Source organism: Aethalodelphis obliquidens, unplaced genomic scaffold (assembly GCF_003676395.1).
Source record: "Aethalodelphis obliquidens isolate GAN/ISIS:26980383/991018 unplaced genomic scaffold, ASM367639v1 scaffold8, whole genome shotgun sequence".
NCBI lineage: Eukaryota > Metazoa > Chordata > Mammalia > Artiodactyla > Delphinidae > Aethalodelphis > Aethalodelphis obliquidens.
In genome coordinates, this window is record NW_020837952.1 from 33,969,644 (window position 1) to 34,041,732 (window position 72,089).

The 72,089-nt window shown below is 40.3% G+C and overlaps 1 long non-coding RNA gene and 1 pseudogene across 1 annotated transcript; both read right to left on the reverse strand.

Annotated features, from left to right (window-relative positions):
* Window positions 1-33,563: 33,563 nt before the first annotated feature.
* Window positions 33,564-34,727, reverse strand: LOC113621283 (60S ribosomal protein L7-like 1; annotated as a pseudogene).
* Window positions 34,728-36,192: 1,465 nt separating this feature from the next.
* LOC113621320 (uncharacterized) lies at window positions 36,193-43,595 on the reverse strand. Its single transcript, XR_003433120.1, has 3 exons — window positions 43,484-43,595; window positions 41,926-42,058; window positions 36,193-36,629 (listed from the first exon to the last, which is right to left on the reverse strand). It is a non-coding gene; the product is annotated as an uncharacterized LOC113621320 (long non-coding RNA).
* Window positions 43,596-72,089: the final 28,494 nt, after the last annotated feature.

Sequence of the window (72,089 nt, forward strand, 5' to 3'; positions counted from 1 at the left end):
AAAATCCACACTTGAGATCAACTATTGATCTGTACTATTCCTTCAAGGGTCTTAAAATCTGAGACTTGGAAAACATTAAACATTCCTTCTATATTTCTCAGGTCCTAATCACTTTTCACCCATGTTTTAAATCTCCCACAAGTATTTTTATTATTATTATTTATTTTTTTGGCTGCACCTCACGGCTTGTGGGATCTTAGTTCCTCAACCAGGGGTTGAACCCGGGCCCTGGCAGTGAGAGCATGGACTCCTAACCACTGGACCACCAGGGAATTCCCTCCCACACATACTTATGAAAGGAAAAATATAAACCATTCCATCTTCCAAATTTGGGAGGTCTGCATCCAATATCTGGCCATGACACACTCTGCATCAACTTGATAGCTGTTTATTAAATTTATTCAGATCTCTCTTCTGAGAATCAAGAGCTTTGGAGCCAGGCAAATCTTTCCTCAAATTGTGGCTTTGTCATTGACCCACTGTGTACTTTGGGCAAGTTATTGAAATTCTCTGAGTCTCAACTTTCCTATTTGTAAAGTAAGCACACTAATGCTTACCTGCCTTCATTCATCCAACCAGTATTTTAATTTGAAGAATGACTGAAGGAACTAAGACATTTTGCTGGAATAAGAAAAAGTATGGGGGAGAATCCCTTCCTGGTTTCTTCAGTGGGAAGCCGAAGAATCAAATAGAAATAGCAGGAAAACTGATTCCAGAGCAAGAAAACTGTGCATCATCTGAAGTCACCTTTTGGCGAGCGGGTTGTCCTGTCCTAGAAAATATTTCAAAAGGAGCCACTAGACCACAGACGAGAATGTGTGCAAAACAAGTACCTGCAATAGCAAGTGGGTAAAAAGGAAGGGAAACCTCCCTTCAACTCCTTCAGCGATTGCATAAGATATAAATCCACTCAAAGTCCATAACTAAAATAGTCTAGACTATTGAAAAAGAAGATTGTTCTCAAATTACTTGGAAGTTCCAATTTTCGTTTTCCTGTCTTGCTATGCTTCTGCCAGCCCTTCTGAGAATCTCTTTCCTGTAGCAGAGAAATATCTTTTGAAAGGCAGTAAATGACTAAATTAATGAGATGATGGGTTAATGAGCTGATAGTCTCATGCAAACAATTTCTGTGGGTGAGTAAATGTGATGAGGACTTAACACTATTAAATCAAAGTCCAATCAAGTATCAAATGCTGGGTAATTTAGAAAAAAAATCACTTTCAGTAACCATCTGTAACCATCACTTCCATGATGTTATACATTGTAGCACGCAGAATGATGCCCCTCCAGAACGTCTGGATATGTTACCTCAGATAGCAAAAGGGACTTGCAGATGCGATTCAGTTTATGGTCATTAAGATGAAGGGGGATCATCATCCCATATGATCCAGATGGGCCAGTCTTATCACATAAATCCTTAAAATTGAAGAAACTTTCCACCTGTGGTCAGAGAAAGATTAAGCAACCAAAGGAAGGTCAGAGAGGTGCAACACTGCTGGATTTGAAGATAGGGGAAAGAGAGCTTGAGCAAATGAATGCAGGTGGCTTCTAGAGTTTGGAAAAGGCAAAGAAATGGGTTTTCTTCTAGATCCTTCAGAAAGAAACATAGCCCCAGTGATGCCTTGACTTTAGCCCAGTGAGACCTATGTTGGACTTCTGACTTCTGAAACTTAATATAATAAGTTTAAGCCACTAAATTTGTGTTAATTGGTTAGAGCAGTGACAGAAAACTAATACACATATTGAGAAGTTTCTTACTTAAGCTTTGTTCTCCAGTACAAGTTCTGCTCAGAGGAATAATACCTTACAAATCCTGTACATAAATGGCTTTTAAATTTTATTAGCAACTATTTGTTTCATTTCAGTAGTATTTTCACATGTAAGATAGGCAGGCTATGGATCAATATTCCCACTTAATAGAGTGGAAGCTGAGGTTAGATTGTGAGTGTCTTGCTCAAGGTTGCAGAGCTGGTAAGCAAGTGGTTGTGCTGGGATGTGAATTCTTTTCTTCTGACTCCTCCAATTCCAAGTCCTTATACCACACTTTTAAGCTAGAAAGAAGCTAGTGACTTTATTTTATGTATATGAAACTCTTGCTGCGAGGATTTAAGGGATGATAGTGAAGCCAGGACAAGTATTCCTCACTTTTAACTTGCAGTTCATTGCTCCTTCTGATTCTATCTCCACCTATAAGATAAGGTGTGTACATCCAGGTATAGAACCTGCAGGATTTTTAAAAGAGGGAAGAACATAAGGTTTAGATGAAAACAAACCTGATTTATGACAATAGTGACTTATAACAAGTTACTTAACCTCCTTGAATCTCAGTTTTCTCACTGTAAACTATAAATAGTAATATCTACTTGACAGAATTATGAAAAGGATTTAATGGGAACGTTGCAATTATTTATTTATTTATTTTTATGGTGGTGGGGGTTTTTTTTCCTCCTATTCTTTTTTTTTTTAAATTGGAGTAAAATTGCTTTACAATGTTGTATTACTTTCTGCTGTACAATGAAGTGAATCAGCTATATACATACGTATATTCCCTCCCTCTTGGACCTCCCTCTCCCCCTACCCCCCCCCCACATCTAGGTCATCACAGCACACCAAGCTGAGCTCCCTGTGCTATACAGCAGGTTCCCACTAGCTATTTTACACATGGTAGTGTATTTATGTCAAACCTAATCTCCCAATTCGTCCCACCCTCCTCTTCCCCCTCTGTGTCCAAATGTCTGTCCTCTATGTCTACATCTATATCCCTTCCCTACAAATAGGTTCATCTGTACCATTTTTCTAGATTTCACATATATGTGTTAATATACGATATTTGTTTTTCTCTTTCTGGCTTACTTCACTCTGTATGACAGACTCTAGGTCCATCCACATCTCTACAAATGACCCAATTTTGTTCCTTTTTATGGCTGAGTAATATTCCATTGTATATATGTACCACATCTTCTTTATCCATTCATCTAGCGTTGAACATTTAGGTTGTTTCCATGTCCTGGCTATTGTAAATAGTGCTGCAATAAACATTGGGGTACATGTGTCCTTTTGAATCATGGTTTTCTCAGGGCATATGCCCAGTAGTGGGATTGCTGGGTCATATGGTAGTTCTATTTTTAGTTTCTTAAGGAACCTCCATACTGTTCTCCATAGTGGCTGTATCAATTTACATTCCCACCAACAGTGCAAAAGGGTTCCCTTTTCTCCACACCCTTTCCAGCATTTATTGTTTGTAGATTTTTTGAGGATGGCCATTCTGACCGGTCTGAAGTGATACCTCATTGTAGTCTTGATTTGCATTTCTCTAACAATTAGTGATGTTGAGCATCTTTTCATGTGCCTCTTGGCCATCTGTATATCTCCTTTGGTGAAATGTCTATTTAGGTATTCCACCCATTTTTTAATTGGGTTGTTTATTTTTTTGATATTGAGCTCCATGACCTGTTTGTATATTTTGGAGATTAAATCTTTGTCCGTTGCTTCATTTGCAAATATTTTCTCCCATTCTGGGGACTGTCTTTTGTTCTTCTTTATGGTTTCCTTTGCTATGCAAAAGCTTTTATGTTTAATTAAGTCCCATTTGGGGTTTTTTTTTTGTTTGTCTTTTTTTCATAACTCTAGGAGGTGGATCAAAAAAAATCTTGCTGTGGTTTATGTTAAAGAGTGTTTTTCCTATGTTTTCCTCTGAGAGTTTTATAGTGTCCGGTCTTATGTTTAGATCTTTAATCCATTTGGAGTTTATTTTTGTGTATGGTGTTAGGTAGTGTTCTAATTTCATTCTTTTACATGTAGCTGACATGTATGCATATTCAGGCATGTTATGTCAGTATATTATGTCAATTTCATGAATACTTTGTGTCCTCATACAAACAGAATCCAAATTTTCAGTCTGTCAAATATCACTGAATCTTGGCTCCAATCAAATTAATAAATCCAATTTAAGAAAGGGTTAAGGGACAAACATGTTTTTTTCAAACCACGTATAAATAAATTTGTAGAGGTTCCTTTGCCCCTAAGCCCAAAAAGGAAATTTATATGAATGTGAAGATTGGATTTAATCTTCTTGACTTCCATCTATATATTAGAGACACTAGAAAAGATAACCCTAACCTCAGTGAATTTTCCCAGGAGATATTACGATCATGTTCAAATCTGTTTTGTTTGTATGTGTCTCATCAAATCACTTGAAATTGAACAGGTAGCCCCCAAATGCTGGGCAAATTCATTTTCACAATCATTTAAAAATACAGTAGTGCTTGACGTAACTCTAGAAGGAACTTTCGCTTAGTTCAAACCTACTCACTCTAGATACATACATTACATAAATAAAAGACACATTTTTAAAGAAAATGACTTTATTTAACTGGAAATGGGTTTATAGATTGTGTTTTTATTGTATTATAAAGATCTAGTTATTTTGGAATATCTTTTGCATTCCGATAATGAAAAATGGTAATACATTACTTATAGCAATTTTGAAGATAAAAATATAGTTTCTTTACCAAAAGTTATTCTTCACATAGACTGTCATTTCAGCTGAGAAGTGGAGAAAGCATTTTATGAAGAATCATCAGAAAGACTTCTTCTTTCCTACTCCATGATTTTCCTCTGTGAGAAATTAGGAATATTAGGAATTAGGGAAATTAGGAATACATGTGTTATTTTAGTTCCTTTGGTGTATAAATCATACAGTGCAGCTAGTGCTTTCCCACTAAACATTGGGAATACCATATTACAATAGACATGGTCACCATATCTACCAAGCACTTCTCAAGTCCTTGTATTTTCATAGTATGTATTCTTACATCCTCATGAGTAGATAAGAAAAGCTCAGAAAGCTGCATGACTGAAATGAACTTGACATACAGTCAAGAACTCCCAGAGTTAAGATAGAAGCCCTGGTTCTCATGGACGTCTCCACCTGAGCCTCCTAAAAGCTTTTTTAGTTCAACATGCTCCAAACTGAACTCAACACCTCTCTCTACTTCTTCCCAACCTACTCCTCCTCTGGGCTTTCTAGTTCTAGATGGTAGCAGCCTCACCCTCTCGTCCTGGCTGTGAGTCTGGGATTTGGCATTTTCTCTTCACAGTCAGTGAATCAGTACTAATAAGTCACTCTCTAAATATCCCTTCACTCCAAAGAGAACACCACTTTCCAAGCCCAGGCATTGCAACCTCTGCCAGCCCGATGAGAGAAATGATTTCTCAGTCAACCTCCTGCTCTGCTCTCACTTCTTTCTTCCTTACTGACACCCAGTTTCTTACCTGCCACTCATGAGGCTCCTCTGCCCCAAATCATCCTGTTGCTATCACCCCTGCCCCCTCAGGATGGTGGCCACACTCCTTAGTGTGGCATAAAATACCCTTCTTGCTCAGTTCCTCAATAGATAACGTATCTTTGTTAGTTGTCCCCAAGGGCCTTGAACCCTTGACGTTTGCCTCAGACGTGGCGTGTTCCTCCACTGCTCTGCTCCTTTTACATCTACTGTCCTTACCTACAGAATGAGCTCCCTCAAACCCATCTGCCAATAAAATCCTACCTGTCATTTAAAAGTTCTTAAGAAGTCCTTCCCTAAGAAGCTCCCTGCCCCCCAACCTTTGCCCCAGATAGGGACTTTTATCCTCCTTGTACTGCATGCATTATACGTGTTGTAACTTCGTCTGTCTCCCTCATTAGATGAGAAGCTCCTGAAGGGCTTTCTGTCCACCCCAGTGTGTGGCATATGGTTAAATATTTGATAATTGCTTTCTGGATGAATGAATGAATAAATAGAGGCTAACATTTTCCCCTGTCAAATGAGATCACTTAGTTCCAGAGAGGTTAAGCAACTTGCTCGAGGCCACATAGTTGGGTAATAGAAACAGCACTAAACACAGACGCCATGTGTTTCCAGATTGCAGCCTAGTAATTACTCTGTGGATCCAGCTGCTTTTGTATTGATACCATCATGTCCTATGGCAAACCTTTCCCTGAGTTTCTATCTGTATTAGTGGACTTCTACTTTGGGGCTTGGTTTGCCTTTTTAGTATCAATACCTTGTATTCTCAGTGCCTGTAGTTAAAAATGGGTCTGACCCTATACCCCACTTCAGGAGAAGACAAGGGCCCCAGGGCTGCCCAGTGAGAGTGCTGTGTTCCTCTGGGTGAATCAGAGATGAGTGTCAGCCCAGGACTTGATAGAACTGTTGAGAAAAAGGAGCTCTTTCCACTGGGCTTATGAAGCTAAAGTGAGAGACAGAGCTCTTTGAGAAAAAAAAAATGTCGAAAGAGAGGAACAGAGAACTGAGAGATTTCTGAGGACACTGTTTGAACAGCCTCCACCAGCCTCTCCTCCTGCCAGGACGGGAGTTGCTTTGTAAGGTGCTGGCTTGGCTAACCTGCATGACCTCTCCCAGAATCTCCTCGGCTATGTGTTTCCAGTTGGATTGGACACAAAAGGTGTTCTGTGTGGGATTCAGAAGGTAGACTCAAAAGCAGCCAGGTCATTTCGATGTCTGGAAGCACTGGGGAAGGGGCACAGGTACTGCCCAGCACAAGTGCACTGTGCCAATTTGCGACCTGCCTTTGTGTTTGTGGGGCAGCAGCCAGGTTTCCATCAGCCCTGCCTTCCCTCAGACGCTCCTGCAGCTTCCTCAGCTCTTGGACCACATGCATATTTAGCTTCATGACAAAAGGCACCAACTTTCCTTCTGCAGGCCTCCACAGGAGCCCCATGTGGTCTGGAGATGATGAGAGACCGACATGGGTTCCAGTCCATCCACATAGGTTCCGGCTCATGTTCAGGGGTGCCTCTTTGCTCTTGGTCTTTCCCACTTCACATCTAGCTTCTCTATTCCCTTCAAGCTCCAGCATCAGAGACGAAGCCCGCCTTATAGAAACTGGCTAACCAGCCCCTACAATTGCGTAGGTCAAAGTCATGTAACAAACCCTTTAGTGTGAATTTGTGTGTGTCTGTGTCTGTGTGTGTGCGCATACTTTTGATTGATTAAACTCTTCTCTGTTTGGGCCCAGACTGTTACATAGTACCATCCCTGGACTTTTCCATTCTATAAATCAAGACATTCTCTTTCATGTTTTAAGTCAGTGTGAATTTTGTTTCCGTCACCTGCCGCTGAAAAGGACTAGTATCCAGAATTATCATGTTGTGACTAAGCAGCTTAATATCCTGCAGGCAGGATCTGTGCTTTACTCATCCTTAAGTTGCCAGCATCCAGAAAGCTGCCACGTGCATGGTAGGCACTTGGAAAACATGTGATGAATGAATGGACAACAAATGGCTGCAGAATAAAATGTTCTCCTGGGGACCCAGAGTTAAAGCTTCACACAACGTGAATCATGTGGAAGATGAAAAGCAGGACGAGTGGGAACTCCCGGCCTCTGGATAAAGCCATGAAGATCCTGGGTCTGAGGAGCAGCTGAGTCTTCCACCTGGCAGCGGGGGGAAAAGGGCAACACATGTTAGGCATCTCATGTTCATTACTAGCACAGCAGGTGTCCCAGAGCAGCCGGCCCTCACGGAATTGAGCTTCCTGTCACTCCTGACCAGGATTCACTACATGTGCAGAACAGAAGTGGTGTGGGAAGGTATTTTTTACATAGAAAATTTGAAAATGCATCGGGTTCTGAGAAAAGGAAGCTTCTAAGAAAGATGATTTCACAGTAAGAGACCCCATGAGTCATCGAAAGAATTTATAACTGAGGTAAAACATAAATGCTAACCATTCTTGGTCCCCGCCTAGAACACTTCAACAGATCATAAGTAAGAGGTTCGTGGGAACTACAAAGACATATATTTCTGAGCAGAAATTTTCTGAGTGGTTTGACTGGTATTCAGCATAATTGAATCAAGTGATGAACCAGGCAACGAACCAATACTTTGTATTTCCAAGTACAAACCTTCGCAGGGGAAATCACATGACATACACATATCGAATCAGAATAGTAGAGGGGTGTAGTAGGCTGATAATGGCCCCCAAAGATATCCAGATCCTGACCCTGGAACCTGTGAATATTAACTTATGTGGGAAAAGTACCTTTTTAAAGGTGATTAAATTAGGATCTTGAGATGAAAAGAGTATCCTAGATTGTCCTGGGCCCTAAATGCAATCATAAATGTCCTTATAAGAGGGAGGAAGAAGCGGTTTGACTGCATTAGAGAAGCTGATGTGAAGGAGCAGAGAGAGACTTGAAGATTCCTTGGAATGGAGTAAAGGGCCGTGAGCCAAGTAACGCAGCAAGGTACAAGGCGAAAAGGTAAAGAAGTAGATTCTCTCTAAAGCCTCCATGGAGAGAACCTTGGTTTTAGCCTTATAAAACCCATTCTGGACTTCTGACCTGCAGGAATGCAAGAGAATAACTGTACGCTTTTTTAAGCCATCAAGTTTGTGGTTCTTTTCCCCTTCCTAAGGTAGTCCCCACTTGGGCATCTTGAGTACAACTTTTTTCCTCCGCTAGGGGGAGCCCAAGCTGTATATCAGTGAACCATAACGGACGCAAAAGTCCAGTTTGGTTCTCTTGTCTGAGCATTTGAGTGGATTAGGAGAGTGAGCTGTGAAGTCAGACATCCTGGATTCAAATCCCAGCTTTGTTTCTACTTCTACTTATGGAAAAATTATTTATCCTCTCAGTGCTTCCAATTCCCCATTGTAAAATGGGGATGATAATAGTGACCAGCTACCTGATAGAAAATTGTGGGAAATCATTAAACAGACACTTCACAACACAGCATATCCAAGTGGCAAAAATACAAAAAGAAAATGCTCTACCTCTTTGATCATCAGTTCAGCCCGCAATGAGAAACCACTACATACCCAGAAGAAGGGCTAAAATAAAGAAGATTAACAAAGTCAAGTCTTGATGAAGAAGTGAAACAACTAGGACTCTCATACATGGAAACTGAGTGCAATACTGTCCTCAGACCCAGTCAAGGGGGGCCCCGCCCTGGCCCTGCTCCACCCCATGGAGTAAGGAGTCCTCGGAGCCCAAGAACATGCCCACCCAGAATATATACCCCTCCTCCCTGGACAATAGTCTAACACCCAGGACTCCAGAATTTCCCACCTGAATTAGGCCTCTTCTCTAAGCCCACTTTTCAAAGGCAGGACACATTGCTGGTGTGTGCAAATCTTGATCCACGGGGGTGGCTGTGATGACATAGCCTATACATATTAGACTTGTTGCAGTGCAGAACAGAACCAAGAGTGGGAAAGAATGCCAGGCTTTGTACTAAAAAATGAGAGACGGTTCTCCCCATGCTGAAGGTAACAGGCACAATCACTACGAACAATGGTTTGGCAGTTTATGTGTATAGAAACCTTTGAGTCTGTTCGTATGAGACCCTTTATTAACAGTCTAAACTAAATAGTCTAAACAGTTTAAACTGAAACAGTGACTGAGCCCACCTTAAAATGATGGCATACCCCAAGTTCATACCATGATTTCACTCTCTAATGGGACAAATGTTTCCACTGAAGAAATTCGTCACCAACTTGTCATTTAAGCAGCAAACACCTCCAGTGGATGGGGTCTTTCAGGATTGTGGGTAAAGCTTCCAAAGAATCATTCATGCTATGTGAAATGGAAGAACAACAAATTCAACAGCTGATAGCAACACAACCCACTTCATCTGGGGACAAACAGGTACAGCTAATGCACTTCACAGGCTACCATGAATGCCTTACAAAATACCTCCAATAAGAGAAGGGGGGTCCAGAAAGAGAACTCAGTATCCAGTGAGCATTTGCTTATGGTGCACAAGCACAATATTTTGCACATAGTGTTTTATTTAAACAAACAAAACTTACTGAACACTGATGTGTAACTGGCTGTGAACAAAATTAATTTCTAGGATTTTTTTCTGTAGAAATACGTATGTGCACAATGATATATGAAAAAAGTTCATGAAATAATTATTTGGAATAGTGAAAATTTAGAATTAATTGAAATGTTTATTGTTAAGAGAAAACTCAGATTATGATACAGCCATACTATGGAGTGATATGCAGTTGATAAAAGAACCTAAAGTGCCTCTATATGGACTGGCATGGAAAGATGTCTAAGTTACTTAAGGGAAAAACACTGCAGAACACTATGTATTTATTTACATAAAAATTTAAAGTAAAGAAATATGCTTATAAAATACATAGAAAATCATGCAGAAGAATTCACGCCAAAAGATTAATTGTGATTACCTCAGAGAGGAAGACTTAGAGAAATGAGAAAGGGGGAGAGGCAGGGAGGGAAAGGGATGACATTTACTTTTTCTCCATTTATGTTTCCTACTTATATATTCAAGATTTGCTTGAATCGTTCACAATAGCTTGTATTAGTTGAAAACTTTTAGAAACTTTGAGGTATTGGATTACTTTGGAAACAGGTTTCGAATCAACTTCATTGCTTATCTTGGGCATTTACTCCATCTTTCTATCGTTACCCCAGCTATAAAATAATTACATTACTATTTCATGGTATGGTAGCAGGAGATGATCTGTGTAAAGCTTTTAGCCCACTGCCTGATACTAATAAAATTGATTGGTATAGGTTAACTATTTCTGTGTCATAAAGCATCCCAAAAAACAGTGGTTCAAAGTAACAACGATATTTATTATCACTCATGCAAACATAGCTTTTCTGGGGATAGGCTGATATATACTTCGTTTGGCTGGGCTGCTCTGCTGAGGTTAGCTCTGTTCCACAAACCCCTCATCCTCCTTGAACTAATGGGATAATCAGGGCATGTCCTTCTCACAGTGATGGCAGAAGCACAGACAGCACAAACATGCAAAGTCTTTTAATGCCTTAGGCTCAGAACTTACACACTGCCATTTCTACTTCATTGGCCAATCACCTCAAAGTAAAGGGGTATAAAAATATACTTTGCTAAGGGTGATCAATAATCCCCAGTTGTCTAAAACTAAGGGGCTTCCCAGAATGTGGAACTTTTCATTCTAGAACCAGGAAAGTCCTGGGTAAACCAGGACCAGTTGGTCACTCAACATCTCTCTACCCCTTTAGTAGGATAACTTCAAAGTCACTCAGCAAAGAGCATGGTATCGGGACTGAGTGAAGAATTGGGACCAAGGGTGCAATTTACCACACTTTTAATAATGTTATCTCTCTAGGAAAACAGGCAAATTAGTGGGTAGTCAAAATTATTTTTGGTAGATTGGTTTTAGGTTGGCCAAACAAAATCAGATCCTCCCAAAGTCTCCATGAACAGAATATTTCCCAGAATATTCTCAAAATTGAAAGTGTTTTGGTAGCAAGGGGTTATGGCATCAGATAGGTGACCAGTCTAGATTCTCAAAAAAAGTATAAGATGCTTTTCAATCCAATTCTAACTTCATTTGACAGAGAATAAGATGTCTCTTTAAGACCAGTGAGAATCCCTCTTATCTTTCCTTCTAGGGAGAATACTTTGTTTGTAACAGACTCTTAGCAAGAACAAGTTGCTTGACTTTTAATCATGTGTTTGTGTGTGAACATTAATATTTATTTAGTTCCCTCAGCTTCACTAATCCTTTTCCCAAAAACCACAGTGTGTGGTTGTCCAGAGGTTAAATCCATAGAACCACAGGGAGCCTGTTGTTCCCCGAACCCCACCACTTCCTTCTTCCTGTCTAGACTGTATATTTCTCATCTGCAGACAGATTCTTACTGGATAAGATCAGTGCACAGTCACAAATCACAATGAATGATTCCTGTCTCTTCATAACCATCTTCTTTACCTGAAACATGCCAGAGGGGGGCCTCTTAAAGTCCACAGATGTTTGGGATTTCAAATCTTAAAAAAAAAATTTAAGGAAAAGCAGGACTCTAGACATTCCCTATGAGAATGTGCTATTAAAATACCCTGGGGTTCATTTTTGTATGAACTTGGAGAATGAAACAAAGAAATATTCATATGCTAATTTAAACATATACAACTGAGACAGATCTGACTATCAAAAGCATTGAAGGGTCAATGTGTCACATTGTTTTGCAACTTCAGGGAACATCAATTAGAGTTTAAGTGACCTCTGGGGCAAGTATCCGGCCACTAACCTCTTCACAAATTCCAATCCAGGTGCCAATACAAGTGAATTAAACTGCTTAGAGCACTTCTAATGATGAAGAATGTGTAGATAGATTACCTTAAATTATAATCAATAATTTTAAAGGGACCCAGTCATCAGCTTTAATACACCCCACCCAGGTTAAGTAAGTGGGCTCAACCAAAGAATAAAGGCCTTTTTAGCTGCCCATCCTCCCTCACAAATGGACGCTTCCCCCCTTTCTGACATTCCACAGGCTATAGTTCTGAACAGACCACCTGCTCTGAAAGACCTAGAAGCAATTTAATCTAAAAGTTTAAGAGGCTGTTAATCACCTGGGGCTCATAGACACTGACAACATCTTTGCGTTGCCTGTGATTCCAGCACAGCTGAGCACCCAGCTTGCATATAATGAGGGCAAGCTGATCCCGGAGATGGGCTTCCTCCAGTCCCTTCTTTTGATCTGTTGCCTCTCCACCCCATCTATTTTCATTCTTGTTTTAATTTGATGAGGCAGGTGGTCAAGAAGTACATCATTCCAGGGAGATGTAAAAAGGCATGCAGTAAATAATCATCAGCAGTGTTGCTACCTCCAGCCTTTCTTTAAGTGATCTCACGTGGCATTAGGACCATAATGATAAACCAGGATACTGAGCTTATAAGTTAACCATGACATTCTCTGGGAAGGGTGGACCAACAAACATTTTATGAGAGCAGGCTGATGAATAAATGGGAACGAGATAAGACAAAGTGATAATTTCTCCGCATTTTAAATCATCAAGAGAATTAAAAAAAAAAAATTGCAAGACAAATATCTACCTTGATGTAAAGGCTGCTCAGCAGATAGGAAATAAGGAAGAATCTATTATGCCACAGAAAAGTTCTCCAGAGAACTGGGGCAATTTTTTTTCTTAATATGAGCCATTGATTAATAACTTGGGGAAAAAAATGTTTAGGGAGTTAGAGACTTGTAATTTTATTTCCTTCTGAGAATAGAAAGTGCGGAAGGAGGGAAAGTCACCTGAGTAATTAGTATTGGAAGATTTGAGTCTGGGAAAAACAGAGGAAATTAAGTTAGGGAGTCTTTTTCTTTTTTTTTTTTTTTTGCGGTACGCGGGCCTCTCACTGTTGTGGCCTCTCCCGTTGCGGACGCGCAGGCTCAGCGGCGATGGCTCACAGGCCCAGCCGCTCCGTGGCATGTGGGATCCTCCCGGACCCGGGCACGAACCTGTGTCCCCTGCATCGGCAGGCGGACTCTCAACCACTGCGCCACCAGGGAAGCTCATTAGGGAGTCTTATAGAAAGAGATGGAAGTTTGTAATATAAGGTCTTCATAGAGATAAAAATGGTAACAGTTTCCTAGGGCTAACTATGTGCTAGGAACTTCCCATGCTATTTCTACTCTGTAGGGCAGGCACTATCACATATTCCATCAATTCTAAAATAAACGCATACACAGGCAGATTTTGTATATATTTAAATTTAATATACACATATATATCAGATAGATACACATATATAAAACATTTTAACACAGGATTGATGTCACCTTACAGTCACCATAGACCAGAGGGCAGACATGATCTAATTCGATCATTGTCTGTGAATGTGTAAACTCATAATACTGTCACTTCAGTTGACTTATGCACGTCCTTGGCACTGCATATGTTGGGTTTAATTGCTGTTTAAAAACCTTTTACACTATGATCCGGTATTAAACTAAAGATTATCTTACAAGCAGAACCAGCATAAAAGCTGAGCAAGAAAGTGGGTTAAATTTGGTATTAGTAAAGCAAGTATTCATCACAGGAAAGAAAGACCCTGATTTCATATTTGCTTACAAAGCAACAACCAAATGCTTTAGGGGGCCCTAAGAAATGAAGCTACTAACAAATAGATGAAGCTATGTTTCCTTTCATTACTGAGATTTACGCAAAAGAATTGCCTATCACATGCCAAGCAGTGCAAATGAAGGCAGGACAAATGGCCAAATACCCAAGAACAGCTTAAGGACACTTCCACACTTGGAGAGCCTGGTTTGTCTAACTCATGCGTGATTAGCAGTGTTGTTTTGTAATTTTCTTACTGGTAGAGGAAATCATGGTGCATCTTACGTCCAAAAGCACTTAGACCAATTAACTAGGGTGTTACTACATCTTTTCTACAGATAAGAATTCAGAGGCTCAGATAAGTTAAATTACTTGCCCCAAAGCCCACAGAGAGTGAGTTCTTAAAGACATCCTTTAAAATGAGGTCAGTCTGACTCCAGAACTTAAGGTCTTAACAATTATGATAAACTACTTCCCAATCAAAGAAGACTGACCTAGTCCTTTGAAAAATTAAGTCAGATCATGGCACTTCTCAATAAATATTCATCTCAGTAAAGAGTAAAAGTTGAGAAGTCTTTTTACAAGGGCCTACAAGACCTCAGGGCATCTTTGGTCCTCCTCCTCTCCATCTCATCTCCTACTGCTCTCCCTCACACTCTGCTCCAGTTCCACTGGCTCCTTGCTTTTCTCTTATCATGCTAGCAAACTGCTCCTACTTCAGATACCCTCCTACCTCAGGGCCTTTGCACTTGCTGTTCTCACTACTTGGGATACTTCCCACCACCCTGTATAAAATAGAAGCACTCTACCCCGTCTCAGGTCCTCTCCCACCCCTTTAACTTGTTTTATTTTCTCCATAGCGTATTACTATGTGAAATATTAGCCATGCCTTTGTTCATTTGCAACAATGTAAGCAAGCTTCAGAGGGCAGGGGCTTTGTTTTATACATTTCTGTATCTGTATGGAGAGTGGGTACTTGATAAATGAATGAAAAAAACAAATCTTCCTCTGAAAATGTCACTACGCTATCTTTCCCTTCTGTTTTGTTGATTCAGAAAACTATCATAAATTGGCATCTGTAGATTATTATTACTTGTAAATCAGTAATTCTGTTTTTCACTCCTTTGGGGGCTTAATAAAGAATTATGCTTTTGTAGTAGAATGTTTCCAAATGCAGATTCCAGAGCCAGACTACTTGGATTTTAATGCTGGCTCTACCACTTGTCTATGTGATGTCATGAAAGTCACTCAACTCCTCTGAGTCTTAGTTTCCTCATCTGTAAAATGGAGACAATAATAGGACTGCCTTCTGAGGATTCTAACAAGGATTAAATTAAGTAATACAGGTACCTGTCCAGGCTCATGCTAAGTATTAAATGAACTATTTATTTCGATTGGCAAACTATTTCCATCTTACCTAACAGGAATCATTAAAATGATTCTGAATCAAGGGAAATTTTTCCCCCAAGGGACATTTGGCAATACTGGAGACAATTTTGGTTATCACAACTGGGCACGCTACTGGTATTTAGCAGGTAAGAAGCCAGGGATGCTGCTAAACATCTTACAGTGTGGGCATGTGAGAGGGGGCACAACAAAGAATTACAGAACCTAAATGTCAATAATGTCACTGAGGAGAAACTGTATAGATAGAGAACATTTGTTTCAACATACTGAAAACTCCGGCATTTCAGAAAAAGTAAGAAATTTAAAGGGGGAAGCTTTCTTTTAAGCTAGCACCACTCTTTCTGTCATGCCTGTAAAATCAGCTTAGAGGTGAAAATCCACACTCACATTGCCCCATTCTAGAAGCCTGGCCTTAAATCTTTGCCTTTTATAATTTATGGACAAGGAGAGGCAGGTGCTTTTGCCGAGACCCCAGAACTCCCAGGCAATTTTCCTTGGAGATTCTATGTTCATTTTCAGTTCTGCATCAGACCACTAGAGGGTACAGAAACACCATCAATCGGAGCATTTGGGTGCCAGACTCAGTTTTCAGTAATGTAAATCTTAATAAAATGCTAAATTATTCCTGGTCCCTAAAATAAAAACTACTCAGAATATCTTTATTAAACACTTCTATAGGTACACAGTTTAAAAGGCTGGTGTTCAAGTATTTCACTCTAATTGTCATCACTCCCAAACTGTAAATTATGGCAGTAATTTAATTCAATGTCATCTGTTAAGTGGAAATCTAATAAATAACCACTAATGATGTTATGAAAAGCCTGAGGCTATTACGATGTTATTATGATAGTATTTTATGGCTATACTGGTAAAACTCTCTTAAATGAAGATTTGGTTATGCTATGAGTTAAATCATATCAAATAGATATATATGATTTTATCCACCAGGAATTAAGCAAAAATTAAGCAGGAATTGGAACCTAAATGTGAACTCCAAGTTGGACTAAATAGCATTATTGTGCTGAAGGCTGAAACAAGCATGAACCAAAGCATTAATAATCATTGTCCTAAACATATTACATTAGGACAAACCTGAATGACTGAAAAAATATTAGTGTATCACTAAATATTTAGATATATCTCTATTTCACACACTCAGATTTAGAATAGAGGCACTGAGGAAAAGTGATAGAAAACTTTGGAAGGAAACGATTAAAGAATTATTTTAAAGAGCAGAGTGTCCACCTGTTTCTCTTTCAACTAAAAGTTAACAGAAGTGTGGACACAAATATTGTGCAGGTGATTCCTAAACTTGTCCTTGTGACATCCCAAGTCGTTCACAATTATCTCTAAAGAGATTGCAAAATTCCATTTGAAAATAATTTTAATTAACTTAGACACACATGCACACACACACAAAAATAAACGAACAAAACTGCTGTGTATTTTGATACAGAGCTAAAGAGCTAAAAGATGGTGTCAAAGCCAATAAATGAGAATAGAATCAATGATTCAGAAAGATTTAAGTATCAGGCTTTAGGAGACTGCATAGAATAGTGGTTAACTACATAGGTCTGATATCAGACTATCTGGGTTTGAAAACTGCCTCTACCAGTTAATAGATTTTTAAAAATTGAGATATACTTGATATACAATATTATATAAGTTTCAGGTATACAACATAGCGATTCACAATTTTTAAAGGTTATATTCCATTTATAGTTATAAAATATTGGCTATATTCCCTGTGTTGTACAATATATTCTTGTAGCTTATTTATTTTATACATAGTAGTTTGTACCTCTTAGTCCCCTACCCCTATCTTGCCCCTCCCCACTCCCCTCTTCCCACTACCAGTTAATAGTTTTGAAGTTCTGGGAAAATTATTTCACATCTCTATACTTTACCTGTAAAATAGCTGTAACTATCATAGTACATTTTCCCTCACAGGTTTGATGTGGGGATTACATGAGTGAATACAGGCATAGCACTTAGAACAGTGTCTGGCACATATTAACTCTATGTAAGTGCTTCCCATTATTATCATTTCCATTAATAGCTAGAATAACCGGAGATAACATCTATACCTCTTCTCTTTTCAATTGGCCATGCCTTTTCTTTCTTTTTCTTTTTTTTAACATCTTTATTGGAGTATAATTGCTTTACAATGTTGTGTTAGTTTCTGCTGTATAACAAAGCGAATCAGCTATATGTATACATATGTCCCCATATCCCCTCCCTCTTACGTCTCCCTCCCACCCTCCCTATCCCAACCCTCTGGGTGGTCACAAAGCACCCAGCTGATCTCCCTGTGCTATGCAGCTGCTTCCCACTAGCTAGCTATTTTACATTTGGTAGCGTATATATGTCAATGCTACTCTCTCACTTCGTCCCAGCTTACCCTTCCGCCTCCCCGTGTCCTCAAGTCCATTCTCTACATCTGCATCTTTATTTCTGTCCTGCCCCTAGGTTCTTCAGAACCATTTTTTTTTTTTAGATTCCATATATATTTGTTAGCATACGGTATTTGTTTTTCTCTTTCTGGCTTACTTCACTCTGTATGACAGACTCTGGGTCCATCCACATTTCTGCAAAAGGACCCAATTTCATTCCTTTTTTATGGCTGAGTAGTATTCCATTGTGTATCTGTACCACATCTTTTATATCCATTCTTCTTTATTTATTTATTTATTTATTTTTGCGGTATGTGGCCCTCTCAGTGATGTGGCCTCTCCTGTAGCGGAGCACAGGCTCCGGACGCGCAGGCTCAGCGGCCATGGCTCATGGGCCCAGCCGCTCCGCGGCATGTGGGATCTTCCCGGACTGGGGCACAAACCCGTGTCCCCTGCATCGGCAGGCAGACTCTCAACCACTGCGCCACCAGAGAAGCCCACCATTCTTCTTTCAATGGACACTTAAGTTGCTTCCATGTCCTGGCTATTGTAAATAGTGCTGCAATGAACATTGTGGTGCATGTGTCTTTTTGAATTATGGTTTTCTCAGGGTATATGTCCAGTAGTGGGATTGCTGGGTCATATGGTAGTTCTATGTTTAGTTTTTTAAGGAACCTCCATACTGTTCTACATAGTGGCTATATCAATTTACATTCCCACCAACAGTGCAAGAGGGTTCCCTTTTCTCCACACCCTCTCCAGCATTTATTGTTTCTAGATTTTTTGATGATGGCCATTCTGACTGGTGTGAGGTGATACCTCATTGTAGTTTTGATTTGCATTTCTCTAATGATAAGTGATGTTGAGCATCCTTTCATGTGTTTGTTGTATGACCTTTCTTTCTTTCTTAAAGTATCACTCAATCATTTTTTCTCCAAGAAAAGTGACAGACAGGACATATCAGACGTCATGGACCTTGAGAAATATGAAAAAGTTGACTCCGTTTCTGAGCTGTCCTATCATAATCATCATAATAGAGACAGCCCTTCAGTTTTTTCTTTTTCCCTTCCTTTCCATTCCCCCATTATATGCCCACTCCATCTTTTTTATCAGCATTGACCTAAGCAAAAGGTGCAAATAAGGGAGAGAGAAGAAGTTATTTATTTTTATTTTTTCATTGAGCCACCAACCCTCAATCCAGGCACGAGGTTAAATATAATCTATAACAGAAAAAGCCTCTTAAAGCTTTTGTAAGGCACCCTTTGAAAAAGTCACATGAATTAAAGGGAACACCACTTTTTTCCTTTTATCAGGTTCTAGGAAGGTTCACTGGCTGCTGAACTTTTTCTTTTCCTCCTGTAACAATTGGTTATCATTAACTTGTGATAAGACCAGATCCAAGAGGGAATATATCCAGGAAGTGGGGAATCGAAGGAAAGGAAGAATGTAGGAGAAACCCAGAACCCAAATCTTGTCATCATGTCAGCCCTGCAATAGTTAAGTGCCCTGACCTGTTGCCATAGAAACAAGACCTCAATGTCAGAGTAATATGGGTTTCAGGGCATAGAGCACACCTCCCCCAGTACTTCATTCAACTTCAATCAATTTCGTTTCATTCAGAAAAATCCTCATTTGGGGAGGTCAGTCCCAAATCCTAAAAAGGCCAAAATGTCAGGTGCTCAATATATTAAGGTGTAATTCCATTAGTGAAAACTCACTAACCCATGTCACAATCAGCCTTGTATCACATCAGTATATTATGTATTCCATCACAGCAAGACCAAGTTGCCCAGAAATGAAAAATTGAAATATGCATGAAACTGAAAGTAAGTACCACGATGTCTGTATTAATTTTATTTTTAACTAGATAGGACCTCTCTAGATGAAAAATGCCTTTAAGTATTTTTTTTACACCACAGAGCATAATTGTGAAATGACCAGACTCTAGAAACAGGTGGGCTGGGTTTGGATCCTGACCTTGCCACTTATTATATAATCTTTGTCAAAATCCCTATTCTCTATGCCTCAGTTTTTTCCTTTATAGAATAAGAAGAATAGTTCATACCTCAGAGGATCGTTGTAAGAATTAAATGAGTTAATATCAATATATACAGAGTACTCAGTGCCTAGCACATTACAAGCACTATATAGATGTTTGTCATAATAAAAATAATTATTTTATTATAAATTATAATGACTTGATGAGAGAAAGAAAAACTTCACTTTGTCTTTAGATGCTCAGTTTTTATTTTAATTTGAAAAGTCCTATTTGCCATGCTTTAAACATTAAAAAAAGTCATACTTTTATTATATGCAATGGCTAAATGAGTAAATAGGACTTCAAAAGAGGGGAAAAGTAAATTCACTCAAGATGATTTTCAATTTTTTTTTTTTCATTTTTTGTTTTTCGGCACTGTGTAAAACATTTTGCTACATCCAGTTATGGTTCAGGACAACCCCTGGTGAATGAATGAATGATGAACAGAACAGTTTCATGACCAACCAGCAGCCAGGCCCATTCATTCTAATCGTGGGACCAGATCGGAAATTACTTAGCAACCACTTGAGTAAATGATGGGGAAGGAAGGCTCTGCAGAGCAGTTTCATAATTGCAATCAAGCAAACATCATTAAAGACTTTCTCCTGACCATATTTCCCGAGCTCCGTTTATCTGCGAGTCATCAGAATAAACAGGTCCAGTTAGAGAAAACAGGACCATACTCCTCAGATCATGGATGCCCAGACACACATGGTCTCCAAACCCTTGGAAGAATGCTTGCTTGATCCTTTGGCTCATATGAGGACAAATACGCTACTACGTAAAGGAATGTTTTGGATTGTAAATCTTTACCAGGACATAGGGTCGGTGTCTTGTATAAGCATATCTAATCCCTGGGTAGGACTGCCACTTGAGTATTTCTTCTCTACGCCACCCTGTGACACAGTTCTAGCTCAGTTCTACCATCTGCATCTAATCTTCTAAGAGCCTAGGGTCAGAAGGATCTGGGAAGTTGAGTTCAGCCTCTCAGTCATTTTTTCCTATAGAAGGTCACAGGCTGCAGCATGAACATTTCCACCTGTAAAATCCAACTCCCCTTGAGGCGTCAGCTCTGTAGACATTTATAGAACACCTACTGTGTTACATATATTGGGTTTTGTGTTAGGAATACAAAATTAAATACAATTACGTCTGCTTGCGTGAAGCACATTATCTGCTGCAAGAGAGAGGTGTGAGAAAACACACAATGACCATACACTGGGAGATAGTTCTACGGGAGTGAGAACAGCATGCTCTGTGAGTACATAATAATAGTTAACATTTATTTTCTGTCAAGAACTGCTCTGCAAATCTACACACATTAACTCTTTCATCCTCACGACAGTCTTGAAGGTAAACTGAGGTGCTGAGAGGTTAAATCACTTAGGGTCACACAGTAAGTGTCACAGCCAGTTTAGTTGAAACATGTACCCCACCCTGGGAGGATCAAGAAGACTTTTTGGAGGAAGGAGGTGGAGTATGAGGGTACCTGAGAGATGGATGTGACTCAGTTAGATAAAGTTAGGGGAAGGGCATCCTATCAGAGGGAAAAATATGTGCCAGCCTCACCCTTGGACCCAGCAATAGGACCTAGTGCTCTAGCACTCCTCCAGCTGTGTCCCTCCCTCTGGTTACAGAGTCTACAGGGACAAGGGCTCACGCCCACCCAGAGCCTGTTCCCATTCCTTCCATTCTAGACCATGCTCTCGAAACCAGGACCCCCAAAGTCCTTGCCCCAGTGGCTCCAGGCCCCCTTGCAGAACCTGTGTGGCTTCCTCCACCCTCCTAAGAGAGGGCCAAGTTGCTTATGTGCTTGATGCTGGGGAATGGCCATGTGCAGGGGTTGTGGCTGTGGTGCCTGGGTGTGCAGGCTGGGGTGTCCATACACTCACACAGAAGACACATCGTGCAGGACAGATCGAGGGGTGGGAAGAGAAGGCTTTTGGGCTGGGGGCTGGGAGCTCTCTCCTGCACTATGAGAGATGTGAAACTCTGAAGAGTCTGAGGATTCAAAATCTAAACCTAGCTTTCTAGGTAGTTACAAACGTATTTTTATCGAAGGTAAAGGATAGAACACATTTTATATAACAGCATGTTAGCTTAATCTACACATTTGAAGAATTTGGAAATATGGCCTGTGGCCTCCATTTGTACTCAGGCCCTCAGCCCTACAAATGGGGAGGTAAACCTCCCAAGTGTGAGGGATGAAGATGGAAGAAAGCACAGCTTGCCAGGGAAACTAAATGTAGCTTAGCAAAGCTCAGGCCTAGAATGGGAGACAAAGACATCAGAGACGCCCCTGCCTGCCTAGTGACTTGAACTTAATTTGGAAGGCTGCAGAGATCATTACAGATTTAAAGTTGGAGAGTTAAGCCAGCATTGGGTTTGGAGCACTCACATCACTTGTGTCAATCTGTTCTGTCTCCAAAAGAAACACACGATGATATTTTTATTCTCACTTCTTCCCTTTGCCTCTAAACAGATGCAGGAAAGAAAAAGAATGGTGATGTCTTTTACGGCTGTAGGAGTCCAAATAGCAAAGCCTGGTGCAGTTAGAAGAGCAAACATGTAGGAGAAAAAATAGCACCCTGACGTTCTTATCTGACCTACCCAGCTGGAGAGAGCCTGAAATCCCATATTCAGAGAAGCCAGGCAGCCAGGCCAAAGCCCAAGAGCCCACAGGTGTCAAGGGCAGGATGTCTGGGAATGGGTCAAGGGCATGGGGCAGAGCCAGGTGGGTAATCAAAGAGCTAACATAGACCTAATGCACATGAGGTACGGAGTCCTTGGAATGAGGCTTGCTGTACCCTGGGGTGTACAGCAGGAGACTCCCAGTCATTGACTGACTTCCCAGAGCAAGGCCACTTAGGCCGGATGTTCAGATTAACAGGGCAGGTCTCGCACAGCATTGGCCACACAAGACTGCATCTAACCACAATTGATGCACAGTGGACTAACAGAATCGTCCTTCAGTAGGCCTCTGTAGTAGTTATTTATCAAATTTTGTTGCCAAGAATAACCTGACTTCCACCACCATATGTGATTTTGAAAAGAACAACAACCTCCAGACTGAGCTTCCCATCAACAGGGAAGATCTTCTGATGACTGTCCCCATCCCACCTTACGACCAGGTGGAAGTGATGTGACCTAAGTTCAACCTATCAAACTTAGGTTCCAAGGGAACCTGTTGCCTGTTCCAAGGGAATGACCTTGGAGTTAGAAAATGCTACCCACCCTTTTTCTAAGCCTCCTGTGAGCTCCCTTCATCCTGTCAATAAATCCCCAAGTGCTCCCATAAAAACAACCAGCTTCCCATCCGCATCATGAGCAGCTCTTGCCCCCAGACCAGCAAGGAAGTTTGAAACCCTGGAACTTGCTGCTCAAGTCATTTGTGAAGACGCAGATTTTCAATCATAGTTTGAACTGGCAAACCAGTGGCTCCTCCATTTTGAGCAAAGTGCATTTAACGCAATGCTACATTATGTTTCTAGGCTCTCTCCTCAAATACTGGGATGCACTAATTGTGACAGACCCACTTGGCTATCAGTGTACTTTGGGACAGCAGTCCCCAAACGAAGAGGAATTATTTTTTTATTTCCCTGGAGCCCCATGATTCCTGATACTCTGGTGAAGGGCAAGGGGATGTTGACAGGGAAGTCAATTTGCTGAGGCACAGAGGGAAGGCTCCACTGGCCCTGCTCTCTGCATGTGGAGATACAGACAAGCTTGAGCCGAGACTGCAATTGAAGGGAGAGCAATCAACGCATGGGGGGCCTGGGCCTTAGCTACTGGCTCCCAATTCCATTTGAGCAGATAGATTTTCATTAAAAATGTCATTTTGAAAATTAGAAAACTATACACACACATATGCAACCAAACAGATGTTCGTATTCCTCCTCTTCCTTCTACAGTACTCACAGGAAACACATGTCTGTGTTGTCCTAAGTCCAGTTACTAATTAGCACGTTTCAGTAGCACATTTCAGGGAGGATAGGGAGGATTTCAAAGGGATTCCTTCCTTTTAAGTTGAGACAGCTGGTGCTAATTACCAAGCAGGAAAAGAATGTGCAAACAGATCATTGAGAAGCCATCGGTGGAACAGAAGGCTGAGGGGTCTTTGGGTCTTATGGTAGAACTCCTCTCCAGTGGTTGGAAGGGACTGCCTATTATCTACATCTTCACCTTGCCCCCAAGAAGCAGCTGTCCAGTTTCATCATCCTGCAAGTAGGTGGGAAACACAGTCCAAGAGCATGAACTCAAAGATCACTTCACAGCATGCATGTAAATTTCACAGAAAGACAGCAGAGCTCTTGTAGTAAACCATTTCCCTCTCAAACATGCACAGCAGAATAGAAGCTAAGCATGGCCTTTACCTTTTTAAACAAACCCAGGGGATGATCGATTCAAAGTTCATCTTTATAATTGTGTTGCTATGAAATGAGGGCAATCTAGACACCCCAAATTATGCTACTAAGGAAAAAAAGAATCTTGACTCTAACTTAGTCACATCACTAATAGAAAGAACACTAGACCAGAAATCAAGAGCTTTCTGATTCATACTCATTATGAGACTTTGGGAAAGTTATCTAGTTTTTCTGAGCCTCAGGTTTTCATCCATAAATGGGAATAATGGTACCTACCACATAGGGCTATATGCAAACATTTTGGAATATTATAAAAGTCCAACTCATATTTAATTTGAATCTCTAGATAAAGGTAAAGTTATTGGGTATCTTTGGAATGTGATTTCTAACAAAAGCCAACCAAAGTAATCTCAGCCCGGCGGAAGTATATGAGTACCTTACAGAGGGAGTTGATAGTACTGGGTTCTGAGGCTACCTAGAGAAGATAGAAAACTTGCAGGATGACTAATTGGATTTTAGGAACTGGCTTCATAACTGAGGATAATTATGCAAAGACAGTGCAGCAGAGTGACTAAAGATAAAAGTTCTGGAATCATACTGCCGTGTTTCCAATTCTGCTCTATCACTCCCAACCTGTGTGACCCTGGGCAAGTCACTTGACCCCCAACTGTAAGTTAAGGGAAATAGTAATGACACCAACTCATGGATGGCTTCATTGTGAGGATTAAATGAGATGTAAAATAGGCACAATGCTTAATAGATTATAAATTTCATCTCAAACAGTATCAGTATTACAAAGACAATGTTAGTAGTATTATAGTCACAGAGCTAACAAGCTCATTTTCCTTTATTTTTATTTTAATTATTACTGTCAGCTAACATATATTGCTTATATTAGGCAGCTTTTATGTATATTGATTCATTTAATCCTCAGAACAGCCCTATGAGATATGTTAGTGAGTAGCAGAACTGGGATCTGAACCCAGGCAGAAGCTTCCTCTTAGTTATTGCACAAATTAACGTGGGCCAGTGATTGAGATTGGGGTGGGGGCATTTAAGAGTGAACTACTTAGGGCTTCCCTGGTGGCGCAGTGGTTGAGAGTCTACCTGCCAATGCAGGGGACACGGGTTTGTGCCCCGGTCCGCGAGGATCCCACATGCTGCGGAGCGGCTGGGACCGTGAGCCATGGCCGCTGGGCCTGCACGTCCGGAGCCTGTGCTCCGCAGCGTAAGAGGCCACAACAGTGAGAGGCCCGCGTACTGCAAAAAAAAAAAAAAAAAAAAAGAGTGAACTACTTGGTACAATGGTAGATGGATTTGAATATGAAAATGTTACACATGCTTGCTGGGCTGAATGTCCCCCTACACATCATAAGGGAAAATATATTTAGCTGTTTTGACATTATAAAGTAGTCATTCCATGACTTATCCAAAGCATTGCCATTTGTTCTTTTCTCTCCTTCATTATATCTATTTTCAGGAAACTGAAAACATTCTAAAAAATAAAGGAAGTGTTCCCCCATTCCAAATATTCTACTTTAAACGCAAAAATAATAACTCAGAATAACAGCAAGATAAATTTGATGAATCAAATACCATTGAAAACCCACTTAACACCCACATTCAATGTCTGTCTGAAAAGTTCCAACTTCTATCATTTTTAACAAACCCCAAAGATTTCGCTCAACTCTTTTGATATCAAAGAAAAATTTCTGAATCATTGCAAGTGCTTTTAATAAAACACCTAATTTTTAGGAACAGTGCCTAGACCCATACCCTGCACGTCAAGGAACTTGGTAAAAGTGCGTTGATTGCTCAAGTGCTGATGAATAGTGTCTGGTTGATATTACATGATATTTCCATAAGTAGAAAATGTAGCAATTTTTATGCATAGGCTCCTTTGAACCTGGGAAGGCATACCTGCAAGATAATTAATTAGTGGCTGGCAGTGAAGGCTATAGGTTTTATATAAGTCACTTGTATGAGGCCGGAGAAGGAAATTGTTTCATGTTTAAGGAGACAAACAGAAAGTCAAAGAGAGGCAGTGACAAACAAGATAGCCTGAACAATACTTGGGGTCATTTAAAGAACAGAGTCCCTCTGAGCACTCTGAGGTCATGCCAGCTTGTCCAAAGACCTGCCCTTCCCCCCACTGGCTCTCTATCCTGGATTCCGGTTCTAGTCATGCCCATCGCTTGCCAACCAAGTTGCTACATCCTGCATCTGTGCTCTTATTTATGCTTGGCTTCCTCCCCAACTTTTCTTCCGTCTCTAATAATCTGTATCTTACCATTTTCAGACGCCTGATCAAAACCCATGTGCCAGCTCCTAGAATGTAGATTTTTTGCACTCAATAGACCTTTACTCATTGGACCAGTACTATAACTCCTTTGAAATTAAATTCTTGCTATTCAATTATTCAACCAGGTCTTTTACACTTAAAATTTTTTTCTGACTAAACTGCTTGAGAATAGGGTACATAATTTCCACATCTTTTCCGTCTGTCAATGAATTGCTCCTTGCACTATGCATCACACCCAATAGATATTCCACGACTGTAGTAAATTATCCAGAATCTCATGCCTTCAACTAATCCATGCCATTGCGATGGCTCCGTGAAAGACGTATAATTAGTTCTTGGGACTGTGACAAGAAGTTGCAGAACCATCAGTGTTGACTCTGGCAGAATCTACAGATAACATCTGCTTAAATGCTAGGAACAGGTGGAAAGCTGCATGATCACAGTTAATGCATGGAAGGCCAGTTAACATGGTTATGAGCATGGTTTGGGAGTTCAACTCTCCAGCCTCTGCCACTTTATAGCTGGTTGAGCTAACTAACCTCTCTAACCTCAGCTTTCTCTTCTATAGGATAAAGATAATCACAGTATTCCTCTCATAGAGTTTTTATAAAGGGAAAGAAGATAATACCAATAGCACTGCACCCGGGACCGGGGAACCCCTCAATCAATACATGTTATTAATATCATGATTAAAATAATTAACCAAGAACTCAAATATGTTTTAAAGACACAGCAGACTATTGCTAATGATATGCAATGTATCCCACCTTGAGGTTTAACTTTTACTAATATATATATTTACTTAGTATTTAAGTTATTTATAATTAATAGTCTTTAATCTCGAAAGCAGTGTGGTATCCAGGTATCACTGTGGCTTGATAGTCATTCAGACATAGGTTAGAATTCTAGCTTTTCCACTTCCTAGTCAAATGGCAAAGGACAAGTTGGCTAGTATCTTGAATCTTCAGTTTCGTTATCTGACATGAAGACAGAAATGTAATTCCTACTTTGCGAGATGGTGAAAGTTGCACGTAAATCCTCTAGCAGTCAGTAAAAGACAGCTGTCATGACTTCTGAGCCCTCTATTTTCCTGATTATCCTAAGGGACAGCAGCTGTGTAAGTTTAAGATCAATGTGTAGCAGAAAGCCACATGTCAGGACACTTCACAGAGCTCTACCTCTTCATCTTCCTAGGGGCATTCTCTCTGAATTAAGACGCAAGTATTGTTGGGGGAACAGACTCATGTGGGAGAGCTTGGAGTAAGCAATTTGCGGACTCATTTTCTATAGTGTTGGCAGAATGTGGGTTGTCATCACAGGCTGGGTATTGTCTTGCTTCCTGCAGTCTTATAATTGTCACACTGTGGCATGGTGTTATTTTCATCTCAATGATGCACTGATTATAAGGTAAAGCTGTACTGCCTGACCAATGTGCCAGGTGTCTGCTTTAATAACTCCAAGTGTTGTTACTTAAAAAAAATGAGTAGAGACATGGAGGGGAAACAAGGAGCCACCAACCAGCAAGAACTTCAAACCACACCACGAAGAGACCAGATGTTGCTAGGCTGTATTTTGTTTGGACAAGTTCTGCTTCATCTTCCCTGGAATCAAGTGAGGAATTCAACCAGAGCCTGCCCAGAGCAATAAAGTTGAAAATTATTTAGCAACATCTGAAACTGAGGGCAGTTTCTTTTTCTTTTCTCCACTGAGTAGGTAGTGAGAAGACAGGAGGAAGGGATACAGAACTACTCAAAGACCAAAATAAAAGTCTAGGTAATTCAACTCATTTTTCCCCACATAAAATATAGAAATGGAGCCATTCATTCATTAATCCAACCTGTACCAGCAACTGTGAAAAATTCAGGGGGTATAATAATTATAACAAGGACAAACAAATAAATGAAACATAGTCCTTGACCTCAAGAGGCTTATATTCTAGAGGTTTAACAAGCAAAAACCAACCAAATAAAGCAATAAAAAACACCATAATTACAAGTTGAAATAACAGCTTTGAGCATTAAAAAAGAAAAAGAGAGATGAATCACAGGAAAGGATACTTACTGCAGAAATAGGCACCCAGAGAAGTTGTCATTTAAGCTGAGACGTGAAGGATGGAAGGAGGAATGGATGTTTTCAGCTGAGGGAGGAGGATGTGTGTAGACCCTGAAAGCAGGAGGAAATTCAGTGAGTTCAAATGCCTGAGGGAAGAAGTCACTGAGAAGTCATGTATTCGCTGGTGACCTTGAGCAAATTGCTTTGTTTCCTCACCTGCAAAGAGCAATAATAATAGTATCTACTGCACCGTTTTGAGGTTTAAATGAATTATTTCATGGGAAACCAATAGAACAGTGACTAAGTCATAGTAAGTACTGAATTTTTCACTTTAAAATTGTTCATTTTGTGTTATGTGCTTTTCACCTCAAATTTTTAAAAAGAAAAAGAATGGATCTTCAGTTTTGTCTTGATCAACTGGATAAAGAGTTGCTTAAGTCAAACGAGAACAAAGGAGCTCAGTGTTCTGCTTGGGGCATTTGAATATGTGACGTTCATAATTTATACAAATGAAGAAGCAAGAAATAAGTTACCACAACTCAACACATAACATTTAAAACAGTGGAAATGAATGATATACGTAAGATGAAAATTTAGACAAAAGATAAGATAAAGACCTAGGACAACCTCTGAGAAATGCCAACATTTAAGAAGCGAACCCAACAGAGAAGATTGAGAAGTAGAAGGAAATTAGGAAAATGATCCTGGAAACCAAGAGATAAGCATGCTTCAAGCAAGTAGAATGTCAACTTTGACAAATATTGCTGAGAAGCCAAGGAAGATGAGCAGGGAAGAAGTTCACTGGATTTGACAACCTGAAGGTTGTTGCTGACCTTACCAGAGGGGTTTCCAGGTAGAAGAGATGTAGAAGCACATTGGGCTTGGTTGAAGAGTGGAAGAAAGATGAGGAGGTAGAAGCAGTTTGTTCAGTTATATATTTGGAGTTTGGTTCAAAGGAGAACAGAAAATAAGGCAGGAACTGAAACAGTATGTATGGTTATGTGTAAAAAACAAAGTCTTAGGAGGAAATAGTACAGCATGCTTGTACGATAAAGGGGATAATTAAATGAACAGTGAGATGTTACTGCTGAGGGAAAGCATGAATAACTCAAGGAGCAAAGCCTTTGATAACGCAAGAGGTAGTGGGATCCAGAGCAAAAGTAGAAAAATATCCCTTCTTTTTACAGGAGGAGCACTTCCTTCATTGTGGAGGGAGGAGAATTGGGATGCAAATGCACCAAATTGGCAGGTTTTGTGGTGGGAAGATGAGTTCATTTTCAATGACTTCTATTTTCTCAATGAAGTATATGAGTCTGGGTCATCAGTAGGAGGAGGATGTGTGGGAGGTTTGAGGAAAAAGGAGATGATATGGTACAGTCATCCCACAGAGATGGAGAAACATAATTTGATTCCTGAGCAGCTCTGAGTGCCTACTTGAGGTTTCTGAGTTCTCAATCAGTAATCTTGGCTCTGTGATTTTTTTCCCAACAAAGTTGCGTCTTGGGTTTGGGCAAGGAAGAATCCTGCAACCTCAGAATAGCTGTTATGATTCACCCCAGGCCTATCATATTCAGCTTGCTGATCATTGGCTAGTGAGCACTGAAGGAAGTTCAATAAGCCCATCTGTTAAATATAGAAGGGGAGAAATATCAACATCAGGATATTTGGGCCTGGACAGCTGCCAGCAGTAGCAAGAAGGTTATGTCCAAATCCTTGGCCCCAACTAGCCAAGGCGTCCAGTAAGAAACGGTCTTATAGCCACACTTGCAGTGGTGATCGGAAAGGGTTGCCATGGAACTTGCCATATTAAAACGGTCAAAGTTGTTTCAGGAGCTTCAGTGCAGCCTAATTAGGTGTGAGATATATCTGAATTAAAAGATAAAATACAGAAGAAATGGAAAGAAATGTATTTGTGTTTCTTCCAAGTATACAGCAATCTTTTTTGAACTAAATTGTGTCGAAATAAGTTCTAAATGAGTGTGGTCTAAATTAATTACCTGATAAAGGAGCATGAGAAAAGAAAAAATAGAAAGCCTGTAAGTCCTACAGAAAACAATCAAATAAAAAGTAGGATATGAAGAAAGGATGGATTTTAATGGTGTCAGGAAAGGTTTTCATATAGATTAACTGAAGAAGGAATAGTGTAGCAACTGATGCTCTCATTATGGATCAGATGAATCCTCTGAGCTGTCCGTTGGGAGTTCTCCTGTCCTTGTCTTTCGTCACTTCATTTCGTGAGGCTCACATGTCCTCCCCTGCTCCTGACCATCTGTCTACACCTACTCCTCCTTCAGGAATCCGTTCTGTCTTCTCATTATGCTTCAGGTGTGAGTTTAACAAACTCTTCAGGAAGATTTCCTTTGTGGCATTCAGCCTTGTTTATGCCCTTTTATGGTGTATGCTTTCTTGAGAACACATGATTATTATAATTATGTTTGGGGGAGAATTGTTTAATAGCCATCTATTTCTGCTAACCACTATATTCCCAGTTCTTGGCATACATCCTGGCACACAGAGACCAGTACTTAATTGTGGAAGGAAAGAAAGAAAGGGAAGAGGGGGAAAGGAGTGAAAAGAGGAAGACAAACCACAGGGTGTCACTCAACCTACAAAGGTTTTCTCCTTCCTTTGAATTCATAAGAAGCTGTTTTTGTGCCCTGTATTTAATACTTAAGTATATACTACTCTGATACATCTCTTGTGTTTTCTGACGTACAAATACTGCACACATAGTTATGTATTTAAATGAGCAAGACTCATACCATTTACATGTAAGAATATAGGAAATAACCATATGCTGAGAATGGCATCAAACATGTGCTATAACGTGCAGATAATTTATTATTGATCTTCTAGGGTTTATCTGAAATATGATTTTTTATTGATCTTTTCATTTAAAATTTTTTTAAATTGACATATAGTTGAATTACACTGTTTCAGGTGTACAGAAAAGTGATTCAGTTATACATATATATATCTATTCTCTCCCAGCTTCTTTTCCATCTCAGGTTATTACAAAATACTAAATATAGTTCCCAGTGCTATACAGTAGGTTCCTGTTGTTTATCTATTTTATATATAGTAGTGTGTATCTGTTAATTCCAAATTCTAAATTTCTCCCTCCCCCCCTTTCCCCTTTGGTGACCATAAGTTTGTTTTCTATGTCTGTGAGTCTATTTCTGTTTTGTAAATGAGTTCATTTGTATCATTTTTTTATATTCCACATATAAGTGATCTTATCTGATTTTGTCTTTCTCTGTCTGACTTACTTCACTTGGTGTGATAATCTCTAGGTCCATCCATGTTGCTGCAAATAGCATTATTTCATTCCTTTTTATGAGTAATATTCCATTGTATATTGGAATATACACATCTTCTTTACCCATTCATCTATTTGTGGACATTTAAATTGCTTCCATGTCTTGGCTATTGTAAATAGTGCTGCTATGATCATTGCGGTGCATGTATATTTTCGGGTTAGAGTTTTCTCCGGATATATGCCCAGAAATGGGATTGCTGGATCATATGGTAACTCTATTTTTAGTTTTTTAAGGAACCTTTGTACTGTTCTCCATAGTGGCTGCACTAATTTACATTCCCACCAACGGTGTAGGAGGGTTCCCTTTCCTCCACACCCTCTCCAGCATTTATTACTTGTAGACTTTTTGATGATGGCCATTCTGACCAGTGTAAAGTGATAGCTCATCGTGGTTTTGATTTGCATTTCTCCACTAATTAGTGATGTTGAGCATCTTTTCACGTGCCTGTTGACCATCTATATATCTTCTTTGGAAAAATACCTATTTAGGTCTTTTGCCCATTTTTTGATTGGGTTTTTTTTTTTTTATATATATTGAGCTGTATGAGCTGTTTGTATATTTTGGAAATAAATCACTTATCAGTTGCATCATTTGCAAATATTTTCTCCCATTCTGTAGGTTGTCTTTTTGTTTAGTTTTTGGTTTCCTTTGCTGTGTAAAAGCTTTTAAATTTAATTAGGTCCCATTTGTTTATTTCTGATTTTATTTTCATTACTCTAGGAGCAGATCCAAAAAAATATTGCTGCAGTTTATATCAAAGAGGTACCTGCCTATGTTTTTCTCAAAGAGCTTTATAGTATCCAGTCTTACATTTAGGTCTTTAATCCATATTGAGTTTACTTTTGTATATGGTATTAGATAATGTTCTAATTTCATTCTTTTACATGTAGTTATTCAGTTTTCCCAGCACCACTGGAACGTGAGCCTTTCCATGGAATAATATAATCTTTAAATGTCCTAATTGCCATGTAAAAGTAGCAAGGTGTTCTTACTTCTCAACTCTCATTGCCCATCACTCTCTGCTTCATGTTTTAAGCTCTATCAATTCTCATAGTTCCTCAGAGGCCCTTCCTTTCTTCTGACTGCAATGTTTTCTTCTGAAGATCTACTCACTCAAGACTTACTACATCCTTCACATCATTTAGGAAGCCCACCACTACCTCTGTTCTACATGAATTACTGTATGAGTCCCCAGTTCACTGCAGGACTGTGTCTCTTTTATCTCTGTATTCTCAGGGCTTAGTACATGAGTTGAAATCCATAAACTAAATAAATATCTATGAAACTGAGCTATTGTTTATTATGAAGCTACACCATTCATGATTTCATAGACTTCACTTCAGCCTTCCTGAATATTTGTTCCAGGTTAATTGTCATAATTTTTATGTGTGTGTGCACTTCTTTCTAATTGTATTTCAAGTTCTTCCCAAAACAAGGCCATAGGAATCCCCACGTTCAAGTATGTCCCTGGGCTTGGTCCACTGCTGTCTTGTATTCATGCTTGGGTATTCATTCACCAACATTAAAGCCCAGGAAAGAAGATATGATAAAACAGGACTCCCTCCTCCATGGCATGAGTCCTTTGCTGGTTTCAGAGGTGCATGGTGGCTAATGTGGAAAATACACAGGAACTTTTCCTTGGAACTGGGGTGGGATGAAAAGTGCCTGCTGTGAACATCGCCATCTTTTCCCTGACACTTCCCCTCCAGTTTCTGAAGATATAGCAGAAAATAACCTTCTTTGAAGATACTGGGTAACAATTACATAAAACAAAAACACATTCTTGCAATGCACTTGTACTTTCAGAGATTCCAAGTTTAGTTCAGCTGCTGGATGAGCCAATTGATGTGTTTGCCTCCATAACCAGGTGAGCTCACTTGCTTGAGGAAGCCCACCCTATTCTTGGTAGTGTGATGGGCCACTGAGAGTTGGAAAGGGCACAAGAACCCTGAGATCGCCTGAAAATTCTTCCCTGGGAAGGCAATTTCATGAATGAAGTCTTCCAAGCAAATGACACCAAACTTCCCCAGGTGCTCCTCAATCACTGTGTTGTCTGTTAGAGGGATGATTTTATTCTTGACCTTGGCTTGTCCGTGTTTCAAACTGAGTTCCCAAACAGACTTTAGATTTGCAAATTCCCCAGGCCACATAAGAGTCCACTATACCAAAGCATTTTTATGGTATGAGGGTTTACTTACACAAAGATACCACTGAAAATCTTACTTAGGCAAAGTCTTGCAATGGTACTCTGCACCAGTAAACTCACCACATTAATCCTTTGGATGCCTACAACAAAGGCCAAGAAAGGTTTATCTGGCACTTTCAAGCCATGGGGTTTCCCTTCTAACCATCTAAGGTGCACCCTGTCATGTAGTTGCTGCCAGGAATCATTTAGGAACCATTCTAGTCACTTAAACTGGAACTCTTTTCATTTCCTCTGCTCCTTTTCTTGCAAAAGTGCCTGCCTCTCTTGGGTGGCTTTGAGGGCCTGATACGCCTTCCTCTTTTTAGGAGGTTTTCTGGAACCAAAGTGATCATTTTGGTTTTTTTTTTTTTCCTCTTCTTTTCCCATCTTTCCAATGCTGCTGGCTACCGCTCATGCGCAGCCCCACTGCACTTTAATGACTGTCATTTAAAAGATGACCACGTTATGAGAGGCATAATACCTACCAGAAATAGATTTTTCACATTAAACCATCCTTTTTTAAAAAAATTCATTTTGGTTATACAAGCCTGTGTCAGAAATTTTACAAAATTGTTCATTCCTGTAAAAATTACTTTCAAAGATATCCTACCATTTTATCCCCAGAAAGTGACATCAGCTTCTACCACATAAGAAAAAAAAAATGGCCTTAAGTGAACATCTTGAAGATAAGAATGCATGCTTTTAGTACAAGCAAGCTTTCTCCACACTTTCCTCTTTCTTCTTCACCCCATTCCCTTTGTCCTACCACTTTTCCTTTCCTTCCTTTGTTCTCCATTTCCAACTGCCGATGAAATATGGGACTTGCTTAGACCTACTTAGAGCAATCGTGGGTTTTAAGTTTGCTGACTGCTTTTCTAGCATGAGGATTTAGGCAGCGGGGAGCACAGACTGGGAATGTAGGCTAATGTTCCCAGGTTCTAAATATTACCAAATCAGAAAAGAATTGCATTTGTGAAACTGAAGAGAGACTCTTTTTATCTTTCAGTAACCCCCTATGCCGTCCTTAGCACCAAATGCAAAAGAAAGGGTGAGAGAAAGGGCAAGAGGACTTATCAGAGAAGAGACTTTCTGCTGAGACGTTATAAGTAACATGAAGGAAGAGTGAATTAAGTTTCAGTTAACAGCGCTGAACCCGCAAAGGAAAGGATGGGAAAAGGCAATAAAGAGCTGTGACAGTGCTGACTGAGGATCTAGCAAAAGGGCAGGGTGCCTTCCATCTGTTTGGAGAGTGCAGACTGAGCCGTTGGTGGGGGGCGGCGATCATCCTCAGGGAAGCTGTGACTCAGTGACTCTGCCAGCAATGATGTGTGGGCAAAGCAAAGAAGTACAGTAAAAAAAATGACTACCCAGAAAGTGGTGGTGACAGCAGCACTTACTGGCACCTGTAGTGAAAAAAGCTCACTCATTCACCTTTTCAAGTGTTGTTTGTGAAGCAGCTACTCTATGTAAATCAGAGTCCCTAAATATGCACCCTCTTCCAGATTCCTATAACTTCATATTTAGAGTCTTCCTAAATAGGATCCTTGTCTCTAGCCTCTCCCTATTCCAGTCTATTCTACACACAAAATCCAAGAAATTCTTCCTCCTACACAAGAGTGGTTATATGCATAGGTTCTGGAATTAGGCTTCCTGGATTCAAATCCTGGCTCCACAATTTATTAGTCTGTGATCTTAGGTTAAGTTAGCTAAGCTCTCTGAGTCCCCAAGCATCAGTCAGCTCGGGATAAGTAGCAGAAACAAAGGTTCCCAACATCTTCCTGGTTTTAACAATAGCGCTTTGCTTCTTGCTCATGTGTGTGTCCATCCTAGGTCTGACACTATGCTCTGCAAAATTCTCACTCTGTGATCAAGCCTAAAACTGCAGCCTCCCCTGGATCAGGCCAGCCAGTGGCAGAGGAAAATCACAGAGTAACACTAAACCTTTTGCAGATTCCTCACCTGCAAAATTACTTCCTCATCCTTTCCTCCTTAATGCCATACTCACTTCCCTCTAAGATACAAATAAATGTTCAGCCCAACAAAGACAAAATAATTTGCCATTTTCTGCCCAATAATTAGGCTCGATATTTCATATACAGTTGGCTCAATTAATATAGAGTAATGGACCCACCCAGGGAAAACAGGTATTTCTACAAAAAAGAGTTCTGCTTATAAGATGAAACTAAGACATCAAGCCCTATTGTTACTTTGACATTGAACAAGTTAGCTCCAGCACAGGAATGTTGTGGAGGAAAAACTACATAAGAGCCTTTTTATTTTCAATGAATATGCCCACACATCTTCACATTTCTAAACACCTTTATAGCATATCATCTATTTCCTACAATACAGCAAAATATAATGTCATGAAAGTGATTGCATTTGTGAAGATGATGACTAAAAATTAACAATGCTACACAGAAGAATGACAGCCAGTACATTCGTCAGGCTAGACTCACTGTTATCACAGACAACCCCAAAACTCAGTGACTTACAATAAATGTTTGCTTGTTTTCATCACAGTCCAGTGTGGGGTGATGGTAAGAGTGGCACAAAAGATCTCATCACAGTGCAATATGGGCTGGTGATGGCAAGTGTGGGGCTAGGAGATCTGCTCCACATTCACATTCAGGAACCCAGGCCCCTTCCATCTCGCCATGTCTCCCTCCTGTATGTCCTTGGAGTCCTCTCTATTCAGCTGTAAGATCAGTAAAGAGATTAGCGGATTGCATTTAGGAGGATTTTATGGCCTAGGCCTGAAAAAGGTGCATATCCCTTCTACCTCATCCAGTGACCACAACTCTGACACAAGGCTGCACCTAACTGCAAAGGAGGCTAGGAAATATCGTCTAGCTACGTGTCCGAAAGAAGGCAATTTGGGAAAAAAATAGTCAATCTGTTCCACAGTGACTTAGGCTCACTTTCTAGCTAGGTGACTTGATCTAGTACACAAGCCTTAAAGGCAGTGATTCAAATATGTGAATTTACAGAAGCACAAATTACAACATGTTCTATACATTTGGCCTCATGTGCCATGTATCTTTGGAAATGATGGTCTGTTTTGCTATTATAAAGAACCGTTCTGACACAAATTGCTGAATCATTATGTGAAATGAAGGTGTCTGATCACTGGGTTAGGCTATTTGTAAGCTAACAAGTAGAAGAGAAAAGCCTTTCAAATGCTCACCCGCAGAATAAACACACAGACACAGAAGACCATCATGCTATGCTCTGTGCAAACACACAAACTCCTCCCACAGAGATTGACATAATGGAGGGGAAAAAAAGAGAGAGAGAGAGAGAGAAGGAAAGGATATCTACACAAGGAATTGCACCAAATCAAATGTTTTGGGATGCGCTTGACTACCTGCCCTGATAAGGAATAAGATGAATTTGTAAGATTTGCCTGGCCTCACAGTCAATAATTGTTAGAAAACTGTCAGGCTCAAGATGGATGACATCATGTAGGGCAAATGAAGATCATTTCCTTCTACACTGATTGGTGCTTGAGGTTTGTTTATACCCCAGCTGCCTGGGCCTTGTTGTAAGTAACCAGATATCATAGGTTTGAAACAGGCTTTCCATTTGCATCACTGGGCAATGAGTGCAGCCAACAGGAAGCCCAGTGATTCAGATAACTTGTTTTAATTGAAATCAATACCAACACAGGCAAAAACTGCCTGGAATGGCAGTGCTATGCTCTGATGGAAGATTTTCATGATCTCTACGAATGATAACCATTATTAAGAACAAACTGTTAACTTCAACAGTGACATATAGTGCTTTCCAAGAGGAAAGAAAAAGTTTGGGGACCAGAAAACTGTCCAGAAAAAGTTTTGGACAGTTTTCAATAAGGAAAAAAAAAAAAAAAGAAAGGAATTTTACTTCTTCAGGTCTCTATTAAGTTTCAGTCCCAGACTCAAGTTCAATTCCAATTTGAATTTCCAATAAGTGGAAAGAGAAGATTAGCCACCCTAGTCCCTCTCCTGCCAACTCTTCTCCAGCCTTTCTTTTCCACTCTCACCCAGATTAGGTCTGGTGAAAAAGAGAATAATTATGACAATTAATATTTATTGACTATCTTCCAGGTGCAGGGCTGTGTTCTAGTCCAGGGATCAGCAAACTTTGTCTATAAAAGGCCAGATAGTAAATATTTTAGGCTTCATGAGCCATACCGTCTTGGTTGTGACTATTCAGTGCTGCCTATGTTACGCAGACACATAGAAAATACATAATAACTTGGTGTCCCTGTGTTCCAACAAAACTTTATTTGTAAAACAAGCAGCAGGTCAGATTTGGCCTACAGACCATACATAATTTATGGACATAGTTATGGATACTAGAGTTTACATATTTTACTTATCTTCACTGAGGAGGGTATTACTATCTTATTTTACAGATGAAGTAGGCACCCCCCCGCAAAGCTGTCCCTCTAGTTACGGGTGAAGCTGTGTCTATACTAAAGGCAAGTCTAACACCAAAGCAGCCTATACTTTTCCAGCTTTGCCACTCTACTGCATGACTGGAAAAGGCAGTTAGGCAGCCTGGACAGTAGCAGAAGCTACACCCCTGGGCCTGATTGCAAATTGCAGCTGCTAGTTTGAAGAGTTGCCCAACTCTTCTCTCCTGGTGATCCAGTGTTGACCTAACCAAATTTTCATGATGCAAGGTATATAAAGAGTCAGATACCACTGAAAACAAGCACTGTCAGAGAGTGTAAACCCCTAAAAACAATTCACTCCCCATGGCCTCTGGGACCTCAACTCCAACACAGGTCAAGAATTGGGCCAGATCTGAAGAGTATTTGAGCATTAATTTGGTATCACACAAATACCATATTTATAGCATCCATGTATTTAATGCCCACCAGTAAGATGGGGAGTAAGGGTATCTATATCTCCAGAGCCTTGCGTGGAACTTGACACATAGGAAGTTCTCAAGAAATATTGGTGCCATGTCTTCATGGATAACTGAGGTAATAAAACTTATTTATTACAAATAAAAATATAATTGTATAATTGTATATTATATTAATATGATAAGTATATATTATTATAATCACATGTAGTAGAATTATATTACATGTAATTGTAATTACCTATTACAATATATAAATAAATTAAAAGTTTTTATAAGCAATGTAATAAAAGTAAGGTATTATTCCTGCTTTCTGTAAGCTGACACGCCAATAGAAAAGAAGAGAAATATACACATATGTTATTGGCCCTGCATTATTGCTGAGAAGTAAAAAGTGCTCTAATTGTTCGGAGGGGAACAGAAAGCTTAACTCCCTCTTCTGCAGGCACATCTTCATAAAGGAGATGGCATAGAGGCCGGCTCTTGGAATTGAGTAGGATTAGGCAGGTGGAGATGTTGGTAGGTGGAAGAAGGGCATTTCAGGCAAAGAAGACATGGTGAGCAAAGATAGGGAGATGGGAAAAGGTCAGGCATCTTAGTAGAAGAGAAGCTGCTTGGTTTGACTAGAGCATTGAGCAGGAAGGGGGAATAATGAAAGATAAGGCCAGAAAGATAGGTTGGGAGAAAGTATAACTTCAATCATAATAGAAGAGTTTTGAAATAAAAACTAATGATGGGAAATGTATTTCCAAACAGAAAAGTATTCCAAAGTTTTCTCCAAAAAGTAGAGTTATCTTCCTAATTAAAAGACATTGATAGAAAAAAAAAAAAGCTTTGCTGAGTTGTAATAAACTAGAAAAAATTGGTGTCTTAATGTAGAGGAAATAGTGTCACTAAACAGTCATTTGTAAAGTTATTATGTTTTTAGTTGCTTAATGTGTGAATTTACACACATTAATTCTAATTGATCATGTCTCAGGAGGTACTATCACCTCATGAGGGAGGAACAGAATGTAACTTTTCTCACTGTTGTATTTCCAGCACCTAGCACAGTGCCAGGTATGTGGCAGAAGCCCAATAAATGTTTAAAGAAGAAATGAATAAAGTAATACTGCCCTTTGTATTCATAAAAATAAGCATCTTTTTGTTTATTTCTTGGTGTAGGTAACTACATGTCAGTAATTCGAAAGCCAACTAGGAAATTCACCAAAAAAAACCACCCAATAAAACAACAAACACTACTTAGGTTAAGACCCTTGCATTGATTTTAGTGTTCATTGACGAAAGAATCAATTAAATCTGGGTTCTTATTTTAAAATCAAAGCCCTTTGAATTTAGCCATATGTGAGAGATCCATGTAGTCCATTATTTTCTGACGGCTACAAATAATTTTAACATAGAAAATAATGCTTAAATCAAAAAAATGATCATCGGCCTCCTAACTGTTCTTCCAGCCCACGCCCACTGCCCACTCCTGTGTGACCTACAGTGCTCCTGAGTTATCTTCTTCAAATATGAGCGTGATTTTAACACTTTGTAATCCCAGATTAATGGGTCAATTTAAACTGAAAGATTTGCAAAACCTTACTAGCAATATCCTAGCAAGAAAATTACAACAGAAGGTAAATCATGGCCTGCAGCCTAGAGGGTTTTCATGGGAATTCCTGTGTCTGTCTGGGCCAGTCTTTGGGGTCTAGACTGAGGGAAATCAGTCCCTACATTTGCTAATCACTGAAGCTAAAGCAGGATTTCCGTGCCAAGTAGGCAAAGCATAATCCTTAGAGACACGCCTGCCTCTGAGTAAGATGATGAAACCCCCAGATGGTGACTTGTTGTTTCCATACAGCACAGGCAAGTGTCCAGTGTTGACCAGGCATGAAACTGAAGCATGAGAACGGTCCAGAGCTGAATAGTGAATGCAAGGCTTTTTCTTTTTCTTTTCTTTCTTTCTTTTTTTTTTTTCTGGTCTTTAGCTATTGTTGTGTACTTAAGAAAACATTTCTTGGTGGTAACGGTTACAGTGGTGGTAGATGGCATCCCACTGCCTTGCAAGAAAAGGCTAGCTCCTGAGGTTATTGCAGTGGCTCTGTCTGAGCAGTGTGGCTTCCAAAAGTGGAGGTGGAAATTAACTGGCATTTACGTAGCAAAGCTGCAGGGATAATTAGTAATTCGACACACAGCCGTTCAGGGCAAGGTCAACAGGAGGAGTAACATAGCATCATATGATAACCGTTTAATGGGCTCTGTGAAATGAGTGTGTGGTCTAGGCTCAGCTCTGCCCAGGTACTGGTTCCCACACTCCCAGGCTTGGGAGAGGGTCAACTGAACACAAAGAGTCAACATACAGCTCTGGCTGGATAGAGTTAGCCACCAAAGCCCCATTAGACCAGAAGTTGGAGCTCCTTCTGGATAAGTAAAGTCGTTCAATGAAGCTACAAATGCGTGACATTTTAACTGTACCGAGCCAGCTACATTTTACCAGTTGGTGTAATTTTTCAACTTGAATAGTTTTTCCATTTCTTTGCCACAGCATTGTGAGAGGGACTGGACAGAGTCACGCTGATCCTGGGGAAAATGAGATGTTTGGATAGAGAAAAGGCAGGAAGGCTTCGTGTTGAATGTTTACTAGCAGGAAAAATTTAAAAATGGCCTTCCATTCATGAGCAAGGCTTCACAGTGGCCTGACACCATGGGAATTCACCAGACAGTTGGGTGGAGCTCAGCGACCTCTAGTTATGAAGTTTTCACCCTTCCTTTGCCTCAACTGGATTCATGAGAGTGTCCATTTTCAATGATGCCAAACCTTTCTTTAACAGTAGAGATCACTCTTCTGTGTTCAGTGAGAACCAATTAATGTCATTATGCTAAGAATTGCTGCTAACATTTTTTCAACACTAATGCTTTGTAGATATTTAATTCAATTGCCATTTGTTACAGACCTACTGTGTCCTATTCTAGAAACCATTCACCCTATGCCCCAGGTTCCATCTAAAGAGAGCCCAAGCATAGATTAACACATAAATAGTTTTCTAATTCTTTACAACAAGTGTCAGCAAACTTTTCTTGTAAAAGGCCAGATAGTAAATACTTTCAGCTTTGGGGGCCCCACATGGTTTATTCTCTGTGCAACTACTCACCTCTACCTTGTAGCCTGAAGGCATCTATGGACAGTACATCAATGAATGAGTGCAGCTGTGTACTGATAAAACTTCATTTTAAAAGCAGGCACCAGGACTGTGGATTGTAATACAAAATCACCAGAACATCAAACTGAGAGGGAAAGAAAGAAACAACCACAGTTTACTATTTTGTTGAAACTATAATCTGATTTCTTTCAGTCATGGCTATGGAGAATTAATCCCCCTTAGTCAGATGCAGAAGCAGCTTCATTGTCAGAGTATTTTATTAATTCATGATTTATGCTTTACCTACTTTCAAAAAAAAAAAATAAATCCCAAGTGGCTGTTACAGGTAATATATACGTAAAGGTTCACCCACATGGTGTAGCTGAAGAGACCTTCCCCAACCAATGCAATTCTAGGTAGAATTATATGTCATCGATTAGAAATTCATCTGAGACAAAAATCTGACTTCTTCTAACACTTAGTTAAGATGGGCTGTGTCAAGCTTGAGCAGACAAAGCCAGCGAGGAGAGAGGGCTTCTCAGGCAATGAGCAAATCAGATCATGAGCCAGCAGAGAAAACCTCTTTAGGACAGAGTATGAGCTAAATTTAGAGTTGGTGTCAAATCATAGCTTTATGCATCATTAAAGAGGTGAGAACAGGGAGAAAAAAAAGCACTAACACTTTTTGAGAAATTACTATATGCCTAGCATGGTATTAGTAAGTACTTTAAAATGAGCTATCCATTCAATCTTTTTGATACTCCAAAGTAAGTATGCTTATCCACATATTACAGGAAAAAAAAAAAAAAAAAGGAAACATTTTCCTTAAATTTACACAACTGGTACCTCTTAGAGTTGGAATCTGAACCCATCTCTCTCTAGTTCCAAAGCATATGGCTTTCTGTTATACAACACTGCCTTTTGAGCACAAAATATCAACATTTTGCCTATCTTAAGTCAAGGATTCTCTTACTTCTTCCTAATTCCTTTAACCTATGACATGCTTTTATTGCCTGTTCATTGTTGAATCAAATCATGGTTAATATAACCTTAATCAAAACCCAGTCCTATGACTGGTATATAGTTCCTCGGATTTGAGGTTAACTAGCCCACCAGAGATCAAATAACAGGTCGTATGTCAAAAACTATATTCCACCTCTTTTCTCACTCGGTTAACTGGAGCTGGCTTCCAAATAGTGCATAACTCTCAAGCATTTGGCTACCAGTTAGTCCTGAGAGTATAATGATTAAAAGAAAAAGAATAGCTAACATTTACTGTGTACTAAGTATGCACCAGTCAGTGTGACATCATTCAGAATCCTTTGATGATCCTCTAAGGAGAGTAGAACTGTGATGCCATATTATGTAAACTACTTCTCACTAAGAGGATAATCTGCTTTGGGTCACCCAACTGGTAAATAGCAGAGCTGAGATTCAAATTCTCATCTGCTTAAATTACTTCTAAATTCAGACCTTAGAGAAAACTCACAAGGATGTTTTTCCTGCTTATCAGTGACAAGACCCCACCCCCCCCCCCCCCCCCCCCCCTACCCCCCGGTCAGATAGGTACCTTCTTTCTTTCACTTCCTGAATGAAACTTTTGGCCCCAGGAAAGTAGTTTGAGGAAGAGTAGGCAGCTGTATTCACTCTTCCTGCTGCCTCAAGAACCCCTACAGAAACTGGGAGCTAAAAGTAGTAGAAGAAAGAAAGGGAAGGGACAGACATTGTTGAAGGAGAAACAGAATTGCCTTAATAATAAAGCTTTTTCAAAAATTTGCTTTGGAGAATTTAAATGTATGTACATGTTTGTCCAAAAGCGATCAAAAGTAAAATTCAAATACTGTACTTACCAGTACTTGCATTTTACTCACGTAGAGATAGAATTTGTACAAAACATATAAGAAAGTGAATAAGAGTTCTTTCTCTCTTTTTTATTTCTCAACAACCAGCTACCCAGAGCACCTCATTATAGGTTTTCCAGTGTTGCAAACCCAGGAGTCCCTGACTTTATACTGAATTTCAGAAAGCCCACATTCTATGTGCATTCACCTAAGGCTGTGAATCAAATGACAAACTGTTCATTTTACTCTCAAGTAGGAACATTCCAGTTTCTCTGACAATGTTACACATATATTGTCCTTTTAGTCTTTCTTTACAACAGAGTATAATGATAAATCTCTTTGCCTATATGGAATCAAGATATGATTCTAAAACAACAAAGACTGTAATTGTATTAGCAGCACAATGAGTCACCCTATCACTTATATCCTGAATAAATGTGAGATGCATCTGTTGAAATGGAATCCGTGGGCTCCTTTTAATGGGCCAAATGTCTCCAAGGACAAAATAGTGGGAGGAAGTGATCCAGCTGCTCAGACTACAAATCTTTTGTCCTTGAAAGAAAAATCAGCAAAGCATCCTGTAAAAAATAATTGTACGCACTTTACCTTGGGAAAAGATTAACAAAATTTAGGTAGAACACTGATCATTTGACTATTTCTATTGCTATTCATTCCTCACAGGAGGTCTGGCAAGAGTGAATTTTCCTCCCTGATGTGTTCCTCAAATTGTGATTTTCAAACTTTTTCAAGGCCACTTCAGAGAAGCAAAAGAGCATATAATCTACCTGCCTTACCCACTCCCATTGCTACTGCAAAAAACAAAACAAAACAAAAAAACCCTCACCAAATAAATGGAAAGGAGAGTGTCGTAGATAAGGTGTCAAGGGAAGGGATGAACCAAATGTTCCTTAGTGTGAAAATAAAAAATATAACATAAAACTTATTGTATAAAGTGGGGGCATCCTAGGACTTTAAAACTGCTCAGGGCCCCTCTGAATGGCCCTGGCTGATCTGCAAATGCCCTTGGACCAGGGCAAGACTACTTTGTAAGAGGAAGAAGGATTTTCTTCATGAGAGAAAGTTGGCCTAGGGGTTGGGGGGAGAGAAAAAAGGTGCATGTCCTAGAGGTGAAAGAGAGCTTGCACAATAGTTGCTCCAAGTTTCCTAGGGTTGACACTCCTTCCTGTCACTCTCACTGCCCCCAACCTCACTGATGTAGGGATACAGAGCCGCCATCTAGGATCTCCGGGAAGATCGTGACATTACTTGCCTGGGCCCTCCGAGGCATGCCCTGGAGAGAGGAAACCTCAAAGCACAAAGGACAAAGGACGCATTAGAAAAGCTGTGCCTCACAGATCGCTCATCTCGCTCCGAGGGGGTCAGGCTTCATTCCTTTTTCTATTCTGCCAACTGCAGTAAAGGAAAGAGGGAGCCCAACCCTGCTGAGGAAAGGAAGTGGCAGGGGTGGCACTGAAGATGACAGAGTAGTTCTGGCAAAGGCCCTGGCAATTGCTGAATGTGCATAGAGGTGCATGCCTTGGTGTTAGCAGCAGAAAAAAATACCAGGCACGCTGAGCAGGTCGAAGCAGTGACGGACAGCAAGAGTAGGCAAGGGGTAGAGCAAACTCTGACCAGTTTGTGCAGGAGATATCCAAGGCATCGCAGTCTCCTTGCTGTGAGTAAAGATGGGATGGGAAATGCATAATAGATCACTTAAGGATTGCATGGTTGAAATTAGCCACTGAGAAGACTGGGGACCTCTAGGGAGTTTTGTTAACAAGAGGAAGGTCATTATCATTGCATCATAATGAACATTTATAGGGCATTTGCTTTGGCCCAAGCATTGTAGTAAGACCTATGCATGCATTTTCTCTTTAATCCCCATAACAACTCTGTATGGTAGACACTGTACTTCCCTAGAGTGGTATGGCCATTCTACAGATGAGGAAAGGGAACCCCTTGAAAAGTTAAGAATCTTGCCCAAGATTACATAGCTGGCACATGGCAGAGTAAAGACTGGTCCTCAGGTCTGTCTTATATCAAAGGTAGACTCTTTAAATAATGTTGAAGTACTTACCAGCAGCCCTGCCTTGTCTCTCTCCTTAGGATTTTTATGTACATTCATATTTGTTCATCACTTATGTACCAAAGACCTATGAGAACCTACTATGTGCCAGGCCCAGTGCTCAGCATTGGGGAAACATTTATGGAAATATCAGCAGAATCCCACATCTTTTGGAGCTTTCAGTCTAGTTGAGGAGACAGACATTAGTCAAATAGTTGTACACATAAATATAAAATTACGATTGTGATAAATGCTATGAAGGATTTTAAAGCACATAACAGGGGTATTTGCTTAGTCTGAAGGTTCCCTACAAAAGGGACCAGTGAGCTGACAATGGAAGAATGAGTAGAAAATAACTAGGTTAAAGGGTGGAGCTGAGAAAAGCATCTTATCTGGTACTAAAGCCCTGCTGAGGAAAGGGAACAGTATCTGGTGGAGGAAATAATAAAAAAGGGAAGGTGATATTATTGTGACTACAGAAAGAGAGAGATAAAGGGTCTACAGAGGATAATAGGAGAGTCTTGCATAGCTTTCAATGTTGATAGGAAGGATTCAGTAATGATAATAGTTGTTATGCAATATAATAGCTGGTTGTATGCAAGACAGTCTTCTAAATACTTTACACATATTTACTCATTTAATCTTTCTTAGCCTCTGTGGACGAGGTACTCTTATTATTCTCATTTTATAGATAAAGAGATGGAAGCATAGAGTTTAAGGAACTGGCCCAGCTACTAAATGTCAGAGCTCCAGCGTTCTTGTTCTTAACCAATATAGATTCCTGCTTCTATCTTTTATAGAGAAGGGAATGAATATATTAAGAAAGTACAATCAATAGATTAAGATGGTAGTTCTTAAATACCAGTGCACATGAACATCAACAAGTATGCCCATTAAAATTCAGATGTCTGTTGCTCGAGCAATTGCAAGAAGGAGTGTATAGCCTAAGAGTGAAACTGAGCAGGACCCTGTGGGGCTCCTAGGCACAGAAGCCTTTCCGTGTCCCCTGTTTCTTGTTTGTAGGGAATAGACTTCAGCCTCCATGACCTTCCCTGAGTTCCAAAGGGCAGATTCAAACAGTTGCTAATCAGGGAAGGAGAGGATGCAGAGACAAGGGAGGAGCAGTCAAGAAACAATAGTGCAGCCTTGGGGCAGGGTCCTGGTTCTGCTTCAAGGGATACACATAACAATACCTTTGAGCTCTTTACAGAACTAAAACCCCCAACAATGGAAGATGTTAGCATTCTTCATTCCAGATTAAAAGAACCATAGAAGCTCTTTAAGAGACCACCTGAGGCCAGATTAAATGAGTGCAGGCCCTGCACACACCCTAATCATTATTGGCAACGCACCCTTGAACTATTGCTATAACACTCCTCACCAAATCCTCCCAGATTGGGACACACAGTTTTGAGAGACGTGAGCCTGCTGTGTCCCCCTTTGCCTGGCAAAGCAGTAAAGCTATTCTTTTCTACTTCACCCAAAACTCTATCGCCAAGATTCAGTTTGACACTGGTGCACAGAGGCTAAGTTTTCGGGATCAAGAGAGCAATAGGAAGGCCAGATGACTGAGGAAAGACTAGATGAAGAACGGAGATAAACTAAATCTGCCAAGGATGTTGCAGGCTTGAGGTCCTATAGGAGGGACCCAATAAGATCCAGAAGAGGAAAAGATGTATTTATGGCTAAAAGGGAAGTAAATGGGAGGCTTGGTTTATTTACAGTGTTCTGGTGTTTGAAATGGGCATTGTTTAAAACTTCTTTTATCCCAGAATTATTTCCCAGAACTTCCTACTGGGTCTCCCAGAACACTGAGATGAACATCTAAACAACTGACAGGGACGAGGGGGAATAGCTATGGTCTTTATCCTCCACAGCTAATGGCCTTTCCCCGACACTTACATCACCAGAGAACACAAGCCAACACATGCTATAAGGATGTAACCAGCAGTAGGGAAAACATTCATTATCAGAAAGAATTGCCCAACTCCTAAGGATTCAGCTATGGAAGAAAAAACTTCTGCTTAATGGAAATATCAAAAGTTAACTTTTCTTAGTTCTTTCAGTGGGTCACTCTCATTGCCTATTTCAGTGGCCCCCAAGAAGCAAATCACAACTGGAGTCAGATTTCAAGTTCAGGCAACTCTCAACTATCTGTGTATTTCACAATTTATAATCCATATGAACCCAAATGCTTCACTTCGCTAACAACTTCTACTGCCTCCTCCCCTTTACCCAGAAATAACTTCCCTGGCACCTTTAACTGGAGGAAAATGCTTACCTTGAGTTTAACCCTGTAGCCCTTCATTCTGCTACCATGAACTTCAGTAGTCAACATTCAGGCATATGGAAGTAAGACTTCCAGTTTCTGGTTCTGCAGGTAAGGAGCTTAGAAGTCACCATTCTGTCCTAACAACAAGTAAAAAAGCTCAATAGACTGAAAAATTAACTCTTCTTGTATCTGTAAGAGAGTGGAGGACAGAGAGGAAAAGGCTGCCCCCAAGATTGGAGAGATAGGCAAACACAGGGAATCACGGCTCACAGGAACAGAGGGGGATCCAGCCAGTGCTGGGGCAGGAAAACTTGAACTGTGAATGACGAATTGCTGGAGACTCAGTGTGGACAACTCTGAGAGTTAAAAACTGCAGGGGGACCCAGTCCCAGGGGGAGCCCTGTGATATTGTGAGAAGGGACACATCTTACCTCATGAAAGTGACCTGGGCACAAAATGTAGCATCTCCATCTCCCCACTCCTCCTGAGTTTGGGGGAAGAGGACATAATTCACTTACTAAATTGAACTGGAAGCAGAACTTCCCTAGGTAAGCAGGGGAAAATGCCCATGAACTCAGGCCAAGCCAGAGCTTCCATTCCCGGCCTCGTGGGCAGCCAGCCCACCCTTTGGAAGTGCCCCAGACAGGACGCTCCAGCGAGGAAGCTTCCTGTAGGTTGCAGTGTCTCCTGCCCTGCCACCACGAGAACGGCCAAAACTCAGTCATCTGTGCCCCTCATCCTGTCAAGGGGAATAGTCAGAGAATTCCCATTTAAACAACCTCAGCAGAGCTGCTGGAAAACAGGAGGAGAAAAGAAAACTGCAGGACGGTCCCCAGGGTTGTAGAAAATCATTTAAATATACATACATACTACATAATTTATATATACATATAATATAGATATATACTGAATACATATTATACATAATGTATTATAAATATATATGTGGATGGGTCTATTTTACATATTTTATATATACAGTTTATATAGAGACATATACATGCATATATATTATATATGCATATAAAATATTGCTCTCCCTCCCACCCAACACATATGGGCTCTGACTTCACAGTTTAGCGCATAACCAAAATACTCAAGAGAATTAAAATTAAAAACACAGAGCAGGTCTCTAGCAGAATGGGTGGTTGTGGTCGAGACTTGATTTTCAAGTCCAAGCTGAAAACCTTATCCAGCCCACGGTAGACGGGCGCCTCAGGAAAGAAATGATTTAGCAATAGCTTCCAACATCCTTCCATCCCCAAACATACGAGTTCAACAACACACGCTGTTCCCTTATTCTTCCTCCAAATAGGAAGAAATACTTCTGGTAAAACATCTGTTTTAGCTCCCAAACGCCCTCAAAACACATTAACCAGCCTAGGACCTGCCTGCTGGGAGGAGGCCAGGGTGGAGGAGCATGCTTGCACCACTTGGGTGGCAGGCAGTCCCTTCTGTGCCCAAGGGCACCTGGCTTTTGAAGTTTGGAAAACTTCATCCATGGCACATTGATTTTCATATACTTCGATTCTCCAAGAGATATGAAAAGGATAAACTTCCCTCCCCAAAGGAAAAGGAGAGCTGAGGAAGGAGTTAGAGATGTACACGTTTTCCTGTCACAACAAATAATCCTCTCATGATCAGAGCAGCCTGTAGCAAAGCACTGTATGCCGCAGCTGAAAAGAGAAAACTCTTTGCTTTCTTTATGATAATAGCATTACTATTGGAAGTGTGCTTGCATAGTGTAAGTCTTGCTAGATGAATGAAAAGGTCCTTTTTTAAACTGCAGAGTGGCAGTGCCTGTCCCAAAGCAAACATGGTTGTTCTTCTAGCCGTTCTTGTTGTTTTCTATCTCAGAGGAGCCCAACTTAGCTTCTGTCTTTAATGGCTGGACTGTTGTGGTACTGTCAGACACACATTTAACTAAACACAAAACTCACCAAAGCAAATCGCTGGTATTTAAGCAGTTCTAGATGAAAGGCTTCTCCCATGGGATTATATGTTAGAAGCTCAGTAAGACATAAGTGAAACCAGCTGAAAATAGAGAATATAAAGACCATTTGCTCCTGGAATGTTCATCAGTGTCTCTGTCTAGCAGTTGAGATTTGAGACTCTCGGCAACATGCCTCCATCACCCTTTCTAGGCATTACACTCATTTCTTCAAATCAGGTACCCTTCTCCAGTCATATCAAGCTTCTTCTGGTCTCCCATTCACCATGAATTTATTGCCTCACTGGCTCTTCTTGACCTGTCTCCCAACCCTTACCATTTCGATTCTAACCAGCGTCAATCAAGAACCTGGCTTCTGGCTCCTTGTGAACTTGAGACTTTAGACCACCGTATTTTCCCTTCTCTGACTTCTCTTGTACTCTCTCTGGCATGCAATTAATTGACCTTTCAAACTATGCTACTCCCTAGTTATCAGCGCTATACCAGCAGCTGTTTAAATGGAGTGTACTATGTTATACAAGCAATAGTTTCCTCAACTATATGTGAAAAAATATGTCAACAATCAAAAAATATTATATATGGTATAAAAAAATAAAACATATTAATGGATAAAGGGAAACGGGTGGGAGTGAAATTTTTGATGGGTGATCAGGAAAAAGAAGGTACATTTGAAATGAACAAAGTGAGCCAGGACTGGGGAGAAGGAACGTGGCAATGACTTCAATGGCAAGTCAAAAAGACCTGAGAGGAAACGGGCTAGTGATCCTGAGAGGAACAAAAAGAAAGCTGGCGCATGATGGAGAAAGTGATAAAGATGAGTTCAGAAAGGAAGACAGTGGGAGATCGTGGGGGTCCATGTTGGCTGGATGAGGAGTTTGGGTTCCATTCTAAGAGCAATGGAGAACCTCTAGAGGACTTTAACCAAGGAAGTGATTTAAGCTGGTTTATGTTTTTAACAGACCTTTCAGTCCACAGTGTGGAAAATAGACTGTAAGAGCCTAGAAACTGACCAGTTGGGATGCCAGGTGAAAGGTGAGAGAGGCTTGCCCTGGTGTGATAGGCTTGAAGATAACAAGTGGTCCAGTTGGGGACATATTTGAAGATAGAGTTAGCAAGATTTGGTGATGGAGTGAATACAATTTATGAGGGAAAGAGAGCAACTGAGGATAATTACTAGATTTTTGGCCTAAGGAGCTGCATGTCACGTGGTCCTCATGGACCAATGTTTCCGTTACATCTCAGTCAGTAAACATTATTACGACCTACCAATTATTGAGTACCTATTCTATGTTATGTATGTTTTAACCATTATTCATTATCACTACATAAGCTTACGAGGTAGGCATTGCAACCAGCAATTAACAGATGAGGAAGGTGAGGCCCAAGAGATTAATTTGCCCAAAATCACACAGCTAAGGCAAGTCTCAAATAATGCCCGATATATCTCCAAAATCTGTACTGTCTCCATTTAATCACAGCTCCCTTTACTTGTCCATTGTCTGCTAGACGTGCATTAGCACAAAAGTCCCTCCTTTCACGGTGGAGTCAGGGAAAAGAGACTGAGCAGGACAGTGGAAGTGAACTCTACTTCTTCTTGGGTAGTAGGATTACATAAGATTTTTTTAAACACATTTTTGAGAAGTCTTTTTTTGCTTGGTTGATTATTGCTTGTTTGTTTTTTGTTGTTATATTTTCTGTAAGGCAAGTTGAAAAATGTAAAGCCAGGTCTGAAAACAACCAGATTCAAATTCCAGCTCTACCCCTTAATAGTTGTATATCCTTCAGCCAATTTCTTAGCTGCTAAGTATGTTAATTTCCTTATCTATACAGTGGGTGTAATAATATTTACCTTGGAGTGGTATAATGATTAAATGAGAAATGTAGGAAGCAGTTAACACAAGATCTGACAAATAGCAGACCCTCAATAAATAACTGGTATCTACTTTAATGGTAGCTTTCAAAAGTGGGCAACAGGATGCAAACAATTATCCAAGTCAGTATTTTATTCTCTGTAATTTATTTTAACCTCACTATATGAGACAACTGACAAAAGAGAGAGTGACTTGCCTAATAGCTAAGGTAAATTAGAGTCAGGACAAGAATTTTCTTTTGCCAGTTTCCTGACACATCCACTAAATCACTCAGTGTCTTAGATATCATGTATCTTTTAAACTGCTACCCACTTAATTGCTCCTGGGTTCTGTAGGCATTTAAACCATAGCTGTTACAGACTAGCCATTCAAATAAATAAACTATAAAGTCATGTAATCATTTTCAGAGAAGACTCCCACATCAGATTCCTACCAAGAATACACACACTGCTGAAAAATCTATTACTAGCAGGAAAATTGTCAATGTGCCCTTAAGAGACCATTTCATTTGGAAGATCTACAATTTGTTAATCTGTGTGTCTTAAAAGAAATACATTTTCTAATCTACTTTATCAAGTCACGAGACATAAAGAATTCTGAAATCTTCAACACAGATCACTTCTCCTTAAGGCTAAAGTAATTCCCTTGAGATAACTGCTAGGATGCGAAGCACTTCGGATAGCTGGTTGATGATCAAAATCACCTGAAGAGTTTAGTAAAAATTATAGATTTCTCCAAACCCAAATTCTCAGAGATTCTGATCCAGTAGATCTGGGGCAGAGTCTAGGAATAAATGAACAATCAGGGAGATGCAAACTGAAGTCACAAAGAAATACCACATCACAACCGTTACAATAACTAAAATGAAAAAAGGCAAAGGTTGGTAAGGATATGGTGAAATTGGAATCCTCATACACTGCTGGTGGGAATGTAAAATTGTACAGGAACTTTGGAAAACAGTCTGACAGTTCCCCAGAAGTTTAAAAATAGAGTTACATGATCCAGTAATTCTACTCCTAGGTACAGATACAAGAAAATTGAAAACACATGCCCAGACAACAACTGGTATACGAACATCCGTAGCAGCATTGTTCATAACAGCCAAATGTCCATCAAACAATGAATTCGTTCATACAATGTGGTTAATCCATACGATGGAATATCGTTCGCCCATAAAAACTAAAGAAGTGCTGATACATGCTGCAACATGGATGAATCTTGAAAACATTGTGCTAAGTGAAAGAAGCCAGTCACAAAAGACCACATATTGTATGATTCCATTTATATGAAATGGCCAAAATCGGCAAATATAGAGAGACAGAAAGTAGATTAATGGCTGCCTAAAACATGGTGGGGGGAGGATGCTGGTGGAGGGAACAGGGGAATACACTTCTAATGGGCACAAAGTTTTGGGGGAAGGTGATTAAAATATTCTAAAATTGCTTGTGCTGATGGTTGCACAACTCTGTGAATGTACGAAAGCTATTGAATTGTGCAATTTGAATGAGTGAATTTATGGTATATGAATTATATCTCAATAGAACTGTTACACTGTTTTAAAAAGAGAGAGAGAAAAGTTGCCCCAGTGATTCTGACATGTAGACAGATTTGAAAACCACTCTTCCAAGTCCTTGCTACTCAAAGTGTGGTCCACGGACCAGCACTATCTGCATCACCTGGGAGCTTGTTAGAAATGCAAAATTTCAGCGTTTGGGTAAAACCCAAGATTCTGCATAACTAGAACTCTGGGTGACTGAAGTACACATAAAAGTTTGAGAAGCACTGCTCCAAGGTACTATTTTCTGAGAACCTTCTCAGAACATGTCTACTCAATTCCAAATAGACCAAAGGCTTTGACCTCCTTAATGTCTAAACTGGACGAGCATGCTAACATCAACAGTTCATTCAATTGTGGGAAATTCACTAAAACAATCTGTGGGGAAAACCCCAAAGAGAAGAACTTTATAAATAAGTCTCCTTAATATGTCACAGGAATTTTAAGCAGCGTTGCTGGAATCTCATTGGGGAACGTAAAAGTATTTTTGATTTTAGTGAAGGGGAAAAGAAAATTATGTTTACCTGATAGTCAATCAGAGATGAGGTAGAGAGGTTTAGGTAGTTAGAGCTGGGAGAAAGGTAGATGCTTGCATAATCTGTCATGTAACCTAAGTCTCTCATTGTTTTTTATTTGCCTTTAGTTATCTTGAAAATTTTGCGACCTTTTTACCACAACACAAAAGAACTGTGACATTTCTTTCATGGTCTATGTAGGTCATTTCTCATGGTTCATCATATCTCCAACAGTTAGGATGGCTTTTTATTTTTTATTTAATTTTTTCCAGCTTTATTGAGGACATCACACAAAGTGAAATAAGCCAGACATAGAAAGACAAATACTGTATGATCTCACTTATATATGGAATCTAAAAAAGTCAAACTCAGAACCAGAGAGTAAGGTGCCTTTTTTAACAATTTAATTCTGCATCACTGAGATGTTATGTTGAGCCCCAGGGGCAATGTTTTCAAGTAGACCAGCACAGCATGTTCACTTGACATTCCAATTAACACTGCAGGGTCAACCTACCTCAAATGCAGGCCATCACTCACCCACATGAAATTGTAAAAGCCATAAAACATTGCAATAAGGGGCCACTTTTTATGTTCTTACTCTATTCACTGTATTGTACAGTTATTAGCTGAACAGTTGATAAACCAACTTAGTTGGAATCTCAGGAATACTCTTTAATAGCTGTATGGGTTTGTGCAAGCTATTTAAGCATTTTAAGCCTTGGCATCCTCTGCTCTAAATTGATATAATAGGGTCATAAAATTGTTGTAAGGAAAATATGTACATAAAGTACTTAATACACTTCCAAGAACATAGTAAGCTCTCAATAAGGTTAGCTATTATTATCATTGTCATCAGTATTCTAAAGCAGGGATATCAGCAATGTTTGACAGTATATTTGCTTTTAAACCATTTTATAATCTGACAATTTAATTTAAAAAGATGAAATGTATTTACACTAAAAATTGACAATCTTTGAAGCAAAATGGATTTAGATGTAGAGCTTTAGGACATCAAGTGAGGTGTGTGAAAGCCTGAGTTAAAGACTTTTACCAGGTAAGAGGATAGCTTGCCTATGTCCATCTCCTGTGTCAACAGAGCAAGTCATTTATCAGTAAAACTGCCTGTTGTGGGCTGATGGGCTGAATTGTGTTCCCCTTAAAACACATACATTAGAAGACAACAGAACTATACTTTGAATGTTAGGAAAGATAATGAGTTTGGACTGAGAATTCTATAGTTAGCTAAACAAACAATCAAATGGGAGATAAAATAAAAATATTTTCTAGCAAAAAAACAAACAAACAAACACATACATTGAACTCTTAACCCCCAGTACCTCAGAAAGTGACCTTATTTGGACATAAGTTCGTTGCAGATGTAATCAGTTACGTTAAGATGAGGTAGGGTAGACCCCTTACCCAATATAACTGGTGTCCTTATGAAAAAAAGGGAAAATTTGGACATAAACATGCAAAGAGGGAGAACGCTATGTGAAAATGAAGGCAGAGATCTAGGTGATGTATCTACAAGCAAAAGAACGCCAAAGATTGCCAGTAAACCTAGAGAAGCTAGGTGAGAGGCACAGAACGGGTTCTCTCTCACAGCATTCAGAAGGAACCAACCCTGCCAACATCTCGATCTTAGACTTCTAGTCTCCAGAAACTGTAAGACAATGAATTTCTGTTGTTTAAGGCATGCAGATTATGGTGCGGTGTTATGGCAGCCCTGGGAAACTAATGCAATGCCAAATGGGTGGCTTGGTAGCAAATAACGCCGGCCATTGGTTCTACATGTTTAGCATAATTTCAAATCATCTGGAGGGCTCCTTAAACCATAGATAGTTGGCTTCACCTCCAGAGCTTCTAATTCAGTATATCTGGGGTGGGGCTGGAGAATTTTTATTTCTCATACTTTCCTAGGTGATGCTCAGGCTGCTCTTCCAGTAACCACATTTTGAGAACCAATGATATAGGTTTTCAGAGAAAGAAGAGATCCCTGGGGATTGATAAGTGGGGGGGGGGGGGGGGGGTGTGCTCAAGAACCCACCGGAGCAGAAGAACCCAAGATTTAAAGTCCTGCCTTCTCAGAAAACCTCCAATTCTCCCCACCATGCCCCCCATACCACATTCCTATAACAAATTGAGGAAACTGGTTTATTTTTAATCAACAGAATATATTGTTTACATACTAATGGATCCAGCTGCATCAAATAAATCAGGATTGGGAAATGCTATCCCAGATCCTTGAAAAATAATTTGCCAATAAACTCTTAGGAACTAAAGTTCCTAGACATAAAGACTCTAGACATACTGAAGCAGAATTTCTGGGGGTGAGGCCAAAGCAACTGAATTTTTAACTGGCTCTTCTGGTGATGGACACAAAAGTCTGAAAAATATTGAGTTAGCCTTAGACCATCCCATAATCCACTCAACTTTTTTCTCATATGCACGGGAACTCGTCTTTGTACCAAGGTATAGCTCTAAGACAGTAAGATATAGTGAAATGGATGTCAGCTTTGGACTCAGTCTAACTTGGGTTCATGTCCTACCTCTGCCCATAAATAGCTGAATGATTTTGGATGAGTTATGTAGGCTCTCTTGTTCACAGTTTATTCATCTATCAAATAGGGTGAGCCATACTCTTCCTCGAAATAATTGAGAATTAGCGCTAACATACAGATATGCTTTTTACAAAAAAATAGATATTTATTAGAAATAAAAGACATTATCAGCAATACTTCTGGAAACTGTATCCATAATCAATAACTCTTAAGATAGTTTTAATAAATAACAATTAATTCCTGACTATATTGGGAATGCCCTGGCAGTCCAGTGGTTAGGACTCTGCTTCCACTGCAGGGAGCACAGGTTTGATCCCTGGTCAGGAAACTAAGATCTCGCAAGTTAGTTGGTGCAACCAGATAAAGAAATACATAAACTCCTGACTGTATTTACAAAGTTTTAGAGACACTAAATAGCAGGTCGTCCCAGCTATCTAGCAATGCATAGCATATAAGAGTCACTACTACAGATTTGATGTGATAAAATCATATCTCATAGCATAGGTGTTAAGAACACAAAATTTGGAGCGATATTGTCTGAGTTCAAATCTTGGCTTTGCTACTTAATCTCTCTCTGACTCAGTTTCCTCATTTATCGCATGGTAATAATACAAACTACAATCACAGAGATGCCAGATATATTAAATGAGTTACTATTTGTAATACAATAGTAAAATGGTACCTGACACTACTAAGAGCTTGGTTTATTTTTCTTATTCTTATTAATATTACTTTTATGCATGTAAGTATTAAAGGGATGCTAATAAGAGGTTGGTGGTGAGAAACAGGAAATGCATTTTAGGGAAAAGTGAATTTTGAGAAATAAAAATCAACTGTTTATTATCATACACTAGAAATGTTTCCAAGTCATTACAGTAACCTGCCAGGGAAAGTGATCAGGAAATAAAGTCCTCTAACAAGTCTGATTTATACAGATGATCACCACTGGTAACTTGTGCCCCCAGACTGCATTTTAAAATATATTAAAATAATGGGGATCAGGGATAAAGAGAGACTGAGACTGTCTTTCTTAGCCAAGTAGCCACCATATTCTTTACTATCCATTTGGTTATGAGCTGGGTCCATGTGATGTATGGATGAATATTCACAAGTTACCTTAATGCCCAGATTTCTCCAAGCACAGCAGAGTCCTGGTTTAACATTATTCATTGCAACATGGTTTGGGAAATATTGGGTTGGCCAAAAGGTTTGCTTGTTTTTTTCTGTAAGGTGGCTCTAGTAGTGCTTAGTTGCCTTTAACTTCATTCTAAACAAGTTTGTTAGGTTGTATTGTGACAGCTGTCATATCAGTGTGAATTTTTAAAAAAACTTATCAAAATTGGTAAATTTTTGTGTAGCCATTTTAATATTGAAGATGGAAGAAAAGAAGCAACATCTTCAGCATATCATGCTTTATTATTTCAAGGAAGGTAAAATCGCAACTGAAATGCAAAAAAACGATTTGTGCAGTGTATGGAGAAGGTGCTGTGATTGATCGAAGGTGTCAAAATTGGCTTGCGAAGTTTCCTGCTGGAGATTTCTCACTGGACAATGCTCCACGGTTGGGTAGACCAGTTGAAGTTGATAGTGATCAGATGGAGACATTAACTGAGAACAATCAACGGTATACCACGCGGGAGATAGCCAACCTACTCAAAATATCCAAATCAAGGGTTGAAGATCATTTGTACAAACGTGGTTATGTTAATCGTCTTGATGTTTGGGTTCCACAGAAGTTAAGTGAAAAAAGCCTTCTTGACAGTATTTCCACAAGCCGTTCTCTACTTAAATGTAATGAAAACGTTCCATTTTTTAAAACAAATTGTAACGGGCGATGAAAAGTGGATACTGTACAGTAATGTGGAACGGAAGAGATCACAGGGCAAGCGAAATTAACCACCACCAACCACACCAAAGGCCGGTCTTCATCCAAAGAAGGTGATGTTGTGAATATGGTGGGCTTGGAAGGGAGTCCTCTATTATGAGCTCCTTCTGGAAAACCAAATGATTAATTCCAACAAGTACTGCTCCCAATTAGACCAACTGAAAGCAGCACTCGACGAAAAGCATCCAGAATTAGTCAACAGAAAACACATAATTTTCCCTGAGGGTAATGCAAGACCATGTATTTCTTTGATGACCAGGCAAAAACTGTTACAGCTTGGCTGGGAAGTTCTGATTCATCCGCCCTATTCACCAGATATTGCACCTTCGGATTTCCATTTATTTAGGTCTTTACAAAATTCTCTTAAAATGGAAAAAATTTCAATTCCCTGGAAGACTGTAAAAGGCACCTGGAAAGTTTCTTTGCTCAAAAGATAAAAAGTTTTGGGAAGATGGAATTATGATGTTGAAAAATGACAGAAGGCAGTGGAACAAAATGGTGAATACATTCATTGTTCAATAAAGTTCTTGGTGAAAATGAAAAATGTGTCTTTTATTTTTACTTAAAAACTGAAGGAACCTTTTGGCCAACCCAATACTACAAGTTCCCCCAAATGTTGGGGTCTGTTTGAGATCTCCTTGGTTAAATAAGAAAACATACGGGAAATATCTAGCACTGTACCCAACACACGAAAGAATATTCAATAAAAGTTAACAGATTATTAAGAAAACCATACAACAGGGAAAATTCCTATCTATGTTAAGAACCAAGCAACAGGTAAATAAATGGAGCCCAGGGTGCGAAAAATGAGTAAGAAGAGCATAGAAAGGGACTTCACCAATGAAGTCATTGATTTTCCAGATTTGCCTAGAGCGCCCTCTGCAGAGCAGATGGGTTGTGGAGGAATCTCAGATTTTGCTCTATGTATGCCTTTTATCCAGGAGCTGCACACAAGAGCCAGAGAAGATGATCTCAGAACCTGAGCTGAGCAAATGAATGATTTCAGAGAAGATGTATGGGCTTCTCTTTGCTCCCTGGCTGAAAATGGGAGTCCTACTGAACGAACCCAGCTGGACTGGGTTTGGTTTCAGGTTCTGTCTTTCACTCTTTGCAATCTTGAGCAACTTGATCTCTAGAAATCTCCATCTCTCTGTCACTAAAATGAGGAGAATAATAGCAGCTACCTCATAGGATGTTCAGTCACTCAGCGCGTACTTTTTGAGTGCTTTGGGCTGGGTAATGTTTGAGGTCCTAGAAATACAGTAAAATAGGCAGTAAAATAGACAAAATCTCTCTCCGTGTAGAACACAGCATGGAATTTATGTCCTAGCTGGCGGGACAATGGCAGGGCAGCTTACACAGAAGCCTGGACCCGTTGGAAAACCCTTTCTTGTTCTGAGCCCCGCTCGATGCTAGCAGCTTTCTCCGCTGATGTAGCACACTCAAATGAGAGATATATTGCCTCCAAGAATCCAAAGAGGCCCGTGATAAGTCATTTTTTGGTTGCAGGAATGGAAACTTTAACCTTAGAAGGGATAAACTTGACATAGCTCAGACCACTGCATGCCTAGAAACTTCACTGAGGTGGAAGGCCCCTGAATTTTTGTGGGATTCACCTCCTAGCAGACAAGTATCTTACCAAGTGGCTGGAATAGTTTCTACTTCCTCCTTACCAAGTCCAGTCAGCATAATACCATCAATATACTGAACCAGTGTGAGGTCCTGTGGAAGAGATTCAGACTGTATTGGGACAGTGGCGTGAGTATTCAATGATACATGTGCAAACGCTCCTTAATGCAGTTCCAGGCCAGAGCAAATCCTTGGCAAATGTTACCTATTGTGCTCTGCTCAAAATCGATCCTTTACATCAGGATGCAAGGCAGGAGCCAGTGGCAAGCCGCCCAGGAAAGCTGCTCATAGAATAGGCTTTTTTTCTACTAACCGCTCTGGTTTTTCTTCTCCTTAGTTACCATCAAATTGTTTCTCACAAAGATATGAATGAACGTTGTACGCTACACCCTGATAAATATTTCTCAAATTAAAGCACCACTTAATTGCATCTCAGCAATGCTCCCTTGTGACCGCGCCATTAGGCTTAATGAATAATTCATAGGCTTCCTGGGGTGCGTTCCCGCGGATCTTAAGAACAAGATGAAATAATTCTTAGGTGTTTGCCTTTTCGGCCCCCACTTCTTCCTCTTGGCAAATGCAGGCGCGCAGCTGCCTAGCAGGGGAGAGACGCCGTAGGCAAGCAGGCGGTGGCAGGGTTAGCCTGAGCCCAGACCCGCCTCCCAAGCCCACCTGGTCCTGGCACAGGAAGGCTGTTTGGGCCCTCCCAGAGGCTGGAACAGCAGCTGCCAGGAGTCGAGGTTTAACCCGCACCAGGCAGAGGGCAAAAGAGACCTCGGGCAGCAGGTGAGCTTCAGGCGGCAGGGACTTTGCTCAACGAACCGGAGGCAAACGGAGGACAGCTTGAGATACACAGGCTGCAACCGCTGGGCACCAGAGGATCCAGCGATCACAGTGGCAACCAGAAACCTCCCTTCTCCCAGTGGATCTGCGGGGGCTGGAGAGGTGGGGGATGATGAAAGAACTTTCTATCTTTCTGACATCTTTCCTCCATCCCAGGGCATCACCTGTTTGGCAGCAAGGCAAATTGGACATATGTGCATTTGATTTTTTTTTTTCTCCTTTTTCACTATTTCCGTTAAAGGCCAAGAAATTCCTTCTGTGACTTCCTTCCCTTCCAGAAAGGACACCCTTAGAACTTGCCTATAAGACCCCAAATGTACCTAGATGGAGAAGAGGGCATGGATTCTGGCTCTTCACACCAGACCCTGCCTGCTCCTTCATGTAAAAATCATAATAGCTATCATTTATACAAAGTCAGCTTTATATCTACAAGGATTATTTCATCTAACACCCCTGAGGTAAATACTATTGTTATCACCATTTAACAGTTGAGAACACCAAGGCTTATAGAGGTGAACCAACTTGCCTAATGACATATTGTTAGAAAGCAATGAGACTGGGTTTGAAACTCAGGTAATCTGATTCCAGAACCAGAATTCTCTAATGTCTGCATTCTCCCCACCACCACATCCCACCCCATCTTGACTTGTATCTTCTCTGTTCAATTCCTTTCTTGTTCTTTTAAATTTCAACCACCATTTGTGATTTGACCTACATGAATGACAAGCCCTATGTCTTTATTTGCTCTGTTTGGTGATAAGAATAGTGAATGCATGGGAATCTGTAAGCTTAGTTCTTTTACCCTTTTAAGTTTTCCTTGTTTTTTGAAATTTCCTTGGAGCTATTTGAAATATAAGTGGCATAAAAGCCAATATGGTCTAGATTGCCAAGAAACTTCGTAAAATCATATGCAGGAGCTGGTGCATCCAGGTGATAGACTGGAAGACTCTGGACTTGCAGTCAGATACTTGGGTTTTAGTGCTGCCTCTGCTTCCTACCACCTGAGTGACCCCAGGTATGTCATTTAAGTCTCCGAGCTTAGTTTCCTTATCAAGACAATGGGGGAAAGGTGTCATACCCCAGAGCATTGTTTTGAGGATTGCAAAAGATATGTACAGGTGCTCTTTGCTATCTATGGAACCCTTCTTCTGTTATCTTTTATCAATGCTGTGTCACCAAGGGAAGGAGGAGGATGTGACAGTATGAGGGGTCAGGGGACAAAGAAAAAGCTGCTGCTCGGAAGAAAACCAGAATGACTTTTCTCTCTTCTGCTGGGCCCCTTCTGGGAGGCACCCTCTCTTCCCAGGACCAGCTGGCCCTCCCTCCTCAGCTCTCCTGAAGGGCCCAGCTTTGGGGGAACGTCACATCCTGGTTACCACAGTTTCAAAACACAGCTCTAAATCATAACCGACCTCCGTTATTTCACTGGCACAGGCAGCCTCCAAATGAGCAACAGAAAATACCCCTTGTCAGTTCATCGGTGACATGAAAAGAAATGTGCTCCCTGATATAGCAGTAAAGCCAAATTGGAGGGTCCCCATGCATCCCCTTAGTACTCTAGAATATAATTAGAAATAAAGGCACACAATGAAACTACGCCTTCACGGGTTAGTTTGTTGTATATTGGTTGAGAAAAGAAAGGGAAGAAAAAAAGACAAGACTTCTGGAAATGATTATAGCCAAAGAGGATGGATGGTTTTCTTCTTGGTTTGTCTCGGGGAACAACTTTGACCTTTGTTTCTTCGCCGTGCTCCTTATTCTCTGCAGAAGAGTCATTGCACTGTCCTGAAAATCACTACTGAACAGACAGCCATCTTTCCCTGTCCACCCCGCCCCGGGCGTGAACAGCTTGTGTAGCAGCCCCTCAGATGCATCTGTCTCCCTGTCACTGTCACTCTTTTCCCTCTCTCTATATTTCATTTTTCTTGCCATTGCAAATCTCCCCCATGTTATGATTACACTGTTTTGGTCTGTCACAGTTAAGAGCTTTCAAGACTTAGCAGTACCCACCACACCTACCATAGGATTTTTTCAGGTCCTTTCTTTTTGGGACATGGATATCTTTTTAAATGGAAGAAAGAAGAGAAAGAAGCCAGACAATCTGTGACAATAAACACAGACTGGAGCAGGACAGGGTGGGGTAGGGATGTGGGAGAGAAAGCCTAAGGCCACCTGTTTGGAATAGATTAGTGAGGTTTAAACAAAAACATCCCCCAGTCTCCATTCAATCTCTAGAAAAATGGTGCATTTTCTCATTTGTTACTCCCACGCTTTACCCTGAGAAGGGAGAAATAAAAGGAGAGAAACTTGAGAGCAGATAGGGGAAGACTACCTCAGAGAAGGATGGGAGCCTTGATTGGGGCTCACCGGGTGGTCCACACTCTGACACGGAGAGTGGGAGACAAGCAGCAGGCTGCAGGAGCCTGCCTCCTTCAAAAACTGCTGATGGTTCAGAACTAGAGATTTCATTTTATGGGGGGTGCCCAGCCTTCCTGAGATAGGACGTTATCTACGCTCTGAGGACAGCAGCCATAGCGCAATGATGGTATGTCCTGAGTTAAAAGGCAAAACAAATAAGCTGATAAAAAAACTTTATAAATTGGTAAATGCAGTTATATAAAGAGATTATATAATACATCTTATGTAAATACATTCATTGAGAATTAAATGATTTCCTAAGGAGATAATAAAATTAAGACTGTCCTAGAAAAACCTTGAACATATCTACCCTGCACCCGTACTTGTGATCACTGCTGCTCCCTTTAAGCATGTGCCTGCCTGCACGTGCGCACACACACACACACACACACACACACACACACACACACACACACACACACAGGCTTGCTATATGAGTGTTCTGAAACCACTTATTCTGATCGCAGACACATTCCCATCATGTTCTCCTGGAAAAAACCCTCTAATTTCTAAGAAGGTCCTTATGAGTGAACTTGTAATGCCTGGCAGATGGGGGAAGGTGACCATACTCGGTTACGGTTATGCTGACATTTAGACAGACTGGCTTGGCCTTCAGATCCACTGTGTGGACCATGACATTGGCACTCATTGTTGCCTCAAGTCTAAACTGATAAACTATTTGGTGGCAGTTTGGTGATAAACTGTCCATTCCTTTGACCCAGAGATTCCACTTTTAGAATGTTTGAGGAGTTTTGCAACAGCACTGTTTCAGCATGAAAATTGAAAACAACCTAAATGTTTGTCAGTAGGAGATTGGTTAAGTAATTTGTTATTTCTATAAAAAACCTGTTATAGATCCACATGTGTTGACGTGTAAAAATGTTCATAATATATAGTTTAAGGGGAAATGAGGGTTGCAGACAATACATACAATATGATTGGATTTTGTTTTGTATAAATATGTGTTATGTTTCTGTATATGTACGAACATACATACATCCTGGGTATGCATAGGAAAAAAATCTACAACAAAATATTAACAGAGTTATGTCTGAATGGTATGATTACACCTAATACTCTTTTTTTATCCAAACACTTATCTGCATTTTCCGATTATTTTTTTTGCAATGAGAAAATATTATTCTGTACCCAGAAAACATAACAAAACTGTTTTAATAAAATCACACTGGGATTTACCTACTCTGTGTACAGCCAGTCCTGCCCCTAAGTACATGACACTTAGTTTCACAAAGATGGCCAGTCCTCCTTCCTGGGCCAACTGAGAACGATGTAGAGGGGATTCACACTAGAGCTGCAATCAGGCTGGCCTCTAAGATCTGTTTTAAATTGTGACTCTTCAGGGGACTTCCCTGGCAATCCAGTGGTTAGGACTCTGCGCTTCCATTGCAGGGGACGTGGGTTCGATCCCTGGTAGGGGAACTAAGATCCCTCAAGCCGCAGGGCATGGCTAAATAAATAAATAAACTGTGACTCTTCGGCATTTTGGCAATACTGCATGCCAAGCACCACGATGGTGATCAGGTAATTAACTCCACAAATTCATCTATGACTGATTTGTAATAGTTGGGTTTGTTTTTCAACTGGACACTTTGGGAAACATAAAGGGTAATTCACCAAGAATTGACCTGGGATCGTTTGCTATGATATTTAGGTGTGCAGGTACACACATGCGTGCCTAAGTAACATGATAGCGTTTGGCATATTCATGGTTGTGTTGTTTACTCTCAGCAGTTTCTGTTGTTGCATATCAGGCAACAGTTGGAGAATTCCACACATCTGTGTGGATGATGATTCAACAAAACTAAGCTGTCAGTTCTTTTTTTTTTATTGAAGTATAGTTGATTTACAATCTTGTGTTCATTTCAGGTGTACAGCATACTGATTTAGTTGTTTTTTTCTGATTATTTTCCATTACAGGTTATTACAGATATTGAATATAATTCCCTTTGCTATACAGTAAATTCTTGTTGCTTAAAAGCAGTCAATTCTTGACTTTTGGATTTCAAAAAAATTGACACTCGTAACAGAGACGATAGTATGAAAGGAAAAAAAAAAAACAAGCTGCTGAAGGACTCCTGGCATATTATTTTTAGCTCTTAACAAAAAGATGTGCATGAATGATTCTAATTATAAGAGGAAATCATCCATCCCAACCTCTGCCCCATCCCACTGAGAGATAACATCCTACAGAGTGAGGAAAATAAGAGAGAAGAATCAAAGAAAAAGTAAGAAGTTTTTATGCTGTTCAGTGCCTCTGAGAAAAAGCTGTGTATGAAAAAAAAAAAGCTGTGTATCTGGCCCCTCCCCTCAACCTAAGTCAGGGCAGTGAGATAACAGTATAAAAACCCTAGGTTCCTTTGGGATTCTGAGAGCAGAAGAGTATGGGCTTTGTTTCCCAGGTGAGGGGCAACCCCCAGCGCAGCATAACCACAGCAGACTTCGGGGACTGTGAGGGAATCTAAGCAGAAGGGCCTACAGCAGCTTCATAGAGGCCCCAGTGACATGGCGAGTGTCCAAGAGCCACATGGATGCGGCACTGAGTTGCAGTGGGCTACGGGAAACCCCGAAGTGGGGATAAGGGCGCATGATAACTATTCCCTGGTGCTTTGAGGTTACATGTGACTCCAAAATGTAAGTGCAAAATTGAGAAGAAAACAGGAAGGAAAAACGTAACATTTACTGAGTTTACTTGGAATTGACTAAGCTTAAGTTGCCACCACTTGGGAGATTTTGTTAGAAATAAGTTTAATTGTAGGAACCTGAAAAAAAAATCAATATACAACCTAGGTTTTGCCTGAATATTTTACCTGACCCACACTGGCTAAAGACCCCAAATGAGGGATTCTTCTCCACTCAAGGATTCCTTGGCATCAGCCTGGGCTGTCTCATTGTCAATATCTCTGGCTAATCTTGCTGACCAGCCCCTGTTATACTACACTGATCACCTGACTGGCTACATACTTATCAGTCTAGCTTCATAGTCGAAATAGGCCTCACACTGGCCACTAAATTTTTCTGAGTTCCTCTTTTAGTACATGTGTCTTTGGGTAGGCCCTCTAATAATTGCAAGGACTTTTCCATTTGCCCTTTATTTGAAATGAAAGGAAATGGTTTGAGAATAGAATGTCACTATTCTGAAAGACTTTTCTATTTTCCTTTTAAAAACTCTTTCCAATCCTCTTCCAAAGACACACACACACACACACACACACACACACACATTTCTTTCAACATACATGTGTCCCTCCAACAGCTAGATGAAATCATCCTGATCTTTGCTATCCAGCTAAAACCAGGAAAGGCAAACACCAGTCATCTCTGCATGCCAGCATAAATCTTGCAGTATTCTTAATATCCTCTAATCCTGCCATCCCCTTTACATGCACACTAGAAGTAAAAAAAGGATATTCTCTAGCCCATTTCTGTGGACCATGACAAAGAGGGCTGTCAGAGGCCACACTAGTGCTCAAGTTAAAAGAGGGCATGTAGGGATGGCCAGTGATTCCTTCCTAGAAATGTTTGGCTCAAAGAGATTAGCTCCAGCTGGTCCAGTGAGAAAACGATGTGGTACAGTAGGCAGAAAGGACTACCGCCTACAGTGAAAATTTCAGGTGAAATCATTGGAAGCGGCCAATGATTTGCATATCTTTTATATGTGACTATTAGTTTCACCCTGAGAGAGAGGAAACAGCCACCAAGGAGTCACATTCTATGAAAGATGCATCATTTTTATTCTCTTCCTTACTCCAGGAGGGGTCCCTTGATAGTCTGCTGAAGACTTACACTAATGTCCCACCGGCTTCCAGTGTAGCTGCAGAGTTCTACAGTCACTCTAGAACAGGAGTAAAATTTCAATATTGATTCTGCAGGAGATTTCCAAGCAACATGGGAATGTGGGGCTGCACATCTCATTGATGGAGCCCTAGTGTTTTATGAATTTTGCAGTTATGTGCCAGATGCATCGAGCCAGGAGGGACCACTAAAGCTCCTCCAGGGCTGGTCACTCCGCAGCGCAAGTGCTTGTTTACTTACCCGCCCGAACACTAGAATGTAATCTGTTTGGCCGAGGACTCTGTTGTTTTCCTATTCTATCCTCAGCCCTCAATTGTCATTAGTATTTGAGGAGTAAGTGAATGCATTTCTTAGAGTTTCTACAATCCAAGGTGATGAGAAACTGCACTCGGGGAATATAAGTGGCAAAATAGAAATATTTCCCATGAGGGAACCTCTGAAAGGATCAGAATGGGATCATACTCGGGCATGATGGCTTTGTAAAAAGGTCTGTGATTCCAGTGCACCTGGCCTAGATGAGGACCTGCCAACACTCTAGCCATCAGGTATAAAGCAAGAGAGAATTTTTTTAAAGGAAATAAGCCGTAGAATGTACAACAGCAAGAGTGAACCCCAATGTAAACTGTGGACTTTGAGTGATTACGATGTGTCTGTGTAGCTTCATTGATTGTAACAAATGGACCAGTCTGGTGGGGGATGTTGATAATGAGGGAGGCTGTGCATGGGGAGGGGGGTGTAGGGAATATGTGGGAACTCTGGACCTTCCGCCGAATTTTACTGTGAACCTGAAAAATAAAGTCTGTTTAAGAAAAAAACAAAAGGAGAGGAAACAAGCAGGGAAAGGTAAAGAGAGGAGGGAAAACATAAGGGAGGAAGAAGAAAGAACATGGGAAGCAATGTGCAAATCAGGTCCTGTCATTCCACTTCAGTGGCCCTCAGATCACAGGCTGGCAAACCTGACCCTAAGATACATGGACTCTACCATGTGCACATACAGGCAAAGAGCCCTGACCTCTGTTTCCAGTAGTGTTATAGCTCACACAGAGAGAGTGTCTGGGCACTAATGAGCATTTTCTTATGCACAGAGAAGAGGCAATTTGGAAAAATCTAGTTAATTTAGCTGTTTCCATGCCTATCATGATGAGATTTTCTGGCCCAAAACTCAGGGCACATTGTCTGATATCCACCTTAACGTAGGACAGACATTGGATACAAGAAATATTCCGGGGCTTCCCTAGTGGTGCAGTGGTTAAGAATCCTCCTGCCAATGCAGGGGACACAGGTTCGAGCCCTGGTCCAGGAAGATCCCACATGCCACGGAGCAACTAAGCCCGTGCGCCACAACTACTGAGCCTGTGCTCTAAAGCCCGCAAGCCACAACTACTGAGCCAGTGTGCCACAACTACTGAAGCCCGCGCACCTAGAGCCTGTGCTCCGCAACAAGAGAAGCCACCACAGTGAGAAGCCCGTGCACCGCAATCAGGAGTAGCCCCCACTTGCCACAACTAGAGAAAGCCGGCACGCAGCAACAAAGACCCAACTCAGCCAATAAATAAATAAGTAAATAAATTTATTTTTTAAAAAAGAAATATCCAAGATTTAAATGTATGTTTAAAATCCAATTTACTGAAACTCCAGACAATAAAAGATAAAAGGCATCCTAATATTGATCCTAACCCTCACCCTAATTCTCCAATTCAGACACAAGGTGGTTTAGAGAACTTACAGCCAACTGTCAAATATAAGCCATAATTAAAGTTCACAGATGCGGGCTTCCCTGGTGGTGCAGTGGTTGAGAGTCCGCCTGCTGATGCAGGGGACACGGGTTCGTGACCCGGTGTGGGAAGATCCCACATGCCGCGGAGCGGCTGGGCCCGTAAGCCATGGCCGCTGAGCCTGCGTGTCCGGAGCCTGTGCTCCGCAACAGCAGAGGCCACAACAGTGAGAGACCCGCGTACCGAAAAAAAAAAAAAAAGTTCACAGATGCAAAAACTGTAAATACACATTCTATTATCTCTAAAGTTATTTTATTAAAAAGCAACCTTTTGTGAAATTTACATATGCTGGTTTGATAATGTAAAAATAATTTTTCTCTGAATTTTAACTTAAAGAAAAAGAAATATTGAAAGAGGTGTTTTCATTTAATCAGTTCTTTCAATGCTGACTACCAACTGCATAAATGGAAGGCCAGAGCAGAGAAGATTCTTTTTTTTCTACCTATCTCCAAGGTTGAATGAGGACTGGCTATGATGGGGGTTATCTCCTATGACAGATTAAGTAACATGTTATAATGAAAATATGCCTAGCTTATATCTTGGGACCTATATTTATATCAGGACCAAGACAAAGTCAGCACATGGAATGGAGTTATGAGAAAATACCTAAGAAATAGATTGTACTCGGAGGAGTTAATGTGTTCCAGGTATAACATTTTGTGTCAGTGGTTGTAGGTAAGGTGATGAGCATTTAATAGTAGAAAGGATTCAGAAATCCTCAGTGCCTATATGCAGTACACCATCTATCTACATGTTTGATATATGTTACATAGCACTTTCTCACTTTTGTATTAGAAAAAAGTACATACTAGGAGGAAGGTGAGATCCCTTTAACCACTAAGCACATTCTCTCTCTACCTCTCTCTCCCTAACCCCTCCATAAGTAACTTGTTGGAATTTGATTTTTGTCATTCCAGATCTTTCTATAATTTTCAATACTTGTTATTATTTCATCACTATGTATTATTTTATCATTACTTTTGGGGTTTTTGTTTTGCTTTGTTTTACAACTGAAGTATATTTTACATGCAGTAAGGTATATAACATCTTAAGAATTCAGCTCAGTGAATTTTTACATATGTGTAGCCACTATACCAATTAATATTTTGAAGCTTTCCACAGCCCAGGAGACTCCCTCATGTTCTTTCCAAGTCAGTATCCCCTGACCCCACAGGTAGCCACAATTCTCACTTCTATTACCACAGGTTAGTTTTGCCTCAGGTCAGATCCAACTGTTAGGCCTAAAGAACCCCCTCATCCCTGCTGTTTGTGATTATGGATTTTCAAAAAATTAGAATATAAGCACTATAATAGACTGGCTGCAAGATGATATAGAACATTTTAGATGGTTCAGAAAACCTTTCAGTAGCTTCTTTTGCTTCGGAGTGGTTAGGAGCCTGGCCTGTGTGAGGACAACAGAGATTTCCTGTATTATTAATTCCCTCATTCTCTGACCCACAGATGGGAGGCCAGGTTGGCCTAAACCCAAAGAGAGAAAAAGACTTTGTAGGTTTCCTGAGGATTGAAGAGCTGAGGCCCACAGAGAAAGGCCTGGGATGGGGCAGGAGGGGGTACTACTGCCTAGGAGCCTTTCATCACTGTGTATCCTGAATTGAAAAGAGGCTGCTTTGGGTTACCTGGACTGTACTCTTAGCTGTGTATTATCAGAGCCTGGGAATAGGTCTCCCCACAAACTCTAGCAGAAAGCAAAAGAGGTACACCATCTGTATGATGTGGATAATAATAGTGTCTATCTCATGAGGTTTTTCTAAAAATTTAAAAACTTTTTTATGAAGTTTAAATTATATAAAATATGTTCCACAAATCTTTAGTGCACATGTTGATGGATTTTTACATATACTTACATACTTAGGTATACGCTCACATCAGAATATTTCTAGCTCTCCAAAATGCCCCCTGTCCCCTCCTAATCAATAACTTCTCAAAGGGAACCACTAGTCTGACTTCTGTCATCATAGATTAGTGTGGCCTGGTTTTGAAATTCATATAAATGGAATCATCAACATGCACACTTTGTGCTTACATTCTTTTGCTTAATAGATCCATGAGACCGTCTGTGTTTTTGCACATGGTAGTTATTTGTTCTCTATCGTTGCTATGTAATATTTTGTTGTACAAATATACCACAATCTATTCTCTAGTCTACTACTGTTGGTGAACATTTGAGATGATTCCTGTTTGGAGCTTTTAAAGCATTATAAATGTTCTTGTACGTGTCTTTTAGTGTATATAAGATCTCATTTGTGTTCCACTCATACACCCAAGAGTGGAACCACTGGGTCATAAGTGCGCATATGTTTAATTTTATGGGTTCTTCCGAAACAGTTTCCAAAGTGTCATACCAGTTTGCAATTCCACTAGCAATGTATGAGAGTTTCAGTTAATTTACTTTCTTGCTAACATTAAGAGAGTGAATAGTCAAGTTATATGATGGGAGAAGATTCTGTAATTACATATCATTGACAAAAGACTTTCTGGAGAAAGAATTATGAATCAATCCTACAATCAAAAACTTCTACAAAAGAAATAGACCACCCAATTCAAAATAAGCAAATGACCTGATTGGCTTTTCAAAAAAGATGTTCAAGTGACCTATAAACAGGTGTTCATCATCGTTAGTTATCAGAGAAATGCAAATTCAACCACAGTGTGGCAACATCACCTCTAAGAATGCTAAAATCAAAAGGACTGACAATGCCAAGTGTTTTCTTTTGTTTTTAATAAATGGCATCTACTGTACTCTACTCATCATGCAGCAACTTGGGTCATTAACTTAACAAATGAGCTTAGAGATCTGAACATGTTGCTACAAATATAACTAACTCATCCCTTTTAACTTCTTAGAATTCCACAGTATGAAAATACTACAGTTCAACTTTTTTTTTTTTTTGGCTGTGTTGGGTCTTCATTGCTGCAGGCGGGCTTTCTCTAGTTGTGACGAGCAGGGGCTACTCTTTGTTGCGGTGTGCAGGCTTCTCATAGCGGTGGCTTCTCTTGTTGCGGAGCAAGTGCTGTAGGCGTGCGGACTCAGTAGTTGTGGTGCACGGGCTTAGTTGCTCCGTGGCATGTGGGATCTTCCCGGAACAGGGCTAGAACCTGTGTCCCCTACATTGGCAGGCGGATTCTTAACCACTCTGCCACCAGGGAAGCCCCTCAACTTT